This window comes from Hylobates moloch, unplaced genomic scaffold (assembly GCF_009828535.3).
Source record: "Hylobates moloch isolate HMO894 unplaced genomic scaffold, HMol_V3 SCAFFOLD_3, whole genome shotgun sequence".
NCBI classification, from domain to species: Eukaryota; Metazoa; Chordata; class Mammalia; order Primates; family Hylobatidae; genus Hylobates; species Hylobates moloch.
The window spans coordinates 83,084,768-83,156,856 of NW_026652278.1; the positions used below are offsets into that span (position 1 = coordinate 83,084,768).

General features: G+C 47.2%; 1 protein-coding gene across 1 annotated transcript; it reads left to right on the plus strand.

Annotated features, from left to right (window-relative positions):
• Nucleotides 1–11,365: 11,365 nt before the first annotated feature.
• On the plus strand, nucleotides 11,366–39,937 carry CUNH10orf71 (chromosome unknown C10orf71 homolog). Its single transcript, XM_032171422.2, has 3 exons — nucleotides 11,366–11,429; nucleotides 28,318–28,420; nucleotides 34,861–39,937. Exon 3 carries the CDS (start codon nucleotides 35,005–35,007, stop codon nucleotides 39,307–39,309), a length of 4,305 nt encoding a protein of 1,434 aa, XP_032027313.1. The 5' UTR covers nucleotides 11,366–11,429; nucleotides 28,318–28,420; nucleotides 34,861–35,004; the 3' UTR covers nucleotides 39,310–39,937.
• The last annotated feature ends 32,152 nt before the right edge of the window (nucleotides 39,938–72,089 follow it).

Here is a 72,089-nt window from a genome sequence, read left to right on the forward strand (position 1 = left end):
TCTCCAACACAGTCGAAGCCCAAGAATAGAGCCGCAAATGCAGAAGTCTTCTGGCCTGGCAGGTTCTGTAAATGAGTGAAGGTAGCAGGTGGTTCACAGGAAGGCACAGGCCCTGTCTGAAGGACAGCCCTGCCCAGCTCAGCCCCTGCCCCTATATGAGAATGCCACCCTCTGGTGCCTGATCTCCCATTAAAATAAGCCAGAAATGAAGCAATCAACACAAAAATCTCTTGATTTTTAAATGCTGCTTATCAATCCAAATTATTTTATGACAAAACACAACTGTGGCATTTTGGGCCTCCTCTGGCCCTGGGCTATACTAGGCAAGTCTGGAGCTCAGAGCCAGGGGTGTGCAAGAAAGGCATGTGCAGGACCCTCCATGAAGGCCAGGAGTGGGAAACCGAGGGAAAAGCCCCTGGCCAAGGGGCTGGGCGCCCAGCTCTGGGCTCTGGCACCAGCTGTTATTCACTGGACTCACCATGTGACTCTCCATAAGTCTCCAAGCCCATGCTCCTAAGGCTGGAAAGTGGAGGGTGATAAGGCTGCTGGGGCTGTGCCAAGAACCAGTGCAAGAGAGACAGTGACAGGAAGCCCTCTGCAGACCCGACAGCACCACACCAAGGAACAGCGAAAAGTGGATGCCCAGAAACTTACATGGAAGCCTCAGAGCTCCCTGAATTCTGGCCTCTGGAAGCCTCTCGAAACTTTAAGAAGCAGAGCTAGTCTGGAGGAGTTGAGACCCGAATGTCAGATAGCAACCCCAGAGAGAAGACTGTGGCCTGCAAACCTGCTCATCAGAGGGCACACAGTCTGGCTCTGCCCTGACCTTGCACAGCATGCAAGGCCCATCCCACTGTGAGTATCTGTTTCCTACTCTGTGCTCTAAAAGGCTCTGGCCTGAAGAATGCGAAGGAACCTCCTCTAGTGTGTGAGGGCAGGGGTATTGCCATACTGCTTTCCCCAGCAGGAAGCCCCGAAGCTCTGACAAAGTGGAAGGTGCAGGAGCTGGGCAGCCCATCTGTGGACACAAGCACCTCTGCCTCCCTGCTGGGGCCAAGGTGACCCTTTGAAGCAAAGACAATGCCATAAAGGAAACTTGGGACCTGCAAGCCTCCAAGAAGCAGCTGCCTGCCCCAGACACAGGTCACCAGGCCACAGCACTGGCCCCTGGGGAAAGTCCAGTGACCAGCCTTTGGGAGAAAGTAGATAGCTCTGGGATTTCTAGAGAAACTCCACCTGCACTGGGGTATTTTTATCCCCACCATCCCATACATCCATTCTAGGGGCATTAACATCACAGGTGAAATTAGCCACTCATCTTCATGTGGGTCCAGCAGGAAAAACCTCAGGGACCCTTGTGGGGTGGGGAAATGGAAAGTGTCTCTCGTCCAAAGTAAGACCAGGTGTTCACTCTGCTGCAAGTCACCTCAATGAAAAATGCATTGTTTTTTAAAGAAGAAATCAGCACACACACATATTTTTCTTCACTATTTGTTGTTTAGGCATTTTTTTCTCTAATGCCTGGTGATACAGTATTTAAGACTATCTTAATATATAAATACATTTTTGCATGAATATTCATGTTTTTACATTAATATATGACCTCCATTTGTTACTTGGTTACTTAACAATCTACCATAAATACTTTCTCCTTTTTTAAGTTTTTAATTTATAAGGGCAGCCCCAGGCAACCAATCTCTAAAGTTGGATGTTTAATTGTTTCTGATGTTTTGTGTACTTGCCAATGTTTCTAGGGCTGTTGGCCTCCCTGAAGCCACTTTATATCAAATAACCCTAAGTGAGGTGACCAGACAGACTGGAGTCTGCAGGACGGGCCACCTCCTCTGCCATGTGGCCTGAGGGACAGTCTCAGATCTCACCCTGGCTCCCGCAGGGCCTCACCCATGTTCTCTGATTCCCTGGCTGCGTCTCTCTCCTTCCCAGGAGCTCCCGCCTCCTCATCAGCTCCCTCTGACCCTCTCTGTCCTCACTGCCCCAGGGAATTTTCCCTTTTTTAAATTATGGAACATTTCAAATGTACACAAAAGTAAAGAGGATAATACTACAAATGCCCAACTTCAGAAAAATTGCTTCAACTATACCTCAAACCACTTCTCCATACACTGCATTACTTTGAAGAGGTCCCAGGCGTTGGCTTTCATTCATAAGTATTAGTGTAGGGCTCTCTGTACGGTAAAGCCTCTTTTATCAACATAATGCTACTATCACTTCTAAACAATTAGCAGCAATTCCTTAATACAATCAAATACCTAGGCAGCCTTCACATATCCCTGGTTGTCTTATAAATTTTTGCTGGAATCAGGACGCAGAGAGGGTCTACATATGGCATTTGGTCAATGTGTCTCTAGCGTCTTTTAATCAATAGATCTCACCTGCCTTATATTCAACAACGTGTTTATTATACAAATTGGCTCTTGTCCTGCAGAATTTTCCACAAACTTTTTCCAATTTTCCTGGATCCTGCCGATTACTCCCTTATGGTGTCATTTATCTGTTTCCTCTGTTCCTGTTCTTCCTGTCAGGAGTTAAATCAAGGTTTAGAGGCTTGTTCTGTTGAGATTTGGTGTTTTGGCAAGAACACTTCCTGTATATTTTCATAGGTAACCCAGTAGCAATTATTGTATCAAGCTGTGATTTCATCAGAGCCTTGAAAAGTTATAATATTCTGGTTTGCCTTCCATCTTTATCTTTACTTTTAGAGAAACCCTCCTTCATCAATCACTTGGTGGCTTGGACTATTTGGTACAGTTCACATAGCAGAGTCAGGCTAAGCTCCCAACCCTGGCCCACTTCTCAGGAGAATGAAGCTGCTCCCTGAGTCTTGCTAAGGGACCATGGAACGCTGTCTGAGCTGTTATTTTTCTTAGTAGTGTTATGAACTCATGAGTTCAACACATTGCATGTGTTTTCTATCCATTCCGGTTTTCATCCCTACTGATGTACACACTGTTCCGTCATCTTTCCTAGTGGGAGCCTCCCAAAGTCAGCTCCTTTGCTCTCATCACATGATCCCAGGAGATTTTCACAGCCTGCTTGCCTTTCTGGTGAGGCCAAGGTTCCAGACTCTTCTTACACATTTTCTGTTCTTTTTAATGAGAAATGGTATTTAGAGACAAAAATCTAGGTACAAAAGATGCTCATTACTACTGTGTTGGTTATGGCTTCTAGATCTTATCAGTTAAGAAATAATTTTTTAAGAGAAAGTAATTAAGAGTTCATATTGATATTCAAATATATGCATAGAGTTTTACTTAATATTTTGGTTTTATATTTGCATCTTCTTTCTCTAACACTAAAAAATCTTGCTTTGAATGATATGAACATACTTACCAATTTAAGCTAATCCACCACATTGGCTTCTGACAAACCCCTGTTCCAGAAAGTTCTCTAAGATTTCCCATTTATCTGTTATTCCTTGAGATAGAGCGGGAACCGACTATAAATCCTGCCCTTAGGTCAAATAACATTGATGTTGTCACACTTCAATTGTCTTACACATCCCTCCTGAGCCACCCCTCCCCTGTGGTATATGAGCCCTGGGTCTGGGGATAGGAGCACAGGGATCCATCATCTTGTCTTGTCACCACCTGAGACACAGACATGCCTTCTGTTTATAAGTCCCTATTAAATATTTCTAAGAAAAAAACCCATACTTACCTATTTGCTCTATCTGTCATCTATCAATATTTCTAAGAACAGTTTAAGATTTTATTTAAAAGTTCATAATTTTGTGTTCGGGTATATTCCCATTATGGGTTAAATCAAATTACTTATTTGAAAAGCATTTGATATAATTTCCTTTTGTGAAATCATGCCACCTATGCATTAGGTTCATTTGTTTCATTTTGCTCTCAGTTTTTAGGTGCTTCTTTTTTAAATTTTTTGATTTAATTTAGTTTTAAAATTCTGGAAGGTATGTCATGGGTCCAAGTCAAATCTACCCAAAAAAAGGGTAGATTGAGGGAGACCTAGCTCCTTTTCCTTATCCCACTAGCCTGTTTTCTTTCTTCCCCATAATCATTTTTTAATTATTCTATGGTTTTCTTTTAATATCAGGAAATCCATATAAATAGGCATACATTTATAATCTCTCCTTCAGTGAATGGTAAACACACTGTACCCATGTTTCTCCCCCTTGTGCTGGGAATTACTTCCTGCAAGGATAGAGAGATGGTCTTCATTCCTTTCTACAGCTGCGTAATGCTGCATGGCAGGGAGGTACCCAGCTTCTTGGTCCTCCACTCACCGCCTCCTCAGCCCCAAGCTCCCAAGTTCTCAATCATTTCAGACCTGCTATTGCCCTCCAACCTAACTACGAGAGAGCCAAGGCAATCACAATTATGACAAAATGACTTCATTAGCTTATTGTACCTACCCACACTAAGCACTTGCATCATCCCATTTAATATTTGCAACAGTCATATGACGTAGGTACCAAATGCAGGTTTGGAGAAATCAAGTCATATGTCCAAGGTCACACAGCTGGTGTGAGGTAGATCTGAGAGTGCAATGCTTAAGACCCTGCAGCCAAAATTCACAAACTTAGCAGCTCAGCTACAGACTCTCCTGGCTGTGCCACCTGGAGTTCTGTGTGGCTCTGCCCAGCAGCACACAGAGAAGTGGAAATAGATGGCTGGACATACCTGGCACCTGTGAGCCATACCCAAAGGCTCCTGGGAGGCCAGACCTCAGACAGCAACAAGGCAGGATGGGAACCCACCTGAGCCAGGTGCCAGAACCCACTGCAACCAGCCCAAGCCCCACCTGTGCCTAGTTCTGTGACCTTGAACCATTTATTCAACCTCTTAAGCTTCAGCTCTCTTGCCTGTAAATCACCTCAGAGATGTAGTGAGGAGAAAAGGAGGTTACAAACGAGAAAGCAACCAGAAGTGCCTGATCCACAGGAACTGCTCAGTAAATATTTGTTGAGTCAAGTTGAGTAGAAAGCCACTCTTGAACAGCAGCTCCCAGGAAATCATCCACAGCAAGTGTGGAAGAGAGTCAGTGCAGCCTGTCCAGGAACAGGCGCTCTTTCTTCTCCAAGGGTGGCCCCTGGACCAGCAGCATCAGCATCACCTGAGGACTTATTAGAAATGCACACACCCAGGCCCCACAGAGGACCCACTGAAGCAGGAACTCCGAGGGAGGGCCCTAGCAATCGGTGCTTCCTCCTTCGGGGGACTTGAGAACCACTGCTCACACTCATTCATTGCACATGAAGTGCACAGAAGAACGTGAGGCAGGCAAAGTAGATGTCGTCTTGCAATTGCTTTCTGGAAGAAGGGAGTGCATAGACAGAGCACAGCCCAGGAACAAAGAAGTGGGATGGTTTCTGTTAGTGATCATGACCATGAAGAATAGAGTGAGGAGTGCGACAGAGGTCAGCTGGGGTCGGGGTGAGGGTCTCTAGATGGGATAGCCAGGAAAAGTCTCTCCAAGGAGGTGACACTTGAGCTGAGGCTTGAATGGTGAGAAGGAAGCAACCATGTCAGGGTCAGGGCAGAGTGCTCCAAGCAGAGGATCCGATAGGCAGGTGCAAAGGCCCTGGGGCAGGGTGGAGCTGCATGCGGAGAGGGGCAAGGAGCCCATAAGGCTGGAGCTGGTGACTCTTACCTTGGTCCACCTCTGAAGCTAAAACAATCCTGCACCAAACCCTGCAGCCACAGTGGGTGTGGGACAGGTAGACAGTGGTCTTCCTCTCCCTGCTCCCTGTTCTCTTCAGGGAAAAGAGAACAGGTGGCACCTGGGGTGCAGAGTAGCAACAGTACGCTTGGGCTTGCATTCCAGCCCTGCCTTGAGAGTCTCTTTCCCCTCAGCCAGGCTGCTCTATGGAATCCCTCCTCTGCCTCTGCACTGGACGGGGAAGCCCCTCTTCCAAGAAGGCCCTGCTTCCACCATCGTGTTAGTGACATGGTACCAGGGAAAAGAGTGGTCTGAGGAGAAAGGGAACCCTGACTTTGACACCAGCTCTGCTGCCAAGTACATAATTTGGGGTGAGGGACTTCACCTCTTTGACCTCATTCTGCATCTGGAAATGGAGCTAAGAATGCCTCCCTCCCAGAATGGTTGTGAAGATCCAATCTGCACTGTGTATGAGACCGCTAACCCAGCATGCAGGTTCTGGAGGTGCTTGGAAAATGGCAATGCTCACAATATTTTTCTTCATGTGCTTAAAGTCTCATTTTAAGGCCCAACAAATTTTAGAGACAATGGTGGAAGCAAATAGGAATAACAATACCCATGATCTAGGAATACACTTGTGAAAGTTTCTGCTTAACAACTGAACTCAGAGGAATCGCAGTGAAGAAATTGAAACTCTTTCGCCATGAGCAGCTCAGCTCTGATCCCAAGTCGAGTCTGGCCTAATGGACATACCAGGCAATAAGGGTGAGGGTCCGTGACCAGGAGCAGAGCCCAGCACTGTCCAGTGGAAATACAGCCCACACCACATATGTCATTTCAAATCTTCTAGAGCCACATTCCAAAAGTAAAAACATGTGAAAGTAAATTTTAACAATATATTTTATTAAGCCCAGAATGTCCAAGGTATTGTCATGTCAACGTCATCAATACAGAATATTGTTGAGATATTTTCCAAGGTTTTCTTTGTGCTAAGGAAATCCGGTGTGCATTTTACACTCACAGAACATCTTGATTCAGACCAGCCATGTTTCAAATGCTTATTAGCCACACAGGGTTGGTGGCCACTCAGGTGGACAAAGTGGCTCTAGGGTAGAGGTTGGCAAACTGCCCATGAGCCAAACCCCTGTGCTGTCTGTTCTGGACAGTCCTGTGAGCTAAGAGTGGTTGTACACACTTCAATAATTGGAGGGAAAATGTCAAAATAAGAATATTTGTAATACATGGAATTGTATGAAAATCAACTTTCTTCTTTTAAACTCTGAAACTGAAGTTTTATTTACTGTGTTAGTCACTCCTATTTGTGTAGGGTGTCTCTAACTGCTTTCATGCTACCATGGCCTAACTGAGTATTTTTGACAAAGACCCACTGGGCTGCAAAGCTGAAAATATTTACCATCTGGCCTTTTGCAGAAAAAGTTTGTCAACCCATCCTCTAGGGAGTAGCTCCTCTTAACGCTGGGCTTCCAGATCTCTCTGAGTGTGGAGAGATGAGCAACTACACCCAGATCCACCAGGAAGCTGACCTCCCAGCTGGTTGCCATGGCTTTGTTGTGAGACTTGGTAGCACTTTAATAAACTGGATTTCCTTCACAGATTCTGTTTCTTATGTCTAAGTCTTCCATCGTAAAGTTCTAAGCAAAGAATCCTAAAGGAACAGGCTTGAGGAGAGGCCTCAGCCAGGGTGACCCTCAGTTGAATGTGACCATCGCCATCCCAGCACCAAGCTGGTCAGATGGGGAGAAGGGCAGCCCTGTAGAAGGGGCCTCGGCAACCTGGGCTCTTTCAAGCTCTGAGCTACAAACAGGGCCCTGCCCCCATAACTCTAGCCCCTCTGAGCTACACATTAGCAGGCAACATCCCACCAACCCAGCGCTCCTGCAAGAGAGATCCTCCTGCTCAGGCCCCTCAGCAGGCAGCCAGCCCAGCTGGACCTGAGCCCCCGAAGTGAGGGCTCCTCCAGTGAGGCACCATCTTGCCATCAGCCTTGGAAACACACTCGTGCTGTGCTCACAGTGGGCACGGAATCCCCATAACAAATCAGTAGCTAAGGAGGTGCCCTGCAGGCATTGCCCTCTCTGCAGGGAGAGGCAAAGAGAACAGGTGGCTGTGTCCTGCACTTGGGCTGGGAGAGTACTAACTGGATAGGTGGGCAGGTGAGCCCTCATCTGCATCCTCTGTGCTGCTATTAGCTGTGGCATCCTGGCACCTCTGCAAGCCTCAGTTTCCTCATCCTTAAAAAGGAAACATTAGCTGCCATCGTACAGGGAGACTGAGGATTTTGTGGAACAAAGCACAGAAAGTGTTTTCCTGGCACATAATGAGTGCTCAGGAAATATCAGTTCTCCATATCTCATTCTTCCCTAGCTCCCCGATGGATAGCGATTCATGGGGATGGGACAAAATCACGCAGGGACCTATGATCAGGAGTGTATGGGGTGTGGGTTAATTGATGTGAGGACTTAGAACCAAGTGGTGCACAAAGTAAGCATTCTATATGTGCTGGCTAGCATTTTCACTTTGCTATTATTATTATTATTATTAAGCCATGGAAATGCACCACCTTCCTGAAGAACTTTACGGAAATGACTCCTAAGGAAAGCTGGGTGATAATGAAGAAACTTTCCCCGACAGGAAGTCACATATAACTAGGACGCAAAGTTAAAAGAATCAGGTGAGTGGCTTCCTGTTATTTGCAGGGATATGAGCTTCAAATACCCAGAACCAGAAATTGGCCTGAAGGACCCATTCTGCACTGCCCTTATCACCAGCTTTTGAACATTTCTAATTAATACCAATACAGAGCAGATTAAATTTGCTGCAAAATTAAGTTAGCGATCACCACATGCGGCAAGGCCATAACTAGACCCTTTTTTACCCACGCTGTTGGGTGTGTGTGCTGCCTTCACAGTGTTCCAGAGGCCTTGCTGAGGGGTGTAGCCAGTGAAGCCACTGCAAGGATGGGCCACCACAGCACGCCGCCTGAGGACAGCTTTATTTATGCTCTTGCAGAATGTACAAGTGGGCCTTGTTTTTCTGGACGGCTAGGGAGCACACTGGCTCACATAGCGTCCATGGTTCCACATTTAGAGTTGTGTCTTCATTCACATTCTTTCCATGCAGCTCACAGCTCCTGGACTGGATGACAGTGGTCACTTTGCCTGGGCCAGTCCCCCGGACAGATGCCAGCTCTGGGCCATGCAGACCCTGAGTGTTTTTGGTCTGGAGCTTGGGCTCAGTTCTGCGGCTGTGTTTCCGGCTGGGGATGGTCTGCATCAGGATACCCGCTGTAACTGGCACAGACATGGAGTCTATTACACGGGGCAGGTGGGGGGACATCCAGGAGAAATTAGATTCTGCAGGTGTCAGCTATGCTCAGGCTTGCTGGATGGAGCCTCCAGCCAAGCCCTGAGGGCTGCCTGCTCCTAGAACAGGCTCTTGCTGGGTCAACTGTGTTTTATTATTCTCTCCCTACCCCTCCTGCTGACGTCATTGACAAAGCTACCCGCCACTGCCTGGCCCCCGGAACATTCCCCAGCCATCCCACAGTGCTCTTTCCTCAATCAGCCACTTCAAGCAAACACCATTCACTCCTGCTGCAGAGCAAAGCTTGCTGTTCCTAGGATCCTAAACAAGACATGAGGTCATGCTCTCCACCTGTGAAGAATGAAACGTAAGCTGGGGAAGGAAGGTGCTGAGGAGGGGAGGAAAGCAAATTAGGAAAACCAGGGGCCCTGCCGAAGCTTTCAGCTCATGTTACTCATACGCCAAAGCGAACTCCTCCATAAAATGAGATTTAGTAATGCAACATTTTCTAACATCTGGAACAAAATGATTTGAGTCAAACAGATGACATATGAACTGACTGTAAATTTGTTTCAATGCATAATGGGAGGGAGGGAAATTAATAAATATATCAAATCCATGATCTATTAAGTATTGTCGTTTTCCATAAAGTTCTTCTGTTCAAGAAAAAAAGCAAGTCAATTTAAATTTTCTTTAAAGGAAAATAGTAAATGTTGATACAGATGGTTGAGATATAGCAAAAAGCATGGGAAAAAATAACAAATAAATGACTAACATTTTGGGAAGCTTTGCAACAGACGAGCATATTCATGTACATGAGCTCCCCTGACCCTGAACCCCACAGAGCACAGGCATTCTCTCCACTTTAGAGATGGGTAAACTGAAGCTCAGGAAGGGTAAGTATGTGACATGTCAACTGACTAGGAGATAACGGAGCCAGGGCTCAAAATCCTGTGTACTTTTTAAATGTTGGCTCCCATCTCAAGTTGATGGTTTTTATCTGCCCTTTTGGCATGTGTTTGTTTTGGCAAACAGGGGAGGTAGGGAGGTGGGTGGGTAAAATTGAGGGGTTCACTTTGGGCCTCCCTCAAAGCATCTCTGAGTGCGGAGCGGCGAGTAGTCATCCCCACAGCGAGGTTCTGAAGCTCTCAGGGCAAAAGGCAAGCCTTGAGGCTCCCAGGAGGAGGCGGGTCTGAATGCTCCTGCTGGTTGGGATCTCACGCCTTAGTCTGCAGGGCAAGGAGGAGCTGTTCTTTGTGACTTGGTTTAGACAAAAGTACATAGACCTGGGTCCCTGTGGCCCTGGCTGTCAGCCGGTTCAAGGCTGGAGGTGGTGCCAGGCCCCAACTTGGGGCTGGGACACAGGTTGCTGCCCTTGAAGAGCCCACAGGGGCAGAAGGGACAGTCTGCAAATAGACCCAAAGACACAGCGCACTGCAAAGTTGCAGAGGCTTTCAGGGCTGCACAGAGGCTTTCAGGGCTGCACAGAGCAGGACACCCAGGGGGGCCAGTCATCTCCGCTTTCTCAGGCCACAGTCAGGGAAGCATAAAAAAGAATCTTGGAGAGAAAGGGGGAAGAAAAACCACTCTTGCATTAAATCCTGGTAGCAAGCAGACTATCCTAGGGCCAGCTTGGGAGAGTAAGGAAGGCACTCGGAGCTGGCATGGCACAAGCCAAGGAAAAGCCAGTGGAAAAAGTTGGGGGATCTGCGGGCAGTTTGGGGAACAGGTGACCCCAGGCTGAGACAGCAAGCAGCCATTGGGAAGGCAGGCACGAGCCCACCTCAGGGGTTGCAGGGAGGCCAGCCCTTCCCAGAGGTGGAGAGGGGAGCCTGGCAGAACGGGACTTGTCCACTGGTGCTTGGACTTTGCAAACAACTGGGCTTGCTGTAGCCAAGCTCACCAAGTGGACACTTACCTTGCCTCTTCCCCGATTATTTCATATCCTTCTGTAACTCTCACCCTGAGACCCAGCCTGGCCTTCCCCCAGCTGCATATTATTCTGCTCCAAAAGCACAGCAGAGGACGGCTCCTTACTCGAGGAATGCGGGCGGCGGTCGTCCAGAGCTGATGATGAAACGGGCTATTTCTGCCCCGGGACATCAGCAGGGCTCCGGGCTCTGGCTCCAAGGCACACACTCTCCTGTTTTTAATGTTTCCCTAAACAAATGTTTTCCTTCCCACCTCGGGATATTTTTATTTGACTCTAGGTGCTGGAATAGCTTTAGCAATCATTCTGGATTGAAGTTGGAATCGTGGTAAGGGTCCGGCTAAGCGGCAAGCAATTTCTCACTCCCCAAGTGATCTGTTACTCGTGGCTGATTTGGAAGTAAAAATAGCAGCTGAGGCTGTTTGTTTAATCTGACTGTTACTTGACACCACGCGGGTGTTGCAGTGCGGACTGTTTGCCTCTTCCCCACCAAGAACACCATTTGGTTTCCCCCGGCTGGGTCTCTATTTAGGTAAGCTTCGCGGACTTCCCGTGTCTGGCCGGCTTCTGGACACTGATCTTCCTCAGGTGGGTAGGTTTGTGAGCTAGAGGAGGCTTGGGTCCTGAATCCACTCTCCTATCACCTTTCGGCAGCCTGGCTAAAGAGGAAAGAAGAAGTCTTGGCTGCTGGGCAGAGCCGGGGCTCTCTCCCATTCCCGAGGAGGCATGAGCAGCTGGACACGCAGAGAGCGGAAGGTACAGCCCAGACACTTGTCTGGCTCCTTAGCGTGGGCAGGGAGGCTCAAGCTCATGGCGGAAGGGACGTTCCCGCTGGGCCGATGCTGTGCTGGGGAAGTAGTTCGGTGCCAGGGTGCTGTGCAGGGTGGTATGTGTGTGCCGGGAGCCCATTGGTGTTGGGGCTGAGGTTCTTGGTGTACTGGATGGGCCTCGGGGACCACGTACCCGGAACCGTGTACATGTGTGACTTTGTCCTTAGGTGTCATCTGTCAGGGATCTCTGCTCCCACATGGCTGAGTGCATAGATGTGCCCAGGCCACTGTGCTGTCAAATGGGGGGCACCCCATGGTCCCAGGTTTTCAGCATTCAGGGCTGAGGGAGGCTGGCTTTCTTAGCTCCCCCAGCGCTGGGCCAGGCAGGGTCACACCAGCTGTAACAAAGAGAAAAACTGGTGACTGAGACGTTCTGGCCTGTGGGCTCTGCGAGCATGTGTGTCCCCAAAACAAAGCCCGCCACAGGCTGCCTGTTCTTACACACCCTGGGAGGGCCCCCACCAGACTCCCACAGGGTAGGCTTGACTGAATCTAAAATTACCTCTTTTATTTTCTGGTGGAGAAGAATTGAACATTGAGAACAGCAGTGGTCAATGTGTGTGGAAAGCTAGATAGCCTTAAGAAGAGTCATTGTGTAGGCCTTTCGGGTAGCTCCATAAGTATAGGAACCTGGGCAGCAGATTAAGCAGATGTGCGTAGTAAATGAGGTCCTGTTTTCCAGCATTTGAGTCCCCTTTACAGTAGTGGCTGGTAACTCTGGTCTGTGGTCTGAGCACCTGGTTTTGTAAATAAAGTTTTATTGGCACACAGCCACGCTCATTCATTTGCATATTGTCTAAGGCTGCTTCTACACTCTATCAGCAGAGACCATATGGCCTGCAAAACTGAAAACGCTTACAACGTGGCCCTTTACAGAAAAAGTTTGCGACCACTGTGTTACAAGAACACTTCTTGAGATGGGTCAATTTAATACACACAAAAAAAAAAGCAGTGAAAGTTCTTGCTGTTAGAATAGCTTGTAAGCCAGACCCTTCAGGACCAGTGGCTGGCTGGTTCCTGAGCCTCCTGCACCTTCCAGGGCCCACTTTTTAGGCCTGGCTGATACAGGAAACATCCAGTTTGCTATCGTGGTGCAAGGAGGGTTAGCTTAGCAGTAGAATCACCAGACACACAGCGTGTCCATGTGGCCTGGGCCGAGCAGGGCAGATTGTGCTTATCGGGGTGATTTATAAATAGACTTCCCTGGGTGACCCAAGTCCAACACACATCTGCCCCTGGGTCTCTGGGAACAAGTTTGTCTGCTCTTGGATGACCAGAAGCTCACTGGGAAGGGAACAACTGTGTGCAGTGGGTAGGAAGGGGACTGGTGGAATGCTGTGTCCTGGAGCAGAGGGGCTTAGGTCTCCTGGAACCTGGGGAGAGGAAGCTGTTGAGAGTAGACAGGAAGGCCAGAGATGGCCATGCATCCTCCCACCTTGATTTCTTTTTGCCAGGACAGAAGTAAGTGTCTTTGTCTTTTCCTGACCCTAAGGAAGCCCTGGAGACCCTCACTGAAGAGGGGAGGCCTCATGTCTTGAAATAGCCCTATTCCTCGAGTCTCTGCCAGAAATCTCAGGAATCCAAGCCTGCTGGTGGCACCAGGACTGGGCCATCTTCCTCATTGGCTCTTGGGATTTTACTCCATATGCCCTGGGTTCCTGGAGGGAAGCAAAGGGCTTCGAGAGAAGGCCATGCTACAAGGGCATACAGGGCTGCTGCTCCCCAACAGGGCCCATCGAGGCTGGAGTGGATTTTGGTTTTATTCTTAAACCTCATTTCACAAAATCCAGCCAGTCCATAGTCTTTAACTCAATCATATGCTTCATTTAGTTAATTGGAAAAATCTCAGACACCCCCTCATTTCTACTTGGTTTCCAAGGGTTGCATGGCATGAGCTAGTGGATGGGACAGAGCGGGAAGGACAAGGGATCAGTGGAGGCCTATCAAGACCCAAACATGGGGCATGTAGAGCACATGCTGATGCTCAGATGTGTCACCCCCAATGTAAGTCATTGGTATCACTCTAGAACATTCCCTGGAAGGGGCTGCCTGTGGGAAGAATACAGTGTGATTAATCCACAGCCTCCTAAAGTCAAGGGGAGGCAAGAGCATAACTCAGCTGACCTGGGTTCTCAGGGGAAAGACTGAAGCCAGCTCAGTGCAAAGTGCATTCCCTTCCAAGCCCAGGTCAGACAGCCTGGGGAAAGTCTGACAGAAAGAAAATCCCAATCAACCATGAATAGCTTCCTCTCCAGACTTAGAGACCTCCTTGTCTTAGATGAAGGGGAAAGGGACGTTCTTCTGGGCCATGACACATGGCAGATGAGCAGGCCTTCCCTGCATCATCCATTCTCTGCTTGGCCAATCCCAGGGGCTCCTTTGGCCCACCCCACTCTGGGCTATCTTCCCTTGCCTCGGTTGGTCCCTTCTTTCACTACTAACCCCCTTCCCAGGTGGGCTTGAGCTGCTGAGGGACTGCAAGGCTGGCTGGAGGGAAGGATTTCATCTGGGATATCTCCCACCTCAAAGCCTTCACCTGAAGCTTGAGGAGGGCAGGGGGAAGGGGAGGCTCTCCAATTTGCTTGGGAAGCCTCTGAAGGAATTTCTGAGGCTCTCTCCCTACTCCCCACTGTGTCAGGAGGTTGGTTCCAGACCTGGCACCACTGAGCCTGCCTGCAGGGGCCAGGTCATGCCAGGTCATATTGGAGCTGCCCCTTGGCTTGCCCTGTCCCGGGTTGCCAGGCCACAGTAGCACCACCAGCTCATCCTCTCACCTGGCTGTGTCTGCCACCTTCAGAGGCAGATCAGCGGAAGACTTCAGAGGTCAAGGGGTGAGAGCTCAGGCCCCCTGGGCTACACCCACTAGATGCAAGCCATTTCTTGCCCTCAGTTTGCCCACCATTTCCCCTGTGGAAATCATTGGCTGCGGACCTCCAGTGTGCAAAGTTTTGGAGTATCTGGCCTCATTCTCAACCATCCAGCACGGTAGGTCTTGTGAGCCCCCTCACAGAGGCAGGCGCCGAGGCTTGGAGAGGTTAAGTAACTTGCCCAAAGATGCACAGTGAATGTGGGCTTGTGATCTGAATGCAACGCCCATGTCTTGTACTCACTGCCTCCTGATACCCAGAGCTCCCAATAGATTCTCTAGAAAGGAGGCCATCCCATCACCAGAGTCAAAACCTCCCTTAAGAAAGCTGAGTATGCCTAGAGAGGTGCACAGGCTTCACCCCAGCTCCTCAGGACTTCGGAAAGTTGCCCAGGGTGCTGCAGGGATTCCACACTGCGCTTGGAAGCCTGTGGCTCTAAATGGGCAACAGGACAGGCAAATCTGGGTTCATAGGTCAGCCCTGACACTTCTCAGCAAGCCCCCTGGACCTCAGCTTTCTCCTCTGTGAAATGGGAATAATAACAGCTCCCACATCAGTCCTGCGAGCACTAACTGAGCAAATGTATGAAAAGTTCCCATCACGTGGTAGAAATACAAGAACTGCTCTCCTCACTCCACTGTCCTATTTAGAGATTTTTTTCTTCCCACTTAAACTCCAGCTTGGGCCTATACCTTCCAGATTCACCAAGGAGAAAGTCCTGTGCCTCAGTTCAGCCGGTTCATGCTCACAACTCAGCGGGAGAGCAGCTAGCACCATACAGGACTGACCCCAGCCCCATGGTGACCACACATGGTGACCACTTCCCCTCTTGTGTGGAAGAGGTCATGGATCTGAGCACCTTCAGCACATGGGGTGGGTGGGAGGTCAAGCCTGAGTGGAAAAGTAATATTCCCACCTCTGAACCAGTCTCAGGACAAGGGCAGACACGGCACAAACCACAGCCACTGACAAGCATCAGACCCGAGTGGCCCAAGAGACTATGACTTGTTAGTACAACCACCCTGAAGCAGGGGCAACCTCCCATCACTCAAGACCCAGATCAGCTTTCTCCAGGTGTGGTCTCAGGGCCAGCAGATCTCCTGAGTTCTGAGTGGGATCAAGCGATGCTAAGCCAGCCCCCAGGGCATTCTGAAAAGCGTGAGGATGCTTCCTTAAGAAGAGAAAGGGGGGCAAGGGGCTGGCGCTGTTCTCAGACACAACAGGAGATGCTCCAAGGAGCTAAGTTTTTCACATCAACACAGCCATAGGTTGAAATAAACATGGTTGTTAGAGGAGCATCTTTCAGCTTTAAATTTGAAAAGGAGAACCAGGCTGGCCACATCTGAATGGCTTTCCTTGCCATGAGGAAGTCCATGAAGCAGTTGGGTGTTGGTCATCTCCTTACACTGCACTGCAGGAGCCTGTTCTCCCCTTTTCTTCCCCTGGCCGAGCCGCCTCACCCCTGCTGTGCTGGTTGGAGAAAGGACAGCGGTCATCTACCAGCTACTTTCCAGCCTCCAGCAGAGACATGAGGAGAAGGCCAGGCACAGCTTCAGACCTACGTGGGAGGCTTAGGAATTCCCAGGGGTGCTGTGAGGCCCCCTCCTCCTTATCCCAGATGCACATAGCTTTGTGGCTTCCAGGCCAGGGAAGATGACCTCTGCAGGAGAGCCAGGTCCTACATATGCCTCCTCTAGCTTTACTAAAGCAAATGCTCCCTGACGGGACCAGATGCAGAAAGAGATAGCTGAGAATTTGCTAGGAGAGAGGTTGCTACCCACTCCTCGCCCTGCACGAACCTATGGCAATTAGAAGACCATCTCATCTCTTGACTCTCTGCCTCACTGCATTCTGCAGAGACCTGGCCCTGAATCCTGGCTCTGCTGCTCTCTGGCTGTGTGACCTTAAGCGAGTTCCTCAACCTCTCTGACCTTCAATTTCTCCACCTAAAATTCCTTTTGCATCAGCCCTACTCGATTTGCCAGTTGTTGCACCCATTGAGTGAGGCCATGGATATAGAGTGAGGGAAAGGTGGCAGGAGCTCCATCAACAGGATGGGTGCCTGGGACTGCCAGGGGGCTAACATTTGGTGACAGCTCTTCCAGCTCTGCTTCTCTGCCTGCGTCACGCAACCTCATGGCACCAGTTTACATATGGAGAACCTGGTCTATAGACGATGCGATGGACTCTGTAGAAACCCTGCCCTCCCGTAGTTCTCAGGAGTCCTGCCTGAACCTCCTGTCTCTGCCAAGCCTGGCACCCTCCAGGGCTGCTTTCAGGGGGTTCCCCTCCCCATAGTGCCAGGCTCCCTTCCCAGGGGCTGGAGAAAGGACAGTTGCTGAGGGGATACCCCCATCCCAACAAAAACAAATGTCTCTTCCTCCAGGAGCCCTCAAGTGGGCTTCTGTCTAGACAAGGCTCTCTAAGGTGGAATCTGTTCATAGGTTACAGTTGTCCCTTCACCACCCACTTCCTGATCTGTAAGGGGTTTCCACAAACATCAAGCTGCTGGGTCTGCCTTTCCATTTGCCCCAAGGTCACCAAAGTGAGACTAAGGCTCACACAAGTTGAGTGGCAAGTCCTAAAGCTGTCTGATTCTGAAGCTCTTAACTGGAGAGTTATGTGCCCCAGTAAGTAACGGCCAGGGCAGGGTTTCAAGTTCTTTGCACCCCATGCTGTGGCATCCCAGATGTCATGGGATATGGGGAATAGAAGGACATCTTATGGCCATAGGTCTCAAGATGAGCTCTAAGGAGACCTGTGGGTAAGAACCAGGAGTATGGAGGCTGCAAAGTAGCCAGGAGCAGGTGGGTCCCCAAAAGCACAGTATGGTGCTGAGCAGAGACTCTTAACCTGTAGCTGGCATTCTAGAAGCTGCTAGAGGAGGCTCTCTAAAGACAGGTGAAAGGGACCACTTCTCTGGCAGCCCTAGGTTCCAGCCCCACACCACCAGGTGTTAAATTCTGCACTACACACGTTTCTCCTCTGTAAAGAAAAAGAGTAACTCCTGTGATCCTGTGTAATGAGGCTGTTGTGAATACTAATTAAATAATAAATATTTATAATACTCGGTTATAAAGTACCTTTATACCAGGTGCTCATTCCCCACTCAGTGGATAAGAGAAATTTCTCTCACCTACTCATTCACTCACTTGTTTAGCAAATAAATGGCCCCATGCTAGGCATAGGCACTGTGTGGAGACTGGAAACATAACCTAGAGCAGAAAGGCAAGGCCCAGCCCATGGACCCGCCACCAGGGGGTGGGGTCTCCTCCCCTCCCCAAGTGAATCTGATCAGTCACTGTGTTTGGGCCTTGGGTCTCCAATTCTCCATCCAGATGAAAATCTAGCATTACCAGAAACAGGGCACCCATAAGTTGGGCATAATTAGGGATGCCTAAAATTTCTGGTCTCAGAGAGTTTTTTCTAAATCACTATAGATTGTAAGTCATTACTGAGTCCTAAAATCACTAAGTTGTGAAGAGGTTTTTTAAATGAAAGAATAGAACAGATTAGATTAGGATGAAGCAGTACATACAAGAAGGGTAAGCTTTGCTTTGTCCAGTTTTCCATGATACATATGTCTCCAAGCATGTTCTGTGCCATGGTGTAAATGCATTTCTTATTACATGTAGAGGAGAAACCTCTGCTCTGTGGAGACACGGAGAGGAGGATATGCATGCCATTCACTCGCTCCCTGTCAACCTGGCAGGTGAGGCGCGGGGCTGCAATGGTCAGGGCTTTCTGAACCTCCTTCTAGTCCAGGCGTCCTCCCTGCTGTGGTGGGGATCCAGGACCTGGTGGTTTGGCTGACTCCAGCATCGAGAGACTCTCAAGCAGTGCCTGCCACAAGGACCGATTCCATGAAAATTCCTGTGTCCAGCATGGGGAGCAACCTTGGGAGTGGGCAGTCCCGGGGCAGGCACAGCCGGGTTGATTTTTATTATCCCTTTTTTCCAGGTGTAGCAGTTAAGTGACACCCATGACAACAGCATTTTAGAGCTAGGTCTCTGCTCTTCCCACTGCCGATACTGCCATTTGATGACTCTCATGTCAGGTCCTGCCATTTCCAGAATCCAGGGCAAGATGTTCCTAGGAAATGTGGAGGGGAAGAGCAAGTGAATACATGAATGAGTGAAGGCAGGAAGAGCCTGGTGCTGGGCTAGTGCTCCTTCTCTGATTCTCTAACAGCAGCTCTCAGCCAGGGGTGATTTTGCCCAAAGATTTGGGCAGCGCCAGTGATGTGGGGACTTAGAAAGTCTATTGGGAGTACCTGTGCCAGGTTCATGGTATGGGGTCCACTTGCAGATGAGAAAGGCTCTCACATGCCATGTCCCTCAAGCATGGTTGTACTCAGCAACCAGGCTAAACGGCACAGAGCAGCACGAGGGCCTGTGCCCAGATCCCAGGGGGGCCCACCATTCACATGGCCCCTGCACTCCTGAAGGAGCCATGTGTCCCTCCTCCAGCAGCTGCCCTGGCTGGCCTGGTGGTGGGGGTGGCCCTGCAGTTTGGGTTGGGTACAACAAGGAGGTGCAAGGGTAAGAAGGATGAGCAGCAGAACCATGGCTGCCAGGCTGACCCTGCTTTCTCCCAAAATCTCTGCCCCTCAGACAACTCCCCTCCTGGGCAGTAGAGCAGGACTGGTACTCTCCCAGCCCTGGGAGACAGGGTGTTTGGGATCACATGCTCTCCCTTCCAGATCTTTCCTGCTCCTACTTTTACCTGTGATGCCAGCATGGCTGCTCCTATAAAGCATCTCTGAGCTCACAAGGAGACGCCAAGGGTACCTCTGAGCTCACCAGGAGAAGCCAAGGGCACCTCTGGGCTCACGAGGAAGAGCCAAGGGCCCTTTGCTCAGGGAGCATCTGGCTGCTGAGGCTGGGCCCCTTGAGGTCTGCAGAGAACACCGGAGAGAGTGTCGTGGAGCAGCTGGCAGTGCCGGGCCTGAGCTCCTTCCTAGTGGAAGGGACTGTCCAGAGACTGTGTCTGGCTGAGTCCAGCCCATCTGGCCACCAGGAGCTCCAAGGAGTGATCCTCCATAACGCTCCACCTCCAGAAGAGGTCAGAAACTGCGCGAAGAGGTGCTGCTGACAGCTCGCAGGTTAGCCTTTGTGGAGTGAGACTCTACCCAAGTTTAAGCAGTGCGAGCTCTGGAGCCTGCTGGGATGCAGAGGCGCACTAGAGCCCCCTGCGCCCTGCAAGGCCCACTGAGCACACCTCATCCCAACTCTTCCTGGGATGTCAGGGGAGCAGCAAGAAATTAGCCAGTGCTACAAATCCAGTGCTTTTTGCCCCAGAGAGCTGGTTATTAAACATTGCTTGGTCTGCCCTGGTCATCAGGGAACAGGAACCAGGAGGGGACAGGCTGTGGGAGACTGCTTGAACCCAGCCCCATTCTCCTCCTCTCTTCTTTTCTCCTATGACTTCTCATTTCTCCTGCCATAAGGGTCCCACCCTGGGTCTGTGATGCCAGGTATTGGTCGCCCTCATGTCCTGGGTTAGACCAAGCCCAGCCTTCCCTGTGCCTTGTTCACTGGCCTCTAACTGTAGGCACAGCCCTGGGTCTGAGCAGCACTTGGAAGCTTCTGGGGAATGACCCATCCAGACATGGCAGACTGGCTACCCAGACCAGAAGTCAGCTTCAGGCTGGGCTGAGCTCACAGAGAAAGCATCTCTCCTCCAGTCTCTCCCCAGAGGATAGCAGCCCCTACTACCCCCTGCTCATATCCAGATCTGTGGGTTTGACAAGCCCAGGCAAGCTGATTTCTTCAACCACAACCTCTGGGGCACCCTGGACTTCTACCTGCTACAAGATTTAGAGGCCCCTGCACATGTAATGTGGTTGTAGAAGATTCAGACTCCCACCAGGCCAACACTGCCATCATGGCACTCAACCACATCATGTTCCTGGGGGCGGCCAAAGCCAAATTTGTTCTCTCCCAGGGCACAGTGGCCTCAGAGTCAGTTTGAGAGCCTTTGGCTTTCCCAGTCTATAAGCTGAGTTTGGGTCCAGTCAAGCTAGGCCAGGCTGCAGGCTGACACCCCTCTCCCATGTGCCAAATATCAGGCTAGTGGAGCCAAAATGGCCAGACTGGATGTACAATGACCCTTATGCAAATCAAATCTCTGCTTTACACACATAAGAGGCACTGCCCAGTGGAAGCCAATCTAAGGCAATCAGAGGTAATTGCGCTTTTACAAAGCAATAACTTCCCAGGATCCATCCAGTTACGCGAGGAGAGGGCCTGGGTCAGCCCTGCACATGGCTATATCTCCAGCACCAAAACTGGTGACATGAAGCAGGTGTTCAATGAGTAGTTGTTGAATGGATCAATACATAAATAAGCTTCAAGTCATGCTTGCGAGATCTTCTTCTAGGAGTCTAAACGAACTTATGCTTTCTTCTAGGAGTCTAAATGAACTTATAATTTCTGATTTCCAAAAGTCAAAAGGGGTTACAAAGACACAGCAAGCCCCACATGCGAGGAGCTGAGGAGGCATCATCCTGGGGCTGGAGAGCAGGGGACTGAGGCCGAGGACTGGGCGAGGCCCTGCCCAGCATTCCCAGGCCTTAAGCAAGGGACCAGCAATTGACCTAGCCAGTCACAGCTCAGTTTTATCAGCTGTAAGATGATGAGGGGATCCTATCATGCCGAGTGTTATCAAGGAATAAGTGAGCACAGGCAGGTGCAGGGGTCGACCTACTGCTTCACAGACACTCAACACATGTCTGCTGCCCTCACCTGAAGGACTTCAAATGAGGAAGTAAATTTTGCCATTTCATTGTTGGCTGCTATGGGCTGAATGTGTGTGCTCCAAAATTCACTGAGATTACCCCAGTGGAATGGTATTAGGAGGTGGGGCCTATGGGAAGTAATTAGGTCATGAGGGTGGGGTCCCTTGTGATAGGATCAGTGCCCTTATAAGAAGAGACACAAAAGGGCTTGCTTATACATGTGCATGCTCACTCTCTCTCTGCCTTATGAGAATACAACAAGGAAGTGTCTATTTACAATCCAGGAAGAGGATCCTCACCAGAAAGCAGGTCTGCCAGTGCCTCGATCTTGGACTTTCCAGCCTCCAGAACTGTGAGGAGTAAATGTCTATTTTAAGCTTCCTAGCCTATGATATTTCAGTTTAAGCTAAGACATTCTCCTTGTAAAGCATAGACCATAGACAAGGACATTCCCCTCTAAAGCAAGAGGGCTGTTAGAATTGCACAGAGAGGTCAAGAGCTTGGCCCAAAACTGACCAGCAAGGTGCAGGTTCAGAGCAAGGCACCCTGTGGCGTGGGGTGGTGGAGGCTGTGTGTGCTGTGCATCTGCGGGTGGAGGACCATCTGTGAGCAGGGCTCCAGGCTGTGCATAGACAGGGAGGAGTTGTCACACTTCACTCCACTGAACTGCTTGTCAGACATGCCTGATTCGATGACTCAGAAAACCAACCCAGAAAGAAGAGCAAGAGGAATCAATTCCAATTTTTTAGAGCCTTCTAGGTGTGAAAAAGCCAACCCCTGCCATCTCCACTGTCTTCCTGTTTCCCCTTCTCTAAGAAGTGAAAGCACCATTCAATTAAGGTAATTAAATTCACCCGAAGATCTTGGGCTCAAAAACCACACTACCGGCAAGTGGTCAAACCCAGCAACAAAGCAAACCCCAATGGCTTCCTGTGGAAAGACGGGCAGGGATGAGGAGGAAAATGGAACATATCTTCAGCAGCTCAGGGGTACACCTTGGGCCTGCAGGGGAGCCCCCAGCCCTGCAGAGCCCAGCTGCCTGAGCCTCCCGCAGCACCAGAGCCCTCCCCAAACCGGAAGGACTCATGTTTACAGGCTGAATCAAAAGTTTCACTTCTGTGGATGTCTGGAAGAACTCAGCTGAGAAGATCCTTAGGACATGACATGAAAGTGAAATGAAACCCTCGTTTTCTCCCCCAGAGCCACCAATTCTCCCATGAACTCCAGCCCATGAGCCATAAGCGGGGCTGGCAACACCTCCCAGGACACACCTAAGGAAGCCTGAGTCCACAGGCCAGAGGTTCGGGGTTTCATCCTGGAGAAAGCAGAAGGTGGTAAGGTAGTGAGCCCAGGCTGACTCATCCCCAGTTCTTCCCTGTCTTTACACGCTGTGTGGCACTGAGCAACATCCTGCACTTCTCTGTGCCTTTGTTTCTCAACCTAGAAGATGGTGACAAGGCCACTCAACCTGCCTCAGAGGAGTCATGAGAATGAAACAAGATCACGGATGCTGAAATGTGTCATGAACTACAGGGTGATGCATACACATGAGCCGTGACTGTCACTGTGTCATCCCAGTATTGACTCACTGCATTGGCTTCCTCTGATGGTGATCAACTTTGAGTGCTAAAAGTTGGTGAGACCCTCAGATAGCCAGATGATGATGATGATGATGATGAAGAAGTCGTCGTCATCCAGTGGAATTTGAATTTCAGATAATAATTTTGTTAGTATGAGTATATCCCACATATTGCGTGGGATACACTTACACTAAAAAAGTATTTATTGTTTATTTGAAATTCACATTTCACTCAGTGTCCTGTCTTTTTAATTTGCTCAATCTAGCAGCCTGACCATGCCAGACCACCAACTGTTCCCTCTGTGCAGTGTCCCCAGGACCACCAAGACCCGGCCCCAAGCCCACTCTGTCACTCACCAGTTGTGAGACATGGAATATCTGGGTCCTCCCTCTGAGGGCGCTTTGTCTCACCTCATGGGTGATTGTGGTCCCTGAGTTGGGCCCCCCAGCATCACCAAGTGGGGCTCTGGTCCTGCAGACCTGACAAGCTCCTCAGTTATGTGGGGGACACTTGCAATAGGGCTTGGCATGTAGGAGTTGTGAGTCTTCTTCCGTACACTTCCTGTCCTTATAACCTGGGACACATGAGGGTCTGGGATACATCAGCAGAAGTTAGACTGCATGACCTTCTCAGGCCTGGATTGGCTGCCAGCCAGGAGCCCCGAGGAAAACAACATGGACCTCTGTCCCTCTGCACACCGCAGTAAACCTCTGTCATCACATCCCAGGGTCCAAGAAGTACACTCAACAACCAGAGCTGAAAACATTTCCCAGTGACCAGGGTGCACCAGGCACCCTGTAGGTAAAAGATGAACCAAGCCAGGGACCTCACACCAAGAATCTCAAAGTCTAGTGGGAGAGATAGATTCACTGCAGTGCAGGAAGAATAAAGCAATGTAAGTGATAAAAAAGGAAGAAAAGATTATACAAGGAACAGAACAGAGGAAGAAGTTGTCAGCAGTTGTGGCCAAGGACAGAGACAGACATTCCAGGCAGAGGGACTACTACTTGAGGGATCTAGTCCAGGACACATGGGTCCTGCCCTTCCCTGGCACAGGGCACCACAGGCCTGGAGGAAGGAGGCTGTGGGAGCAGGCAGAGCTCGCCTGCCAAGAGGGACTTGGGGGTCATGCATAGGCATTTGTAAAGGATTAGGAGGGAGAGAGAATTGTATCCGCAAAAAGCAGCACATCCCCAGTCAGTAATAACAGCATCATGAGGCGTGGCATGGAAAAAAAAGCATCATGTGAGAAAACATTTTGGAAGAGTTAGAATTTAGCAATGACTGTGCAAAGGGTATTTTGGTGCTTATCTCAAGGAAAAGCTGATTCATGGGGATACATGTTCAGATTGAGTTTGTTTGATGTATTCTGATTCAAAAAGACCCTACAATAAGGAGAAGAAAATACATATCCTTGGGTGTAATTCTCAGGGCTCCAAGGCTACAGGGCACTACCAGCTCGCCCGTGCGCATATTCACAGTGGGCATGGCAGACCCTTTGCTCTTCTCCAGGGGCTCAAATAGGGAGTCCATTTTTAAATTCCTGCCCAGGGATCTTGTTTCCCCTAGTGTGCTCTGGTGTTCTGCAGAACCTTCTCCACCTGATGCAAGTTTGGCCTGGGTCAGTGGAGGAAGTGCTGGAGGTCTGCAGAACATGGAGCTGTTGAGTCCTGCACAGTTGCCTGGAGGCAGAGGGCAAAGCCAGCATTTCATCCACTGACCTTATAATTTAGATAAGGCATCACTTAATGACCATTCACACTGTGGCTGTAAACAGAGCCCCAGGTAATGTACTCAACAAAAGTTAGCTGGACTCTGGCCCTCCGGAAGGCATCAAAGCCACTCCCCAACTTAGAGCACTGAGAGCAGTGTGAGAGACCAACTGGGAAATGGCGAAGTCACGATGAAGTCTCTTTTCATCTCCCCCTGATAGAAACGCAATCCAGACATACACAGTACATGCCAAGCTGCTGAGGGACACCTTCCCTGGAGCCAGTTTGTCAACAGTCTCTAAGAACAATCCCGTCCACCTGCTTCCATCTCTTACCATGGGGGACTTTTACATATTTGAGGGGTTTTGAATCAAAAAGTAAATAAAATCCACTTGGATTCAAATTCACTAATTTGAAATTTGTGATAATTCTGCGATTATAGGATTATAATTGACTGTCAATAAAATAAGTCCTGCTAAGCCTGTCAAAAGTGTGAGTAATATCATGACAGGTGGAAGGGTTTTCTCATTTATTTAACAGATATTGCTTGCACTGTGCACTATGCTGCATGAAAAAGAAACAGATGTGGACCCCGCCACCAATAAACACTCAGGCTAGCAGGAGGGACAAACATTAAACAACAAATCACCCAGTTAAATGCTTAATTATAATTATGGTAAGTGCTGGGTATAGCCTATGATAAAGGGATGTAACGGGCAGACTTGGAATAGCCTGAAGAAGCTGCATCATCAAAGGGACATGTGAACTGGGCTCTGAAGCACATGTTGGAGTTAACCCGGTAATGATGAAAGGATGGAAGTAAAAAAGTCCAGGCAGAGGGAACACCATGAGCAGAGGCCTTGAGGCAGGAAGTAGGGTGGCATGAAGCTGGAAAAAGACAGGGGTGGCTGGAAAGCCAAGCATGAGGGGAAAGATGGCGCAAGGTGTGTTTGGAAAGAGAGGATCTGTGTTAAGGAGATTGATCTTCATTCCTTAAAACTGGAAAGCCATCGAGAGATTCTAAGCAAAATGTCGATATGAACAAGTTTGAGCGTTGAAAACTGCCTCTTGGTGCAGGGCAGGAATGGGCTGCTGCAGTGGCCCAAGGATTTGAGAGAGCAGCTTGGTCCACACAGTGACCATGGAGATGGAGACTGGTGTGTAAGGAAGAGAGCTTCGGAGATGAAACTCATGGGACTAGGAAATGGATGTCATAGGGAAAGGCACAGGGAGGAGAAGGAGGGGGAGGAGGAAGTCGAAGGTGACGTCAGGTTTCTAAGGTCCCCAGGGAGAAAGCTGGCTTGCAGAAGGCTCATGGACTCTGCTTTAAACATGTGGGTTGGAAGGGCTGTGAGACAGGGGCACCGAGTTTCCTGGTGGGTGGGCAGAGGCGTGGACTGCAGCCAGGCAAATGGCCTGGCCTGGACGCCGCCTCAGTGTGTAGGTGCTTGTGGGGACCATGGTGTGGGGACAATCGCCTGTGTGGTGACTGTAGAGTGAGAAGAGAAGAGGCTCCAGGTCTGGGAGCAGAGGAAATCCAGCAGTCAAGGAGAGGAAGAGACTAAACAGACAGGGAGGGGAGAAGGAAAGAGTCAAAGTGAAAGAGTATCTTAAGTAGACAGTGGCCACGAGTCTAGATTGCAGCCTAGAAGTTCAGTCAGATGAGGAGCAAAAATGTCATCAGAACATCCATCAGGAAGGAGTAGGGGCCAGACATTAAAGGCCGAGTAAAATGGGTAAGGAAATGATGGAGGTGGGGGGAGATACGAAGCATTTAAGAGAACAGTCTTTGAAGGCCACAGACACAAATAGGAACTGACCAGGTCATGATTAAAGATCAATGTTTATTTCTATGCATTCATGACCAGGTTCCAAGACCTTGTTTAAAACATGGCACTGCCATGTGCACTGTATCCTCCATCGTGCTGCCTGAAGGGAACACACCTTTTCACTGGCAAAGTGCTCTATGAGCAAGAATTTTCACCAGTTCAGAGTGGCTTCCTTCAAATGGTTCAAAGTGGTGAGCAAGAGAGTTTTTTCACTGGCATCTGGAAAATTCATTCCAGCAGCAATGTCAGTGAGTCCATGAGGCAACTGCCTACGGGGAAAGCCCAAGCACAGGATGAGGGGTGCCCTAACCATTCACAAAATAAATGCCATTATGTCGTTCTGCACCTCCTTCTCATCCATGTGTGGCACCAGATGGGTTTCATCCTCCTCCCTAAGTCAGATCTCAGTAGAGCTGTGGGCAGGGGAGTGGCCTTATTATTTAGAGATGCAAATGGATTGATCTGAATTTTTTGGAAGGCCATAAGACCCAAGGCCAGGAGTCTTTCTCAACAAAATTCCTATTATCTTTTCCCTTCTTTTCTGTGCCTCAGTTTGCCCTCCAGGAAAAAAATCAGAATAAAGATAACCCAATTCAGAGCAGTACCATAAACAGTGATTGAGCTTCTATTTATTGAGCTCTGTATACAAGACTCCCTTCCTTGATTCAAGGAACTTCCTTTCTAGTGAGGAGAGAAAGCAGCGATCATCAGTTCCTGAAACATATGGGTCACGATGTATGAAGTGACAACACGGCTGAGCTATGGAAAAGGTAAACCCAGTATGCTTTGGGAACACGAAGGAGGCCCATCCAAGCCAGCCTGGGGAGTCAGGGATGGGGCCTCACCGTATGGTGGTAGACACAGAGCACCTCTCTGATTCTCCAAAGAAATAGACGCCACAAATTCAAGCTATTATGATTATTAATATTATTAATAAACTACCTTGAACTAGATTAATATCCAGGAGCTACAAGCTGGGAAAGGTCTTATGGAAACCCCAAAGGTCTGCATTTAAAATGTGCAGAGTGGATTTATTTTAACTAGTTCACTCTTCATTCTGAGCATTCTGAATATCCTCCTGGGCAGCTTTTTGGTTCTTTTAGCTGTCGGAAGACTCAAGTCTCCTGCCAATGATGAATCTAACACTGTGCTGCCACTTGCTGAGTGGACTTGACTTTCACTGCTCCAGTTCTCTTTGTGGCAAAACCCAACTTATCAGTTCAGTGGGAAAAGGGCCTTGGGTCAGATTTTTTTCTCAAAAAATAATTCACAACTGGGTCAATCATATTAGAAAACTGAAAGGCTTAAAAGAGGTTTCTAAAAATGTCTTGGGCCGTGGACAAATTAATGGATATTAGAAGGGATGTAAATTGACCTTATGGTCAAATATGCCTATTTTGGGAACTTTGTTGAGCTCAAGTATGGATTGTTTTTCATTTTCGAAAGCCAACTACATTGTTGTATAACTGACATTTAAAGATACTTTGGGTCAGGCGTGATGGTTCACCCCTGTAATCCCAGAACTTTGGGAGGCCGAGGAAGGCAGATCACTTGAGGTCAGGAGTTCAAGACCAGCCTGGCCAATATGGTGAAACCCCATCTCTACCAAAAATACAAAACTTAGCTGGGCGTAGTGGTGCACACCTGTAATCCCAGCTACTTGGGTGGCTGAGGCAGGAGAATTGATAGAATCCAGGAGGCAGAGGTTGCAATGGGATGGGCCAAGATCACACCACTGCACTCCAACCTGGGCAGTAGAGCAAGACCCTGTCTCAAAAAATATAAAAGATACTTTTTCCAATGAACTTGCACTTGGCCCTTTGGTCAGTTGGGTTCCACTGAAATTATTTTTCTTCTTTCTAGATGGGCAGCGATGACACCAAATATAAGCATAGAAAGACATTTTGAAACTACAGATCCTGAAACCCAGCACGGCAGCCACCTGCAGCTTCCAGTGCTGTAACAGGTATGGAACTAATCTTAGAGCAGGCATCTAGAAACACCTTCTGTTTTTGGCCATTATGCTGAAAGGTACCATGGGGGCTGGGGGTGGGGGGAGAATGAGGTCAAGTCTCTGACTTTCCATCTGACCCCAGGTATATCAAATCAGAACTGAAGAAATTATCTGAATAAAGCTAGCAAGGTGGGGAGGGAGTCTCTCTTTTTCCTGAGGCAGAAGCAATGTGGTTATTTTCTGAATGCTCTGAAGATCAATGAACATCCTTCACCACTGTTTAGAATGAGGATATAAACCCAGGATCAGGTAGGGAAGCAGAAACTCAACAAATGAGGCAGAAATTCATATGTATTAAAAGAAAAATGGAGGTCTTGTAGCCTCAAGGTGATGGCTAAAGTTCCAGGCCAGGAAACATCAGGGGCCAGGCATGTCCCAGAGCATAGTGAAAGCTCTACCACCAGCAAGGAAGCCTGAGCACACTTCCATCCTCGTGTGGCTCCAGGATAATTGCTATAGTCCATGGGCCTGTCCTCGGTCTCACGCCTGCTCTTGGCCCTCGGGAGCCTCTGCAGGCACCTTGACTTTCAGCCCCACCAAGACTGAAAACCAAGGGGAGAGGAAATTTCCCACAAGGTATCAAGTGCTTTTTGTCAGAGGATGCAAGCTGAGTATTCAGAAAACAAATAGTGAATACCTACTAATACGAGGATGTGTTTAATTGGGTAGAGACTGCTCGGTTGACTCTATCTAAGCTTCTAAATTTAGGTCTCCAACTAACCTATTTTCATCTTAATGAAAACTATCTTATTTTCATTCAAAGTGTAGAAACCCCCAATATTACTGAGTTCAGCCATTGCCAAGATCGGAATCCCAGCATTTAGGACATCAGGAGACTCCTCACCGTTTTGATAGGACCTCAAGATACAGAAAACCTGACTCATAGTGGTCAAAGCCACTCAGCTTCCATCAAACACCACATTAGCCTCAATAATATAAATTCAAGTGGGATGGTGCTGCCACAGGCTCATGGCTTAGCAGTGCTGGCCAGGACCTGGGCTCTTCACCTGTCCACACTGCCATCCTCTGCAGGTTGGCCTTCAGTGGCCATTGCTTGTCTCTCAGGGCTGCAAAGCGAATTCAATGTTATGGTTGAATCATGCACCTCCTAAAAAAAAATCATAACTCTCATTATCTCAGAGTATGACCTTTTGGAAATAAGGCTGTTGCAGATGTATTGTACTTAAAGACAAGGTTATTAAGGTGGGCCTTGATCCAGTATGACTGGTGTCCTTATGAAAAGGGAAAATTTGGGCAGAGCACAGTGGCTTATGACTATAATCCCAACACTTTGGGAGGCCAAAGTGGACAGATTACTTGAGCCTGGGAGTTCAAGACAAGCCAGAGCAATATGGTGAAACCCCATTTATACAAAAAATAGAAAAATTAGTCAGGTATGGTGTAATGCACCTGTAATCCCAGCTACTTGGTAGGCCAAGATGGGAAGATCACTTGAGTCCAAAAGGTTGAGGCTGCAGTAAGCTATGATTACGCCACTACACTCCAGCCTGGGTGACAGAATGAAAAAAATTTTTTTAGTAATTGGAAAATTTTAAAAAGTTTTAAAAAGGAAAAATGTGGGCAGAAACAAGCATAGAGGGAAGATGATGTGAAGACACAGGGAGAAGACGGGTGTCCTCAAGCCAATGAGAAAGGATAGGATCGATTCTTCCTTACAGCCCTCAAAAGGAACCAACCCTGCAACACCTCAATTTTGGACTTCCAGCCTCCAGAACTGTGCGGCAATACATTTTCAATGTTTGAGCCATCGTTTGTTATGGCAGCCCCAGCAAAGAAATCAAGCAGTTTCTGGCTTCTTGTCTGCATTCAAGGCAGGAAGAAGAGCGCTGACAGAGTGGAGACAACAGGAATTGCTCCTTTGATTAGAAAGGCAGGAACTTTCACAGACTGCTGGCTGCTTCCATCCCTGTGACCACAGCCATGTCCTCTGGCCATGCTAGCTGCATGGGAGTCTGAAGACCGGAGCGTGTGTCTTCTACTGGTGAAGGCATGGGCTTGGCCAGCCCTCAGGGTCTCCCCCACCCATCACGTGGGCTGATGCTCTCCCCTGGTATGCAGCCTTCTAAAAAGCATATGGTGTCATGAGTGTGTACTTTCCAGGGAGCCAGCAGCCTACCTTTCAAGGTAGGGCTGAGGAGCATGTGGAGAGGGGCCTTCCCAGAGCAGGTCAGTAGCTACTCATCAGCTCATTCAGTCCACTAGAATTCAGGTCCAATCCTTTCTCCAGCTTAGTTCTGTCTTTCACAGAAACCAGTCAGTCTGCCGATGAATCAGCATTGCTAACTCACCAGAGTGTTGTGGTCAAGAGACAGAAACAACAGACTCCAATGAAGCCTGGCCTCCAGGATGAAAGACAAACATTACTGACAGCCCAGCAGCTTTGAGCCTATGCCAGGATGCTACCCCTAACCTCCTGGAGCCTTGCAGTGAGGCCACATGATCCCTACTCTACAGAAACAAAGAATGGTTGCAAACTCACAGCACAGATGCAGATGAGAGAGATAGACTGAGGCTGCTGGCGGCCAGCCCATGGTCACTTAGCAAGGGGATGTGGAGCCAGGCAGGATCTGGGGCTTCTGACATGTGGCCAGGCCTCCCTGATGGGAGTGCCTTCACCATCCATCCCCTGGAGCGCTGGCAGTGACTAAGGCCAGCCAAGCAAGGAGGGGAGAGCATAGCCTGCTCAGCTCTGCTGCTGTGAATGGGAGTTCTCTGGCAGTGTCTGATCTGCCAGCTGAACACTTAACAGCACCCTGCCAGATGTCCACTCTTCCAGACACCCCTCACTTGCATCCACTCTGGGGTCAATACTTGCTATTTTATGTAACTTTTTATATTCTCATTCTCTTATCCCCTCCCCCAGGCCAGGCAATGTTCTAGGCAATGGGAGGTATGTGTCCCAGGGGAAGCCGTAAGTATTCCAGAAGGAAGCAGCATCCTCATACAGGATCCACAAGAGAATGTCACGTAGCACCATGCACCCACCAGGATGGGTACTATCAAAAAGAAAAGAAAAAAGCAGAAAATAACAAGTGTTGCGAGGACGTGGAGAAACTGGAACACTTGCACACTCTTGGTTGAAATGAAAATTGGTGCAGCCACTATGGAAAACAGTCTAGAAGTTCCTTAAAAATTTAAAAATAGAACAACCATATAATCCAGCAATTCCACTTCTGGGGTTATACCCAAAAGAATTGAAAGCAGGGTCTTTGAGAGATATTTGCACACCTACATTTATAGCAACATTAATCACAATAGCCAAAATTTGGAAGCAACCCAAGTGTTCATCAATGGAGGAATGGATAAGCAAAATGTGATATATATATATGTACACACACACACATGCTATATATATATATATATATATATATATAGCGTGTGTGTGGTATATATATATATATATATATATATATATATATATCACACACATATATAGTGGAATATTATTCAGCCTTGAAAATGAAATTCTGGCACATGCTACAACACAGATAAACCTCAAGGACATTATGCTAAGAGAAATAAGCCAGTCACAGAAAAATAAATACCGTATGATTGCACTTTTATGAGCTTCCTGGAGTCATCAAATTCATAAAGACAAAAAGTCAAATGGTAGCTTCCAGGGGGAAGGGAAAATGGGAAGTTGTCGCTTAATGGGTAAAGAGTTTCAGTTTTGAAAGATGAAAGAGTCCTGGAGATTGATTGCACAATCATACGAATATACTTAACACTACTGAGCTGTATCTTAAAATTGATTCAAATGAAAATGTTTATATTATGTGTATTTTGCCACTTAAAAAAAAAAAAGGAAAGGGCTATAACAGAGGTAACGGAGAATTAGGGAGACCCCAGGGATGTAGAGTTGGGCACAAGGGGCATGTTGCCAGAGCCCAGTCAGAGACTGGGGGAGGGGCCATAGCTGTAGAGGACTGTGGTCCCCATGTCACAAGCAAGGCAGGAGGGGTGGAGAAATGCCAGGGACACTGGCTCCCCCTCCCTCCAGGCTCCTGCCAGCACCTCTACTGTCCACCCCCACGGGCTGGTCCCAAAGGTAAGGGGCCCAGGTGATGCAGACTCTGGGGATCGTATCCTCTTAGGGTGGTTCTGGGATGAGGGGCAATCAGAGAACAGACAACCCAGCAGTCCCCACATGCCTGGCACTGACAGTCTAATCATGGGATAGGCCACAAAGATGTAAACTTAATCTTCAATCATGCTTGGTACTATGAAGAAAATAAACCATGCACAGTGCAAGAGATGAGCAAGGAGGGAACACCCATGGAATATCAGGGAAGGACTCTGCAAAAACACCACTGAACTTCAGGCACTGTATGGGTCTGATTCTGCAGAAGATCAGAACCAATAGGATATGTGGCTATAGAGAGGGAGTGACTTATTTTAACGAACTGACTGGAGTGATTGTGGAGGCTGGCAAGTCCAAAATGGGAATAGCTGGAGACCCAGGAAGAGTTGATGACACAGCTCCAATCCAAAGATGATCCAGAAGCGGAAGCTCCTCTTCCTCGAGGGACTGTCTTTTTTTAAGCCACTTTATTGAGGTATGATTGGCATACAAAAAGCTATACATATTTAATGTGTACAGTTTGATGAGTTTGGAGATAAGTACGCACCCCATGAAGCCATCACCACAATCCATGCATAAACCTATCCATCACCTCCAAACATTTCCTCCCACCCCTTTTATTTATTGTGTATGTGTGATAAGATCATTTAACATAATATCTATCCTCAGCAAATTTCAAGCACATAACACAGTATTGTTAACTACAGACACCTGCTGTACATCAGATCTCCAGAACTAATTCATCCTGCAAAACTGAAACGTTACGTCCTTTGACAAATAACTCCCCCCTTCCCTGCTCCCCAGCCTCTGACAACCCCCACTCTACTCTCTGCTTCTATGAGTTTGACTGTCTCAGATTCCTCACGTAAGTGACATCATGCAGTATTTGTCTTTCTGCGACTGGGTTGTTTCTCTTAACAAAATGTCCTCCAGGTTCACCCATGTTATCACAAATTTAAAGACTTCCTGCTTTTTAAGGTTGAATAATTCCATTGTATGCATATACCACATTTTCTTTATCCATTCATCCGTCAATGGAAATTTTGTTCGCTTCTCTCTCTTGGCCACTGTGAGTAATGAACATGTGGGTGCAGATACTTTAAGATCCTAATTTCATTTCCTTTGTGCCTGTACCCAGATACGGGAATGTTGGATCATATAGTAATTCTAGTTTTAATTTTTTGAGGAATCTTTATACTGTTTTCCAAAGTGACTACATCAATTTACATTTCCACCAACAGTGTACAGGGGTCCCTTTTCTCCACATCCTTACCAACACTTGTCATCTTTTCTTTCTTTGATAATAGCCATCCTAACAGGCATGATGTGATATGTCATTGTGGCTTTGATCTGCATTTCCCTGATGGTTAGTGATGGTGAGCACCTTTTTATATACCTGTTTGCCATTTCTGTGTCTTCTTTGGAGAAATATCTGTTCAGTTCCTCTACCCATTTTTTTTTTTTTTTTTTTTTTTTTTTTTTTTTTTTTTTTTGAGACGGAGTCTTGCTCTGTCGCCCAGGCTGGAGTGCAGTGGCGCGATCTCGGCTCACTGCAACCTCTGCCTCCCGGGTTCACGCCATTCTCCTGCCTCAGCCTCTCCGAGTAGCTGGGACTACAGGCGCCCGCCACCACGCCCGGCTAATTTTTTGTATTTTTGGTAGAGACGGGGTTTCACCGTGGTTTCGATCTCCTGACCTCGTGATCCGCCCGCCTCGGCCTCCCAAAGTGCTGGGATTACAAGCGTGAGCCACCGCGCCCGGCCCCTCTACCCATTTTTAAATCAGAGGGCTTGGGCCTTTTTTCATTTTGTTTTGTTTGTTATTCAGTTGTAGGAGTTTCTCATGTATTTTGGAATATTAACCCTTTATCAGATACGCAGTTTGAAAACATTTTCTTCCATTCCGTAGAAGACCTTTTCATTTTTGTGATTGTTTCCCTTGCTGTGCAGAAGCTTTTGAACTGATGTAATCCCACTTGTCTACGTTTGTTTGTGTTGCTTGTGAACTCAGTCTTTTTACTCTTAGGGCCTTCGACTAATTAAATGAGGGCCACCTGCCTTATAGAAGATAAACTGCTTTACTTAAAGTCTACTGATTTGAGCGTTAATAACATCTAAAAAATACCTTCACAGAAACAGCTAGACTGGTCTACAGTCTAGACATATAGCAAGCTAGCCATGTTTGACACATAAAATTAACCCTCATGGGCACCATTTTCCACCGGGACCAGCACATATTATTGTGTAGAGCTGCATACCTTGTTCACATCCTGCACCTTTTTCTTTTGCAGAGAAAAAAAAAAATCCCCACTTTGCAGTTGCATCTGGTCAATGAGAGGCTCTAGTTTTGGGGAAGAGGGAAACACCTAACCTTGACAGAATCATCACCAGAGACACCTGCTGGCTGACAAAGACAGCTTTCTTGGAGCCAACAGATGATGCAGGGAAACAAGAAGTGCACAGACGGGTTCAGCGACTCCTCCAGCATTGGCAGCGTGTTGGATGATGCAGACAGGGAGGTGAGCAGTCTAACAGACCGGGCATTCCGGAGCTTGTGCATCTCCGAGGACACATCCTTCCATGACTCCTATCTGGCCGTGTCCCCGGATATCACCCGACAGGTGTTTGGGACTTTTCACCAGAGAACAGTGAGCCACACCCAGAGGAAAAGTGGCATTTGGAGCCAGTTACCATCACAGGGCACGGAACATTCAGGCTGGGCAGCCACCTTCCAACAGCTACCCAAGTACGTTCAGGGAGAGGAAAAGTGCCCCAAAACCAGCCCCCCACCAACACCAGTCCAGAGGAGATTGGAGGTGCCAGTTTCCGGCCTAAGGAGCAGCAACAAGCCTGTCTCCAAAGTATCGACACTAATTAAATCTTTCGACAGGACCGAGAGCCAACGTTGTGAGAGCAGGCCCACTGCCAGCAAGCCTCCGGCTCTGAAAAATCCCCCCAAATTCGCTCCTCTTCCAGAAAACAGTGTCAACTTCTGCTTTGATTCTGCCTTTCTGACAGTCAGGAGGGTGCCCGCTGAAGTTTCCAACACCCATCAGAACAGCCAGCAGCCAGGCAGGAAGCACGGAGAACAGGAGTCCTCCAGGAATCCAGAAATGGCCTGTCACGGCTCCAGCAGCTTCCTCCCAGCAGCCAATGACACGGCCACCTCATCTGAGTCAAAGTTCCCCTCTCCACACCACAAGCCAGCCACGGGAGAGCCTGGGAGAGGCAAAGGCACCTTTCTGCACAGTGAAAATAGCGCTTTTGAGTCATGGAATGCCCACCAACCAAAGCTGCTGGAGAGAAAGGACACAGCTGGAACCGTCCCAGAAAGCAAAGCTCCCAAGCATTGTGGGGACATGACCTTGCTAAGAGAACCCTGTCCTCCTGAGTGCACAATCTCTCCCTGCCAGGTCCAGGCCAGCTGCAGTCAGGAAGAGAACAGACTCGCAGCAGGGGCTCTGTCCACATCTGTACCTTGGGGGTGCAGGGATCCAGGAGCCCAGGTATTTGCTGTGGAAGGAAAAGCTCCCAGCTCACAGCCTGATTCTCAAGAGAAGCCAGCCCAGCCCCCATGGAGGAAGCCAAAGACTGGCAAAAAAGGGAAAGAAGGTCTACAAGATACTTCAGAAGAAAAGACACAGACCAACAGGAGAGGCCCACCTTTGTATACAAAACACAACCCCCAGGGACAGTTTTCAGAAAATGATGCTCTTGACCTGCCTGTGGAACCCAACGAACATTATGATCCCCCCTTTAACATCAGTAAGCTCCTGACCCCCATCATACCCAGCAAGCATGCCCTGGATTCAGCAGAGAGCCAGCTGGCAGAGCAAACCCCATCACCCCCAGGACAGCTAAATGGATACCAAGAGAAGGAGCCCAGTGAATGTCAGTCTCGAGACAGCTACAAGTCCAAAGCCCCTAGCCTGCTGTTCAACCTCAAGGATGTGCGGAAGCGTGTTAAGAGCACATACAGTTCCTCACCTCTCTTGAAAGGGCTTGATGAGAAAACTAGAGGTAAGGTTGATGGAAAGCAAGAACCTGTGAGCAACGGTGTCATCCTCCCCAATGGGCTTGAGGAAAGCCCTCCAAATGAGCTTTCTAAGGAGAGACCCGCTGATGACCCCACTGCATCACATATCAATCCCCAGAAGGACCCTACAGCTGACCCCATTGAGCCCTCTGCAGACAGCTATCTAACTCTTAGCACAGCTCCGACTATCACCAAAGCCCCCTTCTATGTCAATGGGGAGGCTGCTGAGAGAAGCAGTTATGAGAACAAGGAGGTGGAAGGAGAGTTGGAGATGGGTCCCACTGGATCCGGCTGCTGTCCAGACTCCAGGGAACACCGCCCCAGGAAACACCTCTCCCTGAGGCTTTGCAATAGGGATCTTGAGCCTGGAGAAGCTACAGAGAAAATGAAGACCCACCAGCTAGAGAATGGACTCTCCAGATCTGTGTCCCAAGAGACAGAACCTGAGAGGGAGGCAGGACTTCAGAACACACATTTGAACCAGAAATTCTCCCCAGGGCCCCTCTCTCCTGAGGAGGAAGATGTGTTTTACAGTGACAGCCAATCCGATTTTATGCCAAGCCTCAAAGGTAAGGCCAAATTCAGCACCAGCTCTTCAGATCAATCCTTTGCCTCATTTGATGATCAGCAGAAGATGTGGTTTACTGAGAACCAGCGGGAAGACAGGAGGAAGGACGTGAGTGCAGGTGACAGTCAGAAGGATGAGAAGCAGAACGTGATGGGGAAGGATGAGTTGCACTACTGTGCCTTAAGCAATGGGCATGCATGCCTGGAAGACCACAGCCAGGGGGAAGCATTGCAAAGAGAAGGGGAAGGTGTGTCTGGAGGAAGAACCAGGAAGGCATCGGCAGAGGAAGCTAATTTCAGAGGCTCTCGGATTGGGGAAAATAAGAGTACGACCTTTTCACAGGCCAAAGACCTTACTCCCTCACCATCTTCTGCTTCAAAGAGGCACATGCTGTTTACAATTAAAGACAACACCCTCAGAGCCACCCCCATAATTAAACCTATCATGCTGCCTCTCCTGAGGACCATGTCCTTGGAGGACTCCCTCAGCAGTAGCCACAAAGAGGAGGAATTGCCAAGGCCAGAATGGGGTGAGGATCCTGGTTTTTGTGCCCCCACAAACCAGGACATTCTTGGTACATCGACACCCACTAACACACGGGGCACACGTGTGAAGTGCATGGCCAACGAGGTCATGGAGGACCCCGGGCAGGGGTCGAGCATGGCCAGGATGGAGGCCTCTCAGCCAGCCCCAAAGGGGAATTTCCTATCTGTGCCTCTGGTGGGAGAGGGGGACAGGGTGAAGCCACCACCAGATGCTGCACATGGCCTCATGGCAAGCAATTGCAAGAGCGGTTCTGCAGACCCAGGGAAGCTGGCGGCCCCATGGCACATCCCCACCATTGCTTTACCCGAGGGCCACATAGAAGATCAGCCACCCCCATGGCAGCCCGAAACCTGTTGGGAAGAGCAGACACCAGGTTTCAAGAGTCACTTTTTGTCCACACCCAGAGCAGGGCCCCCTGGCAGAAGACTGGTCCCCAGTGAGACGGCGAATTCCCCCAACCCCAGCTCCCCGGGCGAGAGTAGTGCCTGCTCCCCTGCTGCCAGCAACATTTGGGAGGCTTCCCAGGCCCCCGGAGGACCAGAGCTGCTGCCCGAGGAGCCTCCTCAAGCCAGCCCCTGGGCCAGCTCCAGTCCTGCCAGGGTCACCCGGAGGGAGGACCTGACCCACGCCCTCGTGTGGGAGGGCGGCTCTGACCCCCTACTCGAGCTGTCGGCAGAGGACCTCCGGACCCTGTCTCCAAGAGGTTCATTGCTGGATGTGGCCACCAGCCCAGCAGGCACCCTTGGGAGACTTGAGCTTCCTGCACAGCTAGAGAGGACAGCAAGCAAGCCACCTGCAGTCCCACCCAAAACAGAGAAAGCCCTGCGGCGGGCGAAGAAGCTGGCAAGTAAGAGGAGGAAGACCGATCAGGCTCAGGAGAAGCATGGCGAGTCACAGGAGGGAAAGCCCTGCCCGGAGGACTTGGAGCAGACACAGCAAAGGCCACTGTGCCCCAGAGAGAGGCTCCGACACAGTTTCCCCGTGGTCCGTTCCCTGCCCCCTCCCGTGCACCGCCACTCCGTGTCCGGCTTCTCGGAGCCTGTCGGGAGGCGGCCCGGGGGCCCCCAGTCCCTCACACCCCTGCCCGCATACCCCGCCACCCAGAAAGTCCTCCAGGATCCGCAGTCCGGGGAGTACTTTGTCTTCGACTTGCCACTCCAGGTGAAAATCAAGACCTTCTATGACCCAGAGACGGGCAAGTATGTCAAGGTCTCCATCCCGTCCTCCGAGGGGGCCTCCCCAGAGCCGCCCCCACCGGACGCCCTGGCCGCTCCCTGTGTGCTGTACCCCGGCTTCCAGCCAGTGCCCGTGACGGCCTTGATGCCGCTGCGCTGCTCCTCTCAGCTCTCCGCACCCACCTTCCTCAGGCAGGGCCCTCGTGCCTCCGCGGCGCGCGCCAGGCCCCAGAGTGCCCACGAGTCTGGACTACAGCTGGACCCAGGGCCTCACGGTGACTGCACCCCGCACTCGGCAGGCCAGCGCCCTCATGGTCCTCCCCAGAGCCCAGGAGAGGAGGGTGCAGAAGCTCCAGGCCTGGGCATCATCTCCACTGACGACCTGGAGGACTTTGCCACAGAAGGCATTTCTTGAGTTACTGCAGGCTGTCCACCACCCCCAGATGAACCCAGAGGAGCTTACTTCCCCCTCCCCCAGAAAGCAACACACACACACACACACACACACACACACTCACACGATCGTCAACACATACTTAGCCTTTTTAGATCTGTAAAGTACAGAAGGCAGTAGGGATCCCAAGACGACCTCACCCAAAGGGCTCCCTGGCTCTCCCCTGATGGAGGGGCGCTGCTCGCTTGGCCCGGTCCCCTCCGTGCCAGTTCCCAGGTGCACTCCAGCCCTTCTCCCTCCCTCCCTTCCTCCCTCTCCTGGCCCGCCCTGCTCTTCCCTGGCCCTGCCAACCAGGTGGGTGTGGCAAGGGCACCACCTGGTCCCAAGGGTCCCTCTGCACCCACACCCACCCACTCACTTGTAGGCTCCTTGATGAGCAAACCCCTGAGGCCCCCCGGCTCAGACTCAGCAGGCATTCAGGTCAACTCAGGCAGACTGGCTAAGGACCAGCCCAGGGCAATTTTGCAGAAATGATCATTTGCATAGAATGGGTTTCCTTCACAGGGAGAAACTTGCCTCTGAAAGCTATTTTCTGATCAAGAAAAGGCCCACTTTTTAAAAAGTGAAACAAGTTTGCAGATACGGTTCTGTCCCTGGACTCCTGTCTTCCTTCTCTGGGCAGTGGGGGTCAGGGCTGACAGAGCCACCTCCCCGTCTACCACAGTCTGGAGTCCCACCTTGTCCCTTCAACACCTGTCCATGCCTTCGCAGGGCCAGGCCCTCCAGTGGGTCCTGACTGCCCCAATTTAGTGACCAGTACCTGTGCCCTCCACTCAAAGTGTGTTCACACCCTCACCCCTCGTCAGTTCCTGACCTTTGGGGATTTGGAGGGAAGTGTCAGGATTAACTGAGGAGTTTGAGAGTTTTACCTAATGAAACGGGTCCAATGGCCCAGCACAGTATAGCCAAAATCCACACTGAGGTTTGCAGTGGGAGAAAGGAGGGTGTTTATTTGCAGGGCACCAAGCAAGGAGAATCAGGCAGCTCACGCTTAAAACTCGACCTCCCCGTGGCTTGCAAGCATGGATTTTTAATGGCAAGGGAAATGTTCAGGAGAGCCGAAGTTACAGGTGAAATTGTAAATCAACACATGGAGGGTACACATTGGTTTGGCCTAAAAAAGCAGGATATCTTGAACCAGGGACTTACGGGTCATAGGGTGGAGTCAAACATTTTCTGAATTGCAATTGGTTAAGGAAGAGAAGCTTTGTTTTAAAATTTGGGTTAGCAGAAAGGAATGTTAGCTCTGGCTTGTGGGTGGGACTTCCCCCAGGCCCCCCAGGAAGAAATTCAGAACAAAGAGCCGTGCTCAGAGTTCAATCCTCAGCTCCCTCTTCTCTGAGGTCTCTGTGCTAGTGGATCTGTTTGGTGGAGGTCTGGGTTTCTGAAAAACAACTTGTAGTCAGAAGTTCAGATGTTCTCTTTAATTTCCAGAGGGAACCAAAACACCCCAGGACTCTGGCTTCCTTAGCTGTTGTTTTAGGTTACTATTACCTTCCTGCTTATCAAGTTGCTCATTGGCTTCTCAGGGCTAGCTAGGTACCTGGAATTTCCCTTGAGGGAAGCCAAGATTTTCCTATATTTCCATGGTTGGGGAGGGGTCCTTGCTCGATCTTCAGAGCAGGTGCCCTCTTGCAGGCAGCCGGCTAGGAAGGAAACCAGCACCCAGGGTACTGATAGGTTTCCACGCCACGGCTTCTACAGAAGCCTCTTAATTCTTGTTCTACTGGAAACACGGGGGCAAAACATGCCTCCCTCTTTGTTTAGAAACCTCAGCAGCTGCCAGGACTATGCTGCCCAGGGCCCAGGGGACCATGCAAGATGCATCGTCCTTGTCCTGTTGGCAAAGGTGCCATTTCCACACTGGGAGGATGGGGAGGCGTTCAGTAAACCAAGTCCAAGACTCACACAAATACAGGGGCTTTGATTTGGATTCATGATTTTATACCTTTTTGTTTTCCCAACAAGTGCAGCCACACTTGATTTTCACTGTGAAAATACCACACAACGCCCCCTCCTTTCCCCCCAACCAATGCCATTCAATTTGGCCACACCTGTTGCCAGCCAGGCAACCAGCCAGGAGTGCAGGCAGATCACTATCCCAAAATCTGGTTCCCATGAGTCGCTCACTGGGTACAAGCAACAGGAACAAAGTTGCATTTTGGCCTGCCTCCAAATCACCTCAAGCACCCTCTCCACTTTGTTTTCATCTCACTAAAACATGAGAAGGAATATCTCATTTTGCAATTCTCAGGGCCCGAGGAAAAGAATTGTCTAACAAAGGAAGAGTCCCTCTGTTCAATAAGGACCACGGTTATAGTAACTATGTCCCCACAGGAGAAAATATTACTTTGGGGAACTTATTTTGGGGAAGCAGTCTTCTTCCTTAGAACCGATATTGGCAGGGCTGTGGGTAGAACTGAACACATAAAGACTTGCTCCCAGCAAGTCAGCTAGAAGACGCCTCACTCCCTTACAGCAATAGGCCTGTGTTCCTGAAGCAGATAATGCCTCCAGGGAACACAAGCAGAGAGTCTCCATCCAGTGAAGCCCAACTCACTAGCCAGTGATGTTTTCCTCTTTCCATTTGCTCCTGAGGGAGGTCATGTATGCCTCCTTCCTTCCTCACTTCCTCCTTCTCTTTCTCCCTTCCTTGTTTCCCTCCCTCTCTCCTTCTCTCTCTTCCTTTCTTCTTTCCTCCCTCCCTTTTACAAACATTTGCACTGTGCCAGGCACTTTGAGGGGCGCTGATGGTACCATGACAATAAGATCTGGTCTCTGCACTCAAGGAGTTAAAATCTAACAGAGAAGAAAGACAATTACAATCCCACATGTTACGTAAATTAATAGGTTGCTCTGAGGAACACCTAACTTGCTCTGGCTTCAGGGGTTGGCACCTGAGCCAAGTCAAGAAACACAAAGCTGTCCATTAATTTATGAAAAAATTCAGAATTTCCCCCGCTTTAATCTATCAAAGATGACATTGATTAAATACTAATAGATTTGTCTTGCCATATCAAAGGGTATTAATTTAGCTAATTGTTCATCAGCATTTCTAATCAGCACAAAAGCTGAACCAGTGTAGCCTCACAGGATAGACCTTGGTTGATATGTCCTTCAGCTTCTGAACTGATATTTCACTCACAGGGGTTGCCCAGCAAAACCACTATTTCTGCCATTGTGTTTAGTAGGACAGTGGTGAGATTTATGAGAACATGTTGTTTGTGGAAATTACAGATGTTGTCTGCATCTTCTATGTAGTACCCTGGCCCTTTTCTATGAGTATGACCCCTCTAAATGTCTCCTGGGGAGAGGACATGGAGGTGGAGCACCTCCGGGAAACCGTTGAAGGTCCCGGGTTGTTCAGCTAAACATGACCAAGGGCTCACATTGTCAAGCCTGTACCATGCGCTGGCCCATGAGTGGGGAGCTTGAGCCTGGACTCGGTCCTCCCAGCAAACCCATGAGAGAGGCCCTTATTAGCCTCATTTTACTGTAAAGGAAACAAAGGTGCCAGGATGGGATGTAACTGCCCACAGTCAAAGAGCCATTAAGGGAGGGGCCATGCCAGGGGCTTGGGCCCTTCTTACTTCTAGGTGGACTCTTTAATACTCAACCAGTACTTCATAAGTGCGGTCCCTGGAGCAGCAGCCTCCGCATCACCAGGGGCTTGTGAGAAGTCCAGAACCCCTATCTCCATCTTCACAAGCTTCCCTGGGTGGTTGATCCATTTGTGCATTGAATTCTAAGTATTGTCAGCCTCTGCTTAGCCTGGATAAATTTTGGGGAGGTGCATTGGATGTCTTCATGTCTCCACAGCAATGTCTTGTGCAAAGGAAGAGAGCAGCACATCTAGGTGGGGGAGTTGCAGGGAGCTGATTGACACTCAATGTGAGAAAGGCATCACTGAGGACGAGCATCATCTTTTTTTTTTTTTTTTTTAATTTGTGACAGAGTCTCACTCTGTTGCCCAGGCTGGAGTGCAGTGGCTCGATCTCAGCTCACTGCAACCTCTGCCTCCCGGGTTCAAGCAATTCTCCTGCCTCAGCTTCCTGAGTAGTTGAGATCACAGGTGCCCACTACCGCACCCGGCTAATTTTTGTATTTTTAGCAGTGACGAGGTTTTGCCATGTTGCCAGGCTGGTCTCGAACTCCTGACCTCAAGTGATCCACCCACATTGGCCACCCTAAGTGCTGGGATTGCAGGCGTGAGCCACCACATCCAGCCACTAGCATCGTCTTGACATTACGTCAACTGCTAGGGATAGATGAGCTCCCTGCCACTGGAAATGTACAATGGAAGCTGATGACCCCTTTCCTAAGACAAGGATGGATTCAGATATCAGAAGGGACCTAACTATCTTTTGGGACCCCAGGCTACTTTTGGGGCTCCGGTATGCAAGTGGCAAGGATGCAAGGTCTCAACAAGGGGTGGCCATAGGCACACGATGGAAAACATTTGCATACAGAAGGGGAGCTCTGTGGCAAAACCTGAACTCTGTGCATGTAGGAAACATTTTGGCCCAGATACACCATGAAGGTGAACACACCTGTTTGTACAGGTCTTCCAAATCATTCAGATGGGAAGTCCAAAGTGAGTGGAGCAAACTCGGAGCCACATGCCCGAGCTTGTCACCACCAGAGTCTTGTTTAGGCTTCCTCAGTGTCACCTCACAGAGCCGCCTGAACAGAGGGCTCTTCCCTTCCACCAGGTGGATGGGTGTGCTTCTCCCTTAGCTGCTGGCTTCTAGCAGAATGTTCCAGCCTGCCTGGGCCTCAGAATCATCTGTGCACTTGTTAACACTTATTATTCATCCCAGCCCTATTTCCAGTTCACCTCATCAGATTCTCCAAGTGTGAGAAAGAGTCACTGTAGAGGTGCAAGTTCCTGGGAGGTTCTGGTTCAACCAGTCTCACAAATGCCACTCCAGAGCAGAGTTCCACATCTGGGCCCCACATACTGGCCAGGCGCTGCCAGGCCCAGAGTTCTGCTCAGAGGACACCCTCCTGTGGAAGGTTAGGTGGAGGTAGGACCTGGGGCAAGAAGAACTCAGAGGCACTACTTTCTCCATGTGGAAGCGGTGAATGGGGAAAGGCATGACAGCCCTCGAGGGCCACCCAGTGCAGCCTCCAGCCATGCCCAGAGCCACCTGGCCTGCTTCCTGCTGCCACACCTTCCTCTCCTCCTCCAGGTGTGCCCCAAAGCTCTATCAGGAGGCTACTCTTCCACAGAAGGGAGGAGGGACATTGTTAGAAATAAAGACTTCCCTTTGAAGGAAAGTTCAAACTTTCCCTCTGAAGGTTCCATGATTGAATCTGCTGAGATAAACTGACAATAGATAGATTAACCAGAGAAAAGGCCTACAAATTTATTAACATGCAAGCCCAGGGGAGCTGCACGAAGTGTGAAACTCTAAGAAGAACCAGATGGTTGAAACTTAAATATCCTCTTCGTAGAGGAGAGGGAGTTGGGGGTTGCAATTCTGAGGAAGAGTAAATGATTTTTTAGGGAAGATAAATGGGCCCAAAGAACAGACAATGGCCTAGAGCAAAGTTCCCCTGGGTCCAGGGTGTGGTATCCACTCCAGTCTTCTTTCCAAGCCTTCTTTCCTGTAAGTTCATCTCTGTTTGACAAGCTAGGGAGGGGAGTCCAAGACAATTGCATTCCTTCTGGAGGAACTTCCATTAGTCAAGAAAGCCCCTCCTTGCCCTTTGGGAGAGGCAAAGAGGCGTGGGACAGGGTCTAGAGAAGGTCAGAGGGGTCTTGGTTCTGGGGCTGCTTCTTCAGTTCAAAGTATTCAGCATGTCAAGACACCACACTTTAGGGTAACACTTTAAACTGGGTGAAGCCTGGGGCTCTGACCAATGCACACAGATGTGTGAGGATGAAGGTGCTCCGCTGACCACTATCCCCAAACAGGGAGTTAACCTTCTTGTGCTCATCATTTGCCAAACTGTGGTTTAGTTTTTAAGTCTTTGCACTGTCTCAGAATTTTTCTCGAGCCTCAGTTTGCTCCGGGCACTGTCACATGGATGCCATTTCCCTGGGTCCTTGTCTGGCAACAGTCCTGCTCCTGGGTCCCAGCCCCAACTCCCATCCCTTGTGGCCATCCTTCCTGAGCTTTAGAGCCCTCCCTTAGGCCCCTTCATGAGATCATTGTCAGCACCTGCCTTCCTGTCATTCGTGATTATTCTTCTATTGGCTCATGTGGTCCTCTTCCCCATTTACAAAGGCCATATATGTCGTCGGTCTCCTTCAGCATTCCCGTGCTTTCACCAGCCCATTCCTCCTCACTGATGTAGCCTGAAAGAGTCAGCAGGCCAAGTCAATAGTTAATCGAACAGTTGGCTTCTAGCAGAGACTGCCAGCCAGTGCTGACAGAAGTGGAGACCTCGTTGCTGCTTTCTTGCACTTGTAGTCCTCATGTACTTGTGTGAGGAGCGACCCCTGCACAGGGCAAGGTGATCGCAGTGCCCCCGCCCCCCATCTGAACTGACTCACACACAGTTTCTACATCTCCATGCACATGGCAAGTTGATCTCAGTGGGCGCCCCCATGTGTTCTGACCCACACACAGTTACCACATCTCCACTGTCCAATGCGCTGGTTTCCCAAAAGGCAGATACCTGTTGATTGAAACCTTTTGACCAATGCTCCACATCACTAATCATTAGGGAAATGTAAATCAAAACCACAATAAGATACCACCTCATACCCAATGGATGGCTACTATCAAAAAGAAAATGGAAAATAGCAAGTGTTGACGAGGGTGTAGAGAAATTGTACACTGACTGGTGGTCCAAGCCATAGTCCTGGTTGCCATCCCCCCTGCTCCCAATCTCTTGCCCCCAATTCAGTTAGGCCCCAAACCTGTCAATTATACCTCCAGGTACTTATCAGTCCATCATCCATCTGCACCCACCATCATCCCTCACAGGACTGTTGCTGGCATCTCTTCACTGCTCCCACTTCTATTATGACCTCCTTCCCAACTGCTCCCACAGGGTAGCCTGAGGTCCTGATTAATGCACCTTCCTGATCCAGGAAATACCAAAATGTTCCTGCTCACCTCAGGATAGAGCTGGGCTCCAGGGCACAGCGTGCAAGGTCATCATGCATTGGAGTCTCCATCCTCTCCAGCTTCATCGCCTGCCTGTCCCTACAGCTTCTTTACACCTCGGCTTCCCAGAGCTTCTCCGAGATGACCAAACAGACCATTTCCATGCCCTTTCTTTCCACATGCCCTTTCTTCTGTGGCTGTGTTAAACTCCCCCTGCCTCAGAAGGTGAGAAACTTTGACCCCCTCCATCAAAGGTGGGAAAACACCATGCCACTTCTGCTGGTCCTCTGGGATACACACTCCTGAAGTCCCAGTGGTCACAGAGGCAGTGTGTGCATCCTAGGTCACTCCACCATAAGGAAAGCCACATCAGCCCATATGGACAGATGGTCTGGAGGAGCCTTGGGACCATATGTATGAGAGGGTATACTAGGCTGGTTTTATGTGTGTATTTTTTGGTTTTTTGGTTTTCTGTTTTTGTTTTTGTTTTTGTTTTGAGAAGGAGTCTCATTCTTTGCCCAGACTGGAGTGCAGTGGCACAATCTTGGCTTATTGCAACCTCCACCTCCCGGGTTCAAACGATTCTCCTGCCTCAGCCTCCCGAGTAGCTGGGACTACAGGCAGGAGCCACGATGGCCAGGTAAGTTTTGTATTTTTAGTAGAGACAGGGTTTCACCATGTTGGCCAAGCTGGTCTCGAACTCCTGATCTCAAGTGATCCACCCGCTTCACCCTCCCAAATTGCTGGGATTACAGGTGCCATTTATAAATGACCAGGGCTGGGTCATTTATAAAGAAAAGAGGTTTAATTGGCTCACAGTTCCGCAGGCTGTACAGGAAGCATAGTGGTATCTGCTTCTGGACAGTGGGGTGGGGGATCTAAGGAAGCTTCCAATCATGGCAGAAGGCAAAGCAGGGGCAGGCACATCACATGGCAAAGGCAGAAGCAAGAGAGAGAGTGGAGGGGGAGATGCCACACACATTTAAGTGACCAGATCTCACAAGACCTCATTATCATGAAGACAACACCAAGCCACGAGGGATCTGCCCCCATGACCCAAACACTTCCCACCAGGCCCCACCTCCAACACTGAGGATTACAATTCAATATGAGATTTGGATGGGGACATATATTCAAAGCATATCAGAAGGAGAGGTGGCCAGCCAGTTTGGCATGCTCATCCATACTGTTTCAGCTCCATCCATGGGCTGACAGAGACCAGGTTCCTGACTCACAAAGCTGTGAAAAGCAATGAAGATTGTTGTTATTTTAAGCCACTAGGTTTTGGAGTGCTTTATGACACAGCAACAGATAACCAGAGCCCTCGCTTTCTCCCAGTCTCCCTTCCCTCTCTACCCTCACACAATCCCTGAAACCTCACCTTCTTCCAGCCTTCTCTTGTCCACTCCCTGTGGGTCCTGATCTACAGACTTCTTTTGACTACTTCCTGTGGGTCCTGACCTACAGCCTTCTCTTGTCTGCTTCCTGTGGGTCCTGACCTGCAGCCCCCTCTTGTCCACTTCCTGTGGGTCCTGACCTACAACCTTCTCTTGACTACTTCCTCCTGTGGGTCCTGAACTACAGCATTCTCTTGACTACTTCCTGTGGTTCCTGACCTACATAGAGCCTGCTCTTGACTATTTCCCTTGGGTCCTGACCTACAGACAGCCTTCTCTTGACTACTTCCTGTGGGTCCTCACCTACAACCTTCTCTTGACTACTTCCTGTAGGTCCTGACCTACAACCTTCTCTTGACTACTTCCTGTGGATCCTGACCTACAACCTTCTCTTGACTACTTCCTGTGGGTCATGACTTACAGCCTTCTTTTGTTCACTTCTTGTAGGTTCTAACGTACAGCCTTCTCTTGTCTGTTCCCTGTGGATTCTAATCTACAGCCTTCTTTTTTCTAAATTCTATGGATCTTAATCTTACAACTTTCTCTTATTTACTTCCTAAGGATCCTAACTTTATAGCCCTCTCTTTTCTACCTCCTGTGGATCCTAACCCTACAGCTTCCTTTTGTCTAATTTCTACACATCCTAACTTTACAGTCTTTAATGTCTTATTTCTACAGATCCTAATCTTACAGCCCTCTCCGACCTAATTCTTATAGATCCCGACCTTATAACCTTCTCTTGTCTAATTCCTCCAGAGTTTAACCTTGCAGTCTTTTCTAATTTTTAGAGACCCAAAACAGATAGCCTGCTCTTGTATATCTATTACGTACCGTAAAGTACCCTAATTAGATGCCATGTCCCTCTAGGAGGCTGTCCCTGATGCCCTAACTCCTAACCACTCACCTCACTTTCTTAGTCCACCAGCACTGTATATTTCTCCCATCATTGGACATATTGTCATTGCCTATTTAACTGTTTGTCTTCCTAACTCAGGCAATGGTCAGTTTTGGAGAGAGAAATTTTGCCTATCCACATCATGTTGTATCCCCAGAGGCTAACACAGTGCCAGGTACAAGGTAGGCAACTAGTAAACATCTTTCAACTCTTATGTTGAGTTTTTATTTTCTTATTTTAAATTGTTGGGTTGAAGCCAGTAAAAAGAATTTTTTGGAAGAGCAACCAATGCCATGTTGATTGTGTTTCTTCACTTTTCCCAACTAGCTGTTGGACACCATGTAGATGAGCTCCAATTCCAAGTCACAGTGAGTGCTTTCCCCCAAACCCCCATGTGGTTTCTAGACTGAACCCCACAGACGGGATCTCAGGTATCCAAGAACAGGCGTCCTGCAACGTAACCCCTACATAAGTACTTAATCTAACTAATGTTCTTTGATGAGAAATGTCATGCCTGCCAAGAAAAGGAGGCCAAAAGTCTTGTCCAGCACTCACAACAACATCCAAAGCTCAAATTAGAACTGAAGTATTATTTGGTTTTGTTATGATGAAATGATGAGGACATTAGGCAAATTGTATTAAGTGAAAGTGGTGGATATGCCTGAATTCTGTGTTTATTACCACAGGGATAATTCAGCTTTAGACTACAGTCTTCATTGTGTTTGTTTACCAAGTGGGAAGGCCAAGTTAGTACAGATGTGCTTTTAACTTTTAAGTCACCTAAGAAAACACAGGGGTGCTATTCTTCAGGACCAAGAGGGTAAATTAATTAGTTATTTTATTTCTCTTCTCACTCAATCCAATGAATCTGTCTAATTTTAGTTTCATAGATGGAGAAATAAATATTATCACAGGAAAAAATGGCTCCAAAAGATAAATAACATCACTACCCAAAACATCCACACATCCATGTTTAAATCTGTGGGTAGAATTTGAACATTATGAAGCACAGAGGAGCTTTCAAAACTTCTAGAGCATCTAAAGGATGCTTTACATGTTCATATCTCAATCAATTTTTCTATGAGTTTTTGAAACAGATGGCTTTACAGGTCAAATCGGGTGGCTCTTAGGAAGTCAAATTAGCCACTAAGAGTTCTTTAATGTCCCAGAAAATTCCACAGCTTCCTTTGAGCATGTTCTTGAGGCTCCAAAAACTTTAAACCAGCTGACCCAGCTAAATGAATTTGTTGAAGGAACCCAGACCACTCTGTGTTCCTACAGCATATTATCATTGCTGACAGGGATGGCCCACCTAGCTCCCACACTCTGCAAGGGTCAGGGGTGGGGCAGAAGCCACCAGAAGCAAGGAGAAGGTAGGAAGAAATTCCCTCCAAAAAATGCCCACATCATATTAGAATCTAGTCTCAGTCCTCCAGGCTGTTGGCAGAAGATGCTAAAGCCTATGGTTTGATTATGGCCCCCAAAGTCCATGTGTTGGCAACTTATTGCCCAATGCAACTATGTTGAAAGGTGGGACATTTAGGAAGTGATTAGGTCATGAGGGCTCTACCCTCATGAATGGATTAATACTGTTACCTCAGGAGTGGGTTCCTGATGAAAGGATGAGTGTGGCCCCCTTTCCTCTATCACACACATGCCCCCTGAGCCGGGTGATGCCTTCTGCCATGCTATGATGCTGCAAGAAGGCCCTCAGCAGATGCAGCCCCTTGATCCCTAGCTTCCAGAACTATGAGCCAAATAAACTCTATTGTTTACAAATTAACAAGTCTGTGGTATTTTGTTATAGCAGCACAAAATGGACTAAGAAGCTAAGGGCAAGGGTTTTTCTAAGTAAACCTGAGCCCTGTGTTGATGGCTGTAGAAAGGATTTACTAGGTATGAGCCTTTCCTCTCTGCCACTTAGGCAGGGACTCCAGCAACCCAGGTGAGATGTGTCCTTTCAAGGTATCATCATCAGTAGACCCATAAAATTGGGTCATTCTGATTTACACCAAAAGCCTTTTCAACTTTTAATGGGAATTTTGTATCAAAAGGATATGAATAATTTTATCATGCTCCATGAATAAGCTCTTAGCTGAATTTACCAGTCACTAAAACTAACCACCAAAACTAACTGAACTATACATCATGAAGGCATGTCTCTTCTGTCTTCACTTCCTTCTGCATGAAAAAACTAAACAATTTTTAGATATTGGGCAATAGGCAGCATAGGACTGGAATCCTGAAGAGAGGGCACAAGCACAAGGTGAGTCCCAGGATTTTACCAGCTTATTATCTGAAGGAAATTTTCAGGCTGCGATGCAGCGAGGGGAAACCCAGCAAGAGCCTGGTGGTTTGTCTTTGTAGCCACAGAGATCAGAGTTTGAAGAGACCCAAAAAGCCAGAATCTGCAGGGCAGAATACTGGGGAGAAGGAAGCGTCACAGAAGGAAAGCTTTGGAAGTGTGCAGAGAGGTCTCCTCAAGTGTTGGGCTTAGTAGTGATATACATATATATGAGAAGAAACTGCTAGGAAATGAAGTATCAGTAATACATATGCAGAATAATCCCCAGGGCTCATACAAAGCTGGGAATAGTTCACGTCCTACCCATCAGGGTGGAAATACCTCACAAGACACAGGTCATTGGCTAGAATCTTCAGAAGAGTATCACTTTGGAGTGAAGCTAAATAAGTCTTAGAATAAAGGCTCACTGGCTCTACCTTTTAGAAAGCTTGAAAGCAAGCTTGAAATTCACAGTGTCCTATAGGGTAGCCACTAGCCAAATATGGCTGTTTTAAATTAAATGAAATTCAAACTTTAGTTACTCAGTTGTACTAGCCAAGTAAAAAGTGTTCACAAGACACATGCGAGTAGTGGCTATCCTTCTGGACAGTTTATAGAACATCTATCAAAATAAGTTCTAAAGGATCCAACTAACTTCAAGTAACTTAGTTGTTCACCGTACAAAATATGACTCCATTTAGAAGAATACAACAAAATCCAGCAATTTTCAGTAGCCAATCAAATATTACCAGACATGTAAAAAGCAGAAAAACACAACTCATAATCAGGTAAAAGAATTCACTCAATAGAAACACACCCTAAATGAAAGAAATAATAAGCAACCAGACAAAGGCATTCAAACAACTATAATAAACATGTTCTATACATTCCAGAATGTAGAGAAAAACATGAGCATGATAAGGAGACAAATGTAAGATATAAGAAATAATCCAAATGTAACTTCTGGAGATAAATATTACAATATCTGAAATGAAGAATATACTGGATCAAATTAACAGCAGATTAGACAATTAGAAGAAAATGCCAGTGAACTAGAAGATATAGCAAGAGAAATTATATAAAATAAGACGCATAGAAAAGAACTTTTAAAAAGTTAATAGCATTAGTGGCTTGTGGGACAATATCAATGGGTTTAATATACACTTAATTGGAATCAAAGTGAGGAAGAAAGAGATAAGGAAAAAAGTTCAAGAAATAATGGTTGATTTTTTCCAGATTTGGTGATATAGTTTGGATGTCCCCTCCAAATCTCATGTTAAATTGTAGTCACCAGTGTCAGAAGTGAGGCCTGCTGGGAGGTGATTGGATCATGGGGCAGATCCCTCATGGCTTGGTGCCATCCTCACAGTACTGTGAGTAAGTGAGTACTCATGAGATCTGGTTGTTTAAGTTTGTGGCACCTTTCCTCCCCCACTCACTCTTGCTCCTGCTCTTGCCATGTGATGTGCCTGCTTACCTTTTGCTTTCCACCATAATTGTAAGCCTCCTTAGGCCTCCCCAGAAGCCCTGCAGATGCTGATGCCATGCTTCTTTTACAGCATGCAGGACTGTGAGCCAAATAAACTTCTTTTCTTTATAAATTACCCAGTCTTAGGTATTTCTTTATAGTGATGTAAGAATGGCATAACACAAATTTGGTAATAAATATATAACCAGAAATCCAAGAAGTTCAACAAATGCTATGCAGAATAAATCTGAAGACAACCATGCTAACCAGTGATTAAGAGAAACTTTTTAAAGCGGCTCTAGGAAAACAAGACATATTACATTCAAAAGATCAGAGATAAGAATCACAACAGACCTATCACCAGAATCTATGCAAGTAAGAAGACAGTGTAGCAACATCTTTAAAGTATTAAAAGAAATACTCTGCCAGCGTGTAATTGTTTGGCCAGCAAAAATGTCATCCAGAAAAAAAGATAAAATAAAATCAGACAAAAAATTCTAGGACAACTTATCTCTGGAAGATATGTACCTCAAGAAATATAAAAGTAAGTTCTTTAGGCAGAAGGAAAATGACATATGATGGCAAGCTGAGAATCTGAATATACACTAGAGATTAATGAACCATAAAAATGGGAAATACGTGGGTAAGTAAAACAGCCATTTTTTACATTTAGCATATTTAAAGATATTTGTTTAAAGCAAAAATAATGCCAGTGGATGTGGGATTTATGTAAACAGAAACAAAATATATGTCAACAATAGCACAACGGATAAAAGGAGGTAGACAAAATTGTAAGGTTTTTATAAGAAGTATGATAATATTGGAAGGTTGTTTTAAATTAAGGATTAAATTGTAAATTCTAGAGCAACTACAGAAAAAAAAAACGTGAGATTAAGCCAACAGTGGAGTGAAATGAAATTATAGAAAATAATGTTTTCAAAAGAAGAAAGGGAAAGACCGAAAAAAGAAACAAAGAGGATACGAAACAAATATCAAGATGGTAGATTTAAATCCAAAATAGATAACTATATTAAATATAAATGAGAGACAGAGCTGGTCAGATTAGATTGAAAAAGAAAAACCCAATTATAACCTATCAATAGACATTCAAATTCAATGTAAAGTCACAAACAGTTTTAAAAGTAAAAGCATAGAAAAAGACATATTATGCTAACACCAATAAAAATAAAACTAACTTGCCTACATCAGAATTGAATAAACAGGCTTCAGAGAAACAAAGATTACAGACTGAAGGTGATAACATACTTATAGGGGTCTTAAGTAAAAACAAAGCTTCAAAATACATGAGGTGAAAACTTATAAAACGACAAGGATAAATTTTAAAAATTTTAGTCAAAGTGTATTAGTCCATTCTTGCACTGCTATAAAGAAATACCTGAAGGCTGGGCGCAGTGGCTCACACCTGTAATCCCAGCACTTTGGGAGACCGAGGCAGGCAGATAACTTGAGGCCACAAGTTCAAGACCAGCCTGGGCAACATAGCCAAACTCCATCTCTACTAAAAAAAAAAAAATGCAAAAATTAGCTGGGTGTGGTGGCACGTGCCTGTAATCCCAGCTACTCAGGAGGCTGAAGCACAAGAATCACTTGAACCCAGGAGGCAGAGGTTGCAGTGCGCCGAGATCATGCCACTGCACTCCAGCCTGGATGACAGAGTAAGACTCCATCTCAAAAAAACAGAAAAAAAAAAAAGATATACCTAAGACTGGGTAATTTATTTTTTTAAAAAAGGGCTTCAATTGACTCATGGGTCTGCAGGCTGTACAGGAAGCATAGCAGCTTCTGCTTCTGGAGAGGCCTCAGGAAGCTTCCAGTTACAGCAGAAAGCAAAGGGGAACAAATGTCTCACATGGCAGGAGAAGGAGCAATAGAAAGGTTGGGGGTAGGTACTACACACCTTTAAATAATCAGACGTCATGAGAATTCACTCACTATTCCAAGAACAGCATCAAGGTAGTACTAAACTGTTCATGAGAAACTGCCCCCCATGATCCAATCACCTTCCACCAGGCCCCACCTCCAACACTGGTGATTACAATTCGACATAAGATTTGGTGGGAGCACAGATCCAAACCATATCACAAAGATTTCAACATCAGTCTCTTAATAATTGATACAAGTGGACAGAAAATCAGTAATGATATAGAAGACTTGAAAAACACCATTAACCAACTTGATCTTATTGACATTTATGTAGCACTTCAACCAACATCATAAAAATATTCTTTTCAAGTGCACATAGAATATTTACCAAGATAGGACATATTCTGGGGCATAAAACAAATCTCAATAAATTTTAAAGGGTTCAAACAATAAAAAGCGTGTTCTCCGACCAAAAGAAAATTAAATTAGACATCAATAGCAGAGATGGAGGGGCAGAGCAAGACAGCAGAATAGAAAGCTCCACCAGTCATCACCCCTGCAAGGACACCAATTTAACAACTATCTACACAGAAAAAAACACCTTCCTAAGGACCAAAAATCAGGTGAGCACTCATAGTACCTGGTTTTAACTTCATATCGCTGAGATAGACACTGAAGAGAGAAAAAACAGTCCTGAATTGCCAACACCACTCCTCCTCCACCCCTGGCAGTGGCTTGGCATAGAGAGCCTCTCTGGGCCCTTGGGGAGGAAGAACATAACAATTGTGAGGCACTGAACTTGGGACTATTCTGTTAGAACAGAAAGGAAAACCAGATCAAACACAGCTGACACCCATCCACAGAAGGAGCATTTAAACCAGCCCTAGCCAGAGGGGAATTGCCTACCCCAGCAGTCCAAACCTGAGTCCCTGCAAACCTCACTACTGAGGGCTACAGTACTCTGTGCCTCCAAGTAAACTTGAAAGGCAGTCTATGCCATAAGGACTGCAACTCTTAGATGAGGCCTGGTGCTGAACCAGACCCACAGACAGTGGACTGGCGAAGCATGAGACATACTGAGACACCAGTGTGATAAAGGGATCAATTTAGCAAGAGGATTTAACCATTTTAAATATATATGCACCTAACACAGGAACATCAGATATATAAAGGAAGTATAATATGAGCTAAAGAGAGAGATAAGCCCAATACAATAATAGCTGGAGACTTCAACACCCCACTCTCAGCACTGGACAGATTATCCAGACAGAAAATCAACAAATAAACATCAGACTTAATTTGCACTATAGACCAAATGGATCTAATAGATATTTACAGAACATTTTATCCAAGAGCTGCATAATACACATTATTTTCCTCAGCACATGGATCATTCTCAATAGACCATATGTTAGGTCACAAAATGAGTCTTAGAACATTCGGAAAAATTGAAATAATATCAAGCATCTTCTCTGACCACAATGGAATAAAACTAAAAATTAGTAACAAGAGGAATTTTGGAAACTACACAAATGCATGGAAATTAAACATGCTCCTGAATGGCCAGTGAGTCAATGAAGAAATTAAGAAGGAAAGTGAAAAATGTATTGAAACAAATGATGGTGGAACCACAACATACCAAAACCTATGGAATACAGCAAAAACAACACTAAGAGAAAAGTTTATAGCTGTAAGTGGCTCCTTCAAAAAAGAGGAAAAACTTCTAATAAGCAATCTAATGATGCACCTTAAAGAATAAAAAAACCAAGAGCAAACCAAACCCAAGATTAGAAGAAAAGAAATCATAAAGATCAGAGCAGAAATAAATGAAACTGAAACGGAAAAATATAAAAGATTAATCAAACAAAAAGTTGATTTTTTGAAAAGTTAAATGAAATTCACAAACCTTTAGCCAGACTAACTAAGAAAAAATAAGACAAGATCCAAGTAAATAAAATCGGAAATGAAAAAGGAGACATTACAACCAATACTGTAGAAATTCAAAGGATCATTAGTGGCCACTATGAGCAACCGTATACCAATAAATTGGAAAATCTAGAATAAATAGACAAATTCCTGTATACATACAACTTACCAAGACTAAATCAGGAAGAAATCCAAAACCTGCACGGATCAATAAGTAATGACATCAAAGCCATAACAAAAAGTATCCCAGTAAAGACAACCCCAGGATCTCATGGCTTCACTGCTGAATTCTACCAAAGAGTTAAAGAAATAATATCAATCTGACTTAAACTATTCCAAAAAATAGAGGAGGGAATGCTTCCAAACTTATTCTATGAGGCCAGTATTACCTTAATACCAAAACCAGACAAAGACACATCAGAAAAAGAAAACTACAGGCCCACATCTGTAATGAATATTGATGCAAAAATCCTCAATAAAATACTAGCAAATTGAATTTAACAATGCATTAGAAAGATCCTTTATCATGACCAAGTGGGATTTATCTCTGGGATGCAAGGATGGTTCGACATACGTAAATCAATCAATGTGATACATCATATCAATAGAATGAAGGATAAGAACCATTTGATCATTTCAATTGATGCTGAAAAAGCATTTGATGAAAATTCAATACCTCTTTATGATAATTCAAAAAATGAGGATAAATGGAACATAACATAATAAAAGCCATATGTGACAGACCCACAGCTAGTGTCATACTGAATGCGGGAAAACTGAAAGCCTTTCCTCTAAGATCTAGAACACAACAAGGATGTCCACTGTCACCACTATTACTCAACACAGTACTAGAAGTCCTAGCTAGAGCAGTCAGACAAGAGAATGATATAAAGGGCAACCAAACTGGAAATGAGGAAGTCAAATCATCCTTGTTTGTAAATGATATGGTCTTATATTTGGAAAAACCTAAAGACTCCACAAGAAAACTACCAGAACTGATAAACAAATCCACTAAAGTTGCAGAATACAAAATCAACATACAAAAATTAGTAGCATTTCTATATGCCAATAGTGAACAATGTGAAAAGGAAATTTTAAAAAATAATCCAATTTACAATAGCCACACATAAAATTATATACCTAGGAATTAACTTAACCAAAGAAGTGAAATGTCTCTATAATGAAAACTATAGAATACTGATGAGAGAAATCGAAGAGGATACAAAAAATGGAAAAATATTCCATGTTTGTGAATTGGAAGAATCAATATTGTTAAAACATCCATACTACACAAAGCAATCTACAGATTCAATGCAGTCCTTATCAAAATACCAATGACATTCTTCACAGAAATAGAAAAACCTAGCCTTAAATTTACATGGAACCACAAAAGATCCATAACAGCCAAAGCTCTCCTAAGCAAAAAGAACAAAACCGAAGGAATCATATGACCTGACTTCAAATTATACTACAGAGCCATACTCACCCAAACAACATGCTACTGGCATAAAAACTGACACATAGATCAAGGGAAAGGAATATAAAACCCAGAAACAAATCCACACAGCTACAGTGAACTCATTTTTAATAAAGGTGACAAGAACATACACTGGGGAAAAGACAGTCTCTTCAATAAATGGTGCTGGGAAAACTGAATATCCATATGCAAAAAAATGAAACTAGACCCCTGTCACTCACTATATACAAAAATCAAATCAAAATTGGTTAAACATTTAAATCTAAGACCTTAAACTATGAAACTACTACAAGAAAACGTTGGGGAAAATCTCCAGGACATTGATCTGAGCAAAAATTTCTTGAGCAATACCCTGAAAACACAAGCAACCAAAGCAAAAATGGACAAATGAGATCACATCAAATTAAAAAGCTTCTGCACAGCAAGCAAAAAATCAACAAAGTGAAGGGAAAAACCCACAGAAAGGGAGAAAATATTTGCAAACTACCCATCTGACAAGGGATTAATAAGCAGAATATATAAAGAGTTTAAACAACACTATAGGAAACAATCTAATAATCTGATCAAAAAATGGGCAAAAGATCTGAAGAGACATTTCTCAAAAGAAGACATACAAATGGCAAACAGGCATATGAAAAGGTGTTCAACATCATTGATCATCAGAGAAATGCAAATCAAAACTACAATGATGCCTGGCATGGTGACTCATGCCTGTCATCCCAGCACTTTGGGAAGCCGAGGTGGGTGGATCACCTGAGGTCAGGAGTTTGAGACCAGCCTGGCCAATATGGTGAAACACCATCTCTACTAAAAATACAAAAATTAGCCGGGTGTGGTGGCATGCACCTGTAGTCCCAGCCCTACTCCAGAGGCTAAGAGAGGAGAATTGCTTGAACCCGGGAAGTGGAGGTTGCAGTGAGCCAAGATCATGCTATTGCATTCCAGCCTGGCCACAGAGCAAGACTTCATCTCAAAAAAACAAAAAACAACAACAACAACAAGAAAACTACAATGATGTATCATCTCACCCCAGTTAAAATGGCTTTTATCCAAAAGACAGGCAATAACAGATGCTGGCAAGGATGTGGAGAAAAGAAACCCATGTACACCGTTGTGAGAATGTAAATTAGTACCACCACTATGGAGAACAGTTTAAAGATGCCTGATAAAACTAAAAAAAAGAACTACCATATGATCCAGCAATCCCACTGCTAGGTATGTACCCAAAAGAAAGGAAATCAGTATATTGAAATGATGTCTGCACTCCCATGTTTAATGCAGCACTGTTCACAATAGCCAAGATTTGGAAGCAACTTAAGTGTCCATCAACAGATAAGTGCATAAACAAAATGTGGCACCTATACATGATGGAGTAGTATTCAGCCATAAAAAGAATGAAATCCTCTCATTTGCAATAGCAAAAGTAGATTTTAGAACAAGGAATAAATAGAAACATTTCAGAATGATAAAGGAACCAATTAATCAAGAAGACACAACAATCCTGGATGTGCATGTGCCTAACAACAGAGCTCTAAAGTTCATGAAGCAAATTAAAGTCTAAATAAAACAGCATTGCCTACCCATCAAATTGGAAAAACCATCAATTCTGACAAATTCCAAGTGTTGACAAGAATAGGGAGTTATGGGAATTCTAGTAGACTGCTTGAGAGAACATTAATTCATACAAACACTGTATTAGTTATCTACTGATACATCGCAAAATACCAAAAACATAGTGGCTTTAAAAAAAGCCATCTTACTTCCTCACACTTGCAAGGGTCAGGAATGCAAGAGTGGCTTAGCTGCATATTCTGGGTTAGGGTAACTCATGAGATTGAGGCAAGATGTCAGCTAGGGCAGCATTTGTTGGGGCAGCATTTGTCTGGCCTTCTTCAGTCAAGGGGTCTGAGAGAAAGTATCCCCCAATCACCACCTCTCACTGAAGGAGATCCCTGAAGACATGCAACCTAAGCATGCCAGAGTAACAAACACTTACTCAACTCCTACTCCACGAGGCAGCTCACGGTCACTACCGAAAAGAGGCCCCACCTATGAGGAGCTAAGGCACAGGCTTAAAATCAGATTGCCTGGGTTCACATTCCCACTGGACTACCACTTACTCAGTGATTGGGCAGGCCACTCTGACCCTCAGTATCTTCATCTGTAAAATGAGGATCATTCTAATCCCAACCTCATACAATGGTGATGAGGATTAGGTGAGTTAGTATGCCCAGGGTCTGGCACCCACTAAATGTTCATAAGTGTCAGGTACTGTCACCATCACTTTCTGGTTCCTTTGGCCACAGGCCCTCACTGCTCAGCAGAGGTTTATTGTCCAGTGATGGCCCTGAGAGCCTAGCAGGGCTGAGTCAGGGGCAGGACCCTTCCCAATCCTGGAGGCTGAGAAGGTCACTGCTCGCTGCACTTCCTCCCACAACACGGGCCTGAAAAAGCTGCAAGAAGAGCTCCAGGAGCACAGGGCCTCTCAGAACCTGGTGGAGGCTCTGGATTCTGCAGCAGCTGCAGTTGTAGCTCATGCATAGGGAAGGCCCAAGTTTAATAAAGGACGGAATTAGATTCAGACAACCAAGCAAATGAGGCTTAATTGGAAAAACTTACTCCCTCCTTCCTAGCACCAGCTCCAAGAACATAATCTGGTGATGCAATCGTGGCAGAAGTGGCCATGGCCTCTGAGGAGCGTCTCTGCTTTGGGGATGGTGTTCAAGGCTTAGGGCTCGAACCCTGAGCAGAGAACCTCCTCATGTTTTCTGTGAGCAATGCTGGCTGTGAGATATAGGATGGTTCTCTGCTTGAAGCTCCCAGGCAGGCCCTGGACTGCACAGCACCTGTGTGAGAAAAGCCAGAGGGATTCAGACTCCTAGAGTTCCTGGCATGGGAAGTGTCATACCAGGCTTTGCAGTGGCCACCAGCATCCCCCACCCATGAGGGCTTCCCATTCCTCACCACCTCTCTGTCTCCTGTCACCCAAGTCCATCATCCCAGCACTGCCAGGCTCCCCTCCCCTATTCCTCTTCATTACTTTTTCCCCAGTGCTTGTCACCTGCCAACATACCATGTGTCTTACTTTGTGTTGCTATAACAGAACACCCGAGACCGGGCAATTTATAAAGAGAAGAAGTTTATTTAGCTCACAATTCTGAAGGCTGGAAAGTTTGAAATTGCACTTCTGCATCTGGTGAGGGGCTTGGGCTGCTTCAACTCATGGCAGAAGGCAAAGGGGAGCCAGCCTTTGCAGAGATCTCTTGGTGAGAGAGGAAGCAAGAGAGAAGGGGAGGTGCCAGGCTCTTCAACAACCAACTCTTTGTGGGAACGAACAGAGTAAGAACTCACTCATCTGGGAGGAAGAACATTGACCTCTTCTTGAAGGACCTGCCCTCATGACCCAAACACCTCACATTTGGCTCCACCTTCAACTTTGGGATCAAATTTCAATATGAGGTTTGCAAGGGACAAACATCCAAGCCATAGTACCCCATAATTTAGGATTAAATTAGGTCTACCATTTATTGTCTCTTTTCTCTCAACAAGAATCCAAGCCAAAAAAGGCAAGGATCTCTGTCCGTTTTGTCCTCCACCGTATCCAAAGCACCTGGAACATAGTAGATGCTCAGTAAATATGTGTGGAAGACCGGAAGGAGAGAGGGAGGGAGCAGGGAGGGAGGAAGGCAGGCAGAAAGACAGGAGTGTGGATTAGCATCAGATGGTAGACCACCGGTCACAAAGAAGGGTTCAAGGCCCCGTGGAGCTCACGAAGAGACCAAGGAGCAGCTTGGCATGCCAGTCATGCCCCCACCAATATGCACCCTGAGCTAGTGGGGAAGATCACAGTCAGAGCCAGGTGGGAGGGGGAAGAAAATGGACATCACTGGGGGAACTCTCAGAAAGACAAAGGATTAAGAATTTTTTCTCCCTGCTCACTGCTTGTGGACTTGTTAGGCAAGAGGGTCAGCACACTCTGTAAGCCCCAGGATGAAGCTGCCTCTGCTGCTGGACCAGCACTCCCTGGAAGTGGAACACAGTGTCAGTACATAGGCCTGAGGCTAGAGCAGTTCTTCCTAGGCTTGGGAGGGGCAGGGGTAAAGGGGGATCCTGGTGTCAATCATAGGAAAAGGGGTGGATCCTTAGACAGGAAGTGACCTTGAAAGGAAGGCCTGGGACAGAGAGACAGGTCAGCCTGGCTCTCAGATCTCATTTCCTGGGACCTTGACTGAGGACACAGACTGTCCTTAGTGGGGATTGCTGAGCTGCTGCCTGTGGTGGAGGTTAGAGGTGGAACAGAAAGAGGAAGGATGAAGCCATGGTGGCCTCCAAACTGAAGGTGCAGTACCCTGTGCTCTTATGGCCCTGGGTCATAGGTCTCTTTGCAGCCCTCTTCCCTGTAGGATGAATGCGACAGATTGTATTTTCCAAAATGCTATTAAATTATTTCCCATCCCACATACTCTCCTGGAAATTTTTCACTCCCACAGTAAGAGATAGAGTCTATGTTTCTTCCCCCACCTGCCCCTGGATGGGCCTTTGTGACTGCCTCCACTCATAGAGTACAGTGGAAGTGACCCTATGTGATTTCTGAGGCTGGGTCACAAAAGGTGATACAGCTTCTACCTGCTTCTCTCTTTGTAACCCAGGGCTGTCAAGTAAAAAGTCTGAGGCCACCATGCTGTGAGGAAGCCCAAATAGCCCACATAGGCAGACCACAGAGAGAGGCCCTGAGACTATGTGACAAGATGCTGGATCTCCCCTGATCTGCCACAGCCCTTGCCCTTCCAACTCCAGCCATGACCCCAGGACAACCACATGAGAGGTATGGTGCCAGAGACACCAGCCAAACCATTCCCAAATTCCTGACCCACAGACCCAAGAGATATAAGAAAGCATTGGTGTTGCCTTAAGCCACTGTTTCTAAAATAATTTGTCACTCAGCAACAGAACAATGGAACATTTCAGCTGGTCTCCACCATGCTCCATTGTGCAATAGGGAATAAGGGAAAGATGGAGTGTCTGTTCTTTGGTCAGAGGAGACACATCCCTCAGGGACAGCATGGAGGAGGTGGCTGATTAGTAAGAGAGTAGTATGGGAATCCTCCATGGCAGAAGTTGAGGCTGTAAGCCCTGGCCAGCCAGCCCTCCTTGCCTTGAAGGGCAGGTCTCACTTTTTAGAGGCCTGGTAAGCCGCTTATTGATAGCAATTATTCTCTCCATTGTGCTGAAGAAAAACCTGACGCTTAGTGCACACCAAGGTCATTGTGCCCACACAGAGTGGAACTTGGATCTGAGCCCTGGGTTTCCCCAACTACAAGCCTAAGTGGCTTTGCCAACACCACGGATGCTCAGGGAAGAGCCCAGTCATGCTGTGCAGACTGCAGCAGTGTGGGAGGAAACAGGGAGGGGTCCCGCATGGGGCAAGCTGAGGCCAACTCACATCAGGGGCCATGCATGGCAAGGTCCCCACCCTGCACAGAGAACTGGACCAGTCCTGTCCAGTAACCTCCACTCCCTCCACAAGCAGGCGTGACTATATCCGTCCAGAGACATGCTCCTCCCCATGATCCCCTGCTGCCAGCCTGCCTTGCCCCTGCAGCCCTCCACATCCCTTCTGCAGAAGAACGTCCTCTCCATCAGACAGGGAATAGGTGCACTGGGAAAGATGCCCTGTGCTAGGCAGGTTATCATGAGGGTGTGAACCCCAAAGCTTGGATTCTGCAGGCTTCAGGCAGTGTTGGGGGGCATAGCTGTCATTGAGGGCTGCCACAGTGGAAGGTCAGATTCACCCAAAGTTAGAAAGCTCCATGCCTGGAACACAAGTGGGGTGGGCAGCAATAGTGAATGGGGCAATGAAGAATCTGCAGGTGGTAGCAACAGCCAATTCCCCACAGCCCCAGGTCTGCTGCAGGAACACTTTCCCAGCACAAAAGCCTCCTAAGAAGTGAAAGTTAGGAGATGGTGCTTGGAGGGACAGAAAGGGAACTCAGAAGGTGTTATGATTCTAAGTTCCTCTAAATGGGGATACAGGAAGTAAAGTGTGAAGCTGTTCAGGCGCCCCCTGCCCACCGAGACATTCTGATGAGGAGGCAGAGGCGAGCCTGCAGGAGTATCTGGGCCCAGCCAGGAGAGGAGGGTGAATGCCTGGCAGGGGCAGCCTGAAGGTGCTGTAGGCACTGGAGACCTGGAGCTGCTGGATGAGGGAGGCCAGTGGGGCACCAGGCTCTGACAAACCACTACCCTCCAAAGTCACCCCACTGAGTAAACAGAGATGAATCTTCGCCATAAAGAGGGACTCCAACTGATGCCATTACTAATCACTGGCAATAAAACTGCTAAATAAAGAACGGAGACGGAATGATAAATCTACAGGAGGGAGGCCCGACAGAACAATTATGCTTGAGAGGCAAACATGGATTCACAGACATCACTGCTAGCCATGTATTATTAATAAAATAGTCATTGAGCTCAGTCAATAATAAAAGAAGAGGGGACCCCAGCCTCCCCCACCCTAGTGGAGTCTTCCATCAACTCTCAGCCCTAGCACTGAGCACTGACAAGAGCTCCTAGGTATGGGAATGTGCTGCCCTGCCCTACTCATGGGGTCACAGGCAGGACCCTGATGGTTCCCACTGCTGAGCACACCAGGTCCAAGTCCTCCTTTCTCAGTTGTAATGACAGCATCCCCCACTACTGTTGCATAACAAATTATCCTGAAACTTAGCAGCTTTAAAGAACAAACACTTATTATCCTGCAGTTTCTCTGTGTGAGAATTGGGCATGGCCTGGCTGGGTGTCTCTGGCCTTCAGTGTCTCATGAGGCTGCAGTCAAGCGGTTGACCTGGGCTGCGGTCCCATCCGAAGACTACTGGGGAAGGGCACTCTTTCAAACTCATGCAGATGGGCCTCTGCTCCTCTGGGGCTGTTGGCCTGAGGCCTCCCTCAGTTCCTGCCTCATGATATGGCAGCTGGGGGCCCACCCTCTCCTGAGGGAGCTATCCAAGAAAAAGTGGAAGCACACACCTGGGACGGAAGCTGCCATCATTTTCTACCCTAATCTGGGAAAGTGGCATCCCATAGCTTCTTTTATTCATCAGAAATGAGTTACTAAATCCAGTCCACACTCAAGGGGAAGGGGCTACAGGAATCACTGGGGGACATTTTAGAAGCTGCCTGCCACACCTACTACATATAGAGGTAGGGGGTGAAAAGACCAGCTGAGAGGCAGGTGGTCCTCAGAGTCAAAGAAGGCAGGCTGGGCGCGGTGGCTCACCCTTGTAATCCCAGCACTTTGGGAGGCCGAGGCGGGCGGATCACGAGGTCAGGAGATCCAGACCACAGTGAAACCCCGTCTCTACTAAAACTAAAAAAATTAGCCAGGCGTGGTGGCGGGCGCCTGTAGTCCCAGCTACTCGGAGAGGCTGAGGCAGGAGAATGGCGTGAACCCGGGAGGCGGAGCTTGCAGTGAGCCGAGATTGCGCCACTGCACTCCAGCCTGGGCGACAGAGAGAGACTCCGTCTCAAGAAAAAAAAAAAAAAAGAAGGCATCAGGGAGTGAGGGAGGGATGGAGGGAGGCAGGAGGGTATTCATCAACAAGATGAAATATTTCCTCCCAAGTTGTGTTTGCTTCTCCCCCCTACAACCCTGCAGTAAAAAAGTACCCTAAAAGAACAAAGGAATTTGAGAATTTGTGTGAACCTCACATCTGCTCTTTAATCCCCTCATACACATGGTGACACAAATACCAAAAAAGGGAGTGTGAGGGGGCTCCTTGGAGCATGGCTGGCAGCCGTGCCTGGCTGTTGTGTGTGACCCTCTTCTCTCCTGACACTCCTCTGCCTACAGAGAAATGGGAACCAAGAAGCAGGTGGCCTTTTCAGGATAGGAGACACATGCCCATTGTGGACTGCATTTGGGGTCCCGCCTGTGCTCAGGGCTCTGTCTCTCTTGCCTCACTCAGGGCTCATCCCAGAGCAGCCATCACTGTGCCTGCTTTCTGGGAGGAAGGAGCCCACCAGGAACACTGGTCTTTGACCCAGGCCCAGCACTGGGGAGCCAGCTCTGTACAGACATCTGGAGAAAGAGATCTGGATATTAATGAAAGTGAGAGTGGAGGTACCACTCATTTCCATGAGTCATTGACGGCCACTTGAGATGGAGCTCCAGGAAGCTCACAGAGCCAGGGGTGTAGACAGCCTCTGGGGGCCTAAAGGTGAGCAGAAGTGTCCCAATAGCCTCCTAACTCTGCCCAGGACTTCCTGACTCTCACACTTTCTCCCACATCTCATTCCTCTACCTACCTGCCCACCTCTGAGTTGGCCAGCGGAGGGCTGGCCTAGAGTCAAGCTTCCCTCCCCATGTTGTGACAGCTGGGGACCCCCCACCAAGACAGGCTGGAAGGCAGAACCCAGCCCCAGTCTTGAGACACCAACAGGATGACCTGCTGCCCCGTCTCCAGCTAGCTTCCAGCATCCCTCCCCACACCCTCCAGCCCCCTCCACTGCAGTGACGGGCAGTGCAGGATTGGCCGGGAAGCAAAGCAGGAGGAAACCACAGCAGGAATATGTGTTCCCTGTCCCTCTCTGGGACTCAGGGCTGAGTGTAGTGGAATGCCTGTCCCCAGGCCAAGACTCCTATCCAGCAGCCCCCATCCAAGCTATAGGGCCCACTGGCTCAGGGACCCTGCCAGCCCTTATCTGCTTGGGCCCAGGGGTGTAATGGCTCTCCACTATTGCCAGCTTCACCTACACACCTGAAAACCCTCCCTCCATGAAGCTCTTTGAAACCACCTACAGGAAGGCACCTGCAGGACCCTGACTGGTGGAGATGGGGTGGACTCAGCCCAGAGCTGGGAGCTGGTGGAGACAGGGTGGGAATAAGAATAGGACAGAGACAATGATGAAGGCTCCAGTGGCCATAAGATGAGCTGCCAGGCCCATCTGACAGCTGTGTGGACATGTCCGGCTGCCTCAACAAGCTGAGGTGAGCGTGGAGTCTCCTCCTGGGACCCCACCTGGCTGCTTAGGTCTGGCTTTTTACTGCACAGCTGCCAAGAGGTGCAAACAGGAGTGGCAGCATCCCGCTCCCAGCTCTCTGGGTGAGCGCCCTCTCTCTAGATCAGTCTGGTCACTCACCTGCCTCAGCCAAGTACTCTCAGGACCACAGTTGATGTAATACTTTTTCTTTAAATTAACTCCCTTTTTTATTCCACTAAAATATTCTAAAAGGAAACTTTATCTCAATGTTTTGCTGTACCAGTTTTCTGTTTCTTAATGCGTGTCAACATGGATACACATCTACATAAAAACTGTGTTGATGCAGGAACCGTCTAAGTGTTTTTCATACCAGGAATGCAGCACTCCCCACACTCTGCTCCAGCTCTGTGCCAGGGACACCCAGTCTTCTCACAGCCAGGGCATGATCCCTGCAGCCACCTTGGGGCACAGGAAGTGGGGTGCCTGGCTCCTTGTGTTGGCAGTCAGGATTCAAGCTCTCTGTCTTGGAGTGGGCAGGGCTGAGGGGTTCCTCAGCTTGGCAGTCCTGGGAAAGGAGCTTCTAATCCACTGGCAGCACTGCAGACAGCAGCAGGCCCACCTCTCTCCGGCAGGGCAGGGGGGCTCAGGACAGTTTGCCGATCCCTGAAGACCATGCCTTTGCTTTGGGACAAATTCCCAGGAAAGGAGGGAGCCTAGGCATCTGCATCACATGTATTTTGGCTCTGCTGATCACTAGCCGTTTTGTCTCTAGGTAAGTCACTTAAACCCTTTAAGCCTCTGCTTCTTCCAGATGTAAAGTAAAAAACATAAAATAATGCCAGCCTTAAAAATGTATGTGTGCATCAGAAATAATAGGTGAGAAGCCTCTGGCTGAATGCTTGGCACATAGATGGTATCCATAAATAATCTTTATTTTCATAATCAAAGACAAAGTCAGCCCAGCAACCCTTGATATTCCAAAACTTCCTTGATATTCCAAAACTTCCTTGGTATTCCAAAACTTCTTTGCAACCCATACAGTGTAAAGCTCAGACCCCTACTCTGCTTCTCAAGGCCCCTGGCCTCTGGCCTAAGCCTGTGTTCTGGACCTCCCCCACCACACCCTGGCCACCTTTGCTCTTCTCACATGGGACTACATTGACTCTTCACATAAATACATCAATTTTCCCACAGGACGGGTCTCCAAACATTGTACCTGTACCCCTAAGTCAACTTTCTAGTACCGAAGCTCGACTTCAGAGCATCAGCCTGTGCATGGACACTTTAAGCTAAATAGTCAGCGCTTTAGGGTGAACATATTTTTATCAATACCGCAGTGTTGGTGCTATACCAGATTATTGGCCCTTATTATCTTTTTAAAAAGTGGGAAAGGAGACATTAAGTTGCTAACTAAATTAAAGCAGAAAAAAATATAAATCATGAGGCACACTGCTACCAATAAGCCACTGCTTTCACTCTGATGTTCACTGGAACAGTCTGGGCACTAGGTGTCCTTCTGTGTAAGGAACAAACCAGGAGAAGAGCAGCGGCCAGATGTCAGGAAGAAGCAGAAAGGAAGTTTTTAGAGGTTAAGTGCATGGATGGAGGGAATAGAGATGCATGGATTGAGAATGAACTGCAAAAGAACATTCCAGAAGCAGAAGCCTAGGCCCTGTGTCATTCATCCAAGTGTCCATGGGGGATGAATTATGAAGCTAAATGTGGGGTATACTTATAATGAAATATTACCCAGTCTTAGAAAGGAGGGAAATTCTTACACCTGCTACGTATTTTGGGACTCCCTCCAAAATATGTATTTAAGAAGGAAAAAGCAAAGACCCATCAGTGTATTTGACATGCCAATATTTGTTTGAATGGGAGATATGCTATACGCTGTCTCTGGGTGGATACGAGGAACCTGGTAGCAGAGGACATCTTTAGGGAGAGAGGCCAGAAGAGAGAAGGTTAGCAATGGGGAGAAAACATCCAACATAATTCACCAGGCTTTCTTCTTTTTTTCTTACCATGTGAGTAGGTTGTAGCACACGGATCCAAACGCAAAGAAGATTCATGAGTCCATATGTTACATTGTGGCTTCCCACAGACTCCTCTGCCAAGCAGGCTGGCATTGCATCTCCTCTTGATAAATTGTTCCCAAAAGTTGATAAGACATCACCAAAGTCAATTTTGCATTGTCCTACTCAATCCTATACACCTTGAAAGAATCCCCATCAGCAAGGCTTTTTCCACACCAAAAATAATTTCCTCCAATAAGCACATGAAAAGATGCTCAACACCACTAAACCTGAGGAAAATGTAAATCAACACCACAATGAGATGTCATCTCACTCCCATTAGAATGGTCACTGTAAAAAAATAAAAAATAACTGGAATCCTTGTGCATTGTTGGTGGGAATATAAAATGATGCTGCCACTATGGAAAACAGTATGGTGGTCCCTCAAAAAATTAAAAACAGAACTACCATATAATCCAGTAATGTCACTTTGGGGAATAGGAAATATACCAAAAGAACTGAAAGCAGGGTCTCAAAAATGACAATAGCCCAAAGGCAGAAGCAACCCTCATTTGGTTTCTTATCCATTCATCCAAGTGTCCATCAGGGATGAATTGTGAAGCTAAATGTGGAGTATACTTACAATGGAATATTACCCAGTCTTAGAAAGGAGGGAAATTCTGACACATGCTATAACATGAATGCCTTGAGGACATGATGCTAAGTGAAATATGTAATTGGAAAAAGGCAAATACTGAATGATTCCACTTAGATGAGGTACTTAGAGCAGTCAAACTTATAGAAACAGAAAGTAGAATAGTGGTTGCCAAGGGCAAAGGAGCGGAGGGATTGGGGAGTTACCAGAGTTTCAGTTTCACAAGATGCGAAGTTCTGGAGATGAATGTTGTTGATGGTAGCACATCAATGTGAATGAACTTAATGCCACTGAACTCTATACTTGGAAATGGTCAAGATGGTAAATTTTATGTCATGTGTATTTTGCCACAATAAAATATATTTTAATTAAAAATTTTTTTCTGTTTCATAAATGTCACTTTATGCTATCTGACAGAACTAGACTCAAGTGTTTAAAAAGTATTTTAGAAGTTATGTTGTGTTGACTGTTTGTGTCCCCACCCCCAACTCACTGGCTTCATATGTTGAAGCCCTAATCCCCCAGTGTGGCTATATATAGAGATGTGACATAAAGGAAGTAATTAAGATTAAATTACATTTTAAGGGTGGGGCCCTGATCCAACAAGATTTGTGTCCTTGTAAGAGGAGACACCAGAGAGTTCTCTCTCTCCCCTCCCCTACCCCATGAGGAAAGGTTACTTAAGGACACAGCAAGAATGCTGCTGTCTGCAAGCCTGGAAGAGAGCCCTCACCAGGAACCAACACTGCTGCCACCATGATCTCAAACTTCAGCCTCCAGAAGTGGGAGAAAATTAATTTCTTTTGTATAAGCCATCTTGTCTGTGGTATTCTGTTATAGCAGCCCAAACTGACTAATACACGTTGTATGTAGTCAATGTTTACTCTCTACAGTTAATGTTTTAAATCACCGTGAATAACAATCATGTTTAACACTCTTCTTTAAAAAACATATAGCCCCTGTGTGATCTCATGTATATAACAGTCTCAAAATTTTTTAAAGTATAATGATGGAGGACAGATGAATACTGCCAGGGGTCACAGCTGGGGAGGATATGATTGCAAAAGAGTAGCATGAGAGAGTCTCTTGCAAGTGAAGGAACAGTTCCACATCCTGATGGAAAATGTATATGTAATGACATTTCATGCAATCATTACCTTCCTCCCCCAAAATGAGCATATGTAAAAATTTATGAAATCCAAATAAGGTCTGTAGATTAGTTAATAGTATTGTAGCAATGTCCATTTTCAGTTTTGATCATTGTACTATGGTTATGTCAGTGTTCTCTTTGGGAGAAGTTGGGTGAAAAGGACATGAGAACTCTGTACTACTTTTGCAACCTGTAAGTGATTCAAAAATTATTTCAAAATAAAAAGACTTTTAAAATGTATCCACAGTTAAAGTAGCTTTTATCAAAAAGATAAAAAAAAAAAAAAGCTGGTAATGGCATATACATGGAGACAGGAGAACACTTGTACACTGTTGGTGGGAACATAAACTAGTACCGCTACCAAGGAAAAGAGTATGGCGTTTCCTCAAGGAAACAAAAATGAAACTACCATATGATCCAGCAGTTTCACTGCTAGGTATATATCCAAAAGAAAAAACCTCAGTGTATTGAAAAAAGACATCTGTCCTCCCATGTTTATTGTAACACTATTCACAATAGCCAAGATATGAAATCAACCTGAGTATCCATCAACAGATGAATGGATAAAGGAAACACGGTATATATACACAAGGGAATAATATTCAGTCATAAAAAAGAATGAAATTCTGTTGTTTGCAACAACATGGATGGAACTGGGGGACATTATGTTAAGTTAAACATGCCAGACACAGAAAGATAAATATTGCATATTATCTCATATGTGGGAGCTAAAAAAAAATGATCTCATGGAGATAGATAGAGAGTATAATGAATGTTACCAGAGGCTTAGAAGGGTGGTGAGGATGTGGGGATTAAGCAAGATTAGTTAATGGCTACAACAATACAGTTAGATGGTAGGGGTAAGATCTAGTGATTGGTAGCACAATAGGGTAGCTATCATTGACAATAATTTATTGTATATTTCAAAATAACTTGAAGAATGGATTTGGAATGTTCTCAACACAAAGAAAGAACAGTTGATTTGGGGTGATGGATATTCTTGATTTGATCATTACACATTGTATTTTTGTGTCAAAATATCACATTTACCCTGTAAATATGTACCACTATTTCCTGATCCTAAAAAATTAAAAATTAAAACATGTATCCAATAGTTAGAGAATTTGTGATATTCTGTAGCTCCTTGGAGATGGAAGCCACTTTATCATGTGTAAGGTCTTGTTAGACTTCTGTACACAGGACTTTCATATCATCCCAGGTGCACTCCTGGTGAAAACAGGGGCACAACACGTTCAGCGCCCCAGAGTCGCTGAAATTCTGCATCCCTCTCACTTATAGAGGCTTCTCTCTGCCCAGAGGATTCTTCTCCAGTTCCCTCAGTCTGAAGCCGCTCACCATTGTCCAGGACAGCATTGTCTGCTCACCATCGTCCAGGACCCTCCTCTGCAGCAGTAACCTCACTGAGTGCTGGCCGCAGTGCCCCTCACTGTCTCATCCCACCTAATCCTCATTGCCCCCATTTTACAGATGAGGAAACTGAGACTTGGAGAGGGCAGGAGACTTGCTTAGGTGGATGGCGTGGGATCCTG

What these genes read in the sequence shown, in the direction of transcription:
- CUNH10orf71 (XM_032171422.2), top strand. Translation starts at nt 35,005, where the DNA reads ATGATGCAGGGAAACAAGAAGTGCACAGACGGGTTCAGCGACTCCTCC.